The following is a 72,089-nucleotide window of genomic DNA, read 5'->3' on the forward strand; positions in this document are numbered from 1 at the left end:
AATATAATTAGTTTAAAACATCCAACATATTTGTGATGTTCCGTGATAAGTAAGCAAACCACTTATATTCTAAAAGGACTAATCAATTTTTAATTTGAAATTTTCATAATTACCAAGAAAACCAATATTCATTTAGTAAACACTAAATGTTGCTCTCAACATGTACTCACACAATACATATATATTATAACGATTTAAATCAATCAAATTTATACAATTTGGAATATAACAATCCAATTCAAAGTTAGTTCACATACTTTTTTTTTTTTTTAGAATTTTAACTTATGATAGCTATAATTGAACCTCAAATTTCTTATTCAGCTACCAGAGACTTTACTAATTGAGTTAACTAAAACTCATTGTTATTTCATATACTTTTTTTTTTTTTGATAGTTATTTCCCATACTTGGTTATATATTTTGCCACAACTTCCATTAATAATAACTTGTAATTAGATTATATTACTTATACATTAATTTGTTACTAATTCTTAATAATACATGTTTAGCAAAAAAAATAAATACTTAATAAAAAGTTATTCAATTATCCTCTGTCACGTGTCTTGGTGTCTAATAAATTGGTGGTTGTTGGCAGATTCTGTTCTGTTTTGACCGTGCAATGCAGTACACATTGGTGAGACTGTTTGCTTGGACTCAGGGTGAGTTTGGTTCAACTTTTTGAAAAAGTGCATAATGAAAAAATGGAGTTTTGTAAAAGTGCATAATGAAAAAGTGGAGTTTCAAAAAGCTGAGTGTTTGGTAAAAGTTATTAAAAAGTACATAATGAAAAAGCTGAGTGTTTGGTAAAAATTGTTAAAAGTGGCTTTTTGAGGGGTAAATGACCAAAAAGGATAATGTATATATAAGGGAATTTATTTCAAACATTTTTTATTTTTTATTATTTTTTTTTTTTTTTGTGGATGTGAGTTTATTTCATACTTATTAAATTATCTATTTCATATACTTACTAAACAATAATAATAATAATATTAATTAAATCTAAATAATTTCCATCAACATGAAGCACAAAATAAAAATGTAAAAAGATGATAAAATATACACCAATAATCTAAGTTTAAATTGTACTACATAAAAATGTAAAAACATATAAAATACATATCAATAATCTAAGTTTAAATTGTACAACACAAAAATGTAAAAAAGATGATAAAATACATACCAATAACCCAAGTTTAAATTGTACTACAGGATATTATAAAAAAAAGACAATCACTAATTATTATCCTCCCAAATGGAATTAGCAATGGAATCACGAAGAACCACCATCGCAGGGTCTGTTAAAGATCCTGAATTCTGCTCATAACTGCTATCTGCTTCACTATTATTTTCTCTTCTAGAAATTGAATCTCGATTGGCGTTTATGAAGCCCCTATCATCCCTATCATTTAGTCTAACAAAATTATGAAAAGCCATAGTAGCAGATACAATAAGCATTTGGATGTGGAATGGAAAAGATGGAAAAGATATAAACAACTAGTACATTTACGACATAGGTGTCAAAGGATAAAAGTAGAATTTTGGTATACGGACTTTTAACAAAGACATAAGTAGGCTAGCACTTTTGTGATTGCAAGGGTCTATTGGGCCTAGAACTTTTTGAGCCATGTTTTAGAAATTCAAATTACTAGAGCACCAATTATTTAGGGCGCTTAACCAGACACAAAAATCCAAGCCTTGCAATTTGTTAAAGGTAAGATAGAATCTATTTCTTTCTTTTTTTTTAGAAGAAGATAGGATCTAAGTTGAATGGATTTAGATGGGAGAAAAAGCATCCTTCAATGGGCAGATAGGAGTACTCTAATAAACCGCCTAGCTCAATCCATTCTATCATTTATCATGTCTTCCTGCTACCTAACAAAGAAGATATGCCCTAAACTGAATGTTGCAAGCAAGAATTTTTGCTAGATTTCAAGCAAATCAGATGGGAAATTGCTGGATTGGAAGTTTTGGAACAGATTATGTCAATCTAAAAAGTTTGTCTTCCCAAGATATGAAGATTTTAGACTAAAATACATTTTTGGACCTTAACATTTGGGATTATTTTTATTTTGACCCTTGATGTTTGATTCCTTTTTAATATTGGTCATGCTATCCATTTTCACTAATCTAACCAACAGACACCCTTTAGATTTAACTATTTCATGGAATACTATCTCTAAAATGTTGTGGAATGCAAGAATTTAATTGTAGGTAGAAAAACTTATTATGGATGATCAAATTACTAATGGAAATAGACAGTAGAACTAATATGAAAATGGAATCAAACATAAAATGCCAAAATAAAATTTTGAAACGTACAAGGCCAAAATAAAAGCAACTCAAAATTTTAAGGGTCAAAAGCGTACACTAATCAAGATTCAATTAGGAGATGATACCATCCAAACAACAATTGAGCTGTATAAAAAATGTTCAAAGGCATATTTGTTATTCCAGTAGACAGTGTACCCAATACTTAATGAAAATATCAAAAGCTTGTTCCAATAAGATTATTTAGCTGACTTAACAAACATCAGTAACTAATGAAGAAGGTCCTTCAAGTATAATTTCTTGCATCAAAGAATCCATACGCCATTGTACAGCTTATATCATGAACTTACAAAGCAACAACTTTACGATTAGTATCCTGGGGAATTAAAATAATTTAATCATATAACCTTTGCTAATACTTGCTTGAACTGCTTTGACATCAGTAAAGGAAAACACAGAAAAGTGAAATCTAAACGTCCATTACAGGGAGAGGCGAATAAAAAATAAATTGTATCATTGATCTAGACGTTAAATGTTACAAACCAAAACACAAGCTAACACAACTGAAATATATAAGTTCTTCGAAGAGTACAAAATGTTACAACCAGTCTGTGAAGCATAACAATATCTCCAAGTTAATACACATTCATAGCAAGATCCGAAATTTTGTTATAACAAAACAAATAACAAAAACACTTCATGAGAACATGTATATATTCCAATCAGCAAGATCCGAAAACAATACCCATTATATATTCATCAAACTAAACACTTCATTATATATTCCAATCAGCAAAAACAAATAACAAAACAAGTAAAGGAACAATACCCATTCATAGCAAGATCCGAATTTTTTTTCCCACACTCGGTAAAAAAAAAATTCAGATCAGTGTTGGTACCTGGTTTTTGGTAGCAGATCAGTGTTTTTGGTACCTGAGAAATCAAAACCCACACACCAAAAGTGAGAAATCAACCAAAGAACAGAGAAATCAAACCCAGATCCATGAGAAATCAACCAAAGAACAGAGAAATCAAAACCAAAAAAACCCAAATCAGACCCATGAGAATCAACCCAAGTTCGGTCCAAATCAAAACAACCCATACCCATGAGAAATCAACCCAAAGAACACACAGAAAAATCATTACCCATAAAACAAACCACAATCCAAAACTACAGAAAGACTTACGGAGAGGAAGAACCAGAAAGAAAGAAAGAAAGAAAGAAAGAAGAAGAAGAGGAAGACGAAGCGGAAGAAGAAAAGGAAGACAAAGAAAAAAGACAGAGAGTAGAGAGACTTACGAAGGCAGAGCAAGGCAGAGAGAAGAGATGGAGGCGTCAAATGCAAAGGGAGAGCAGAGATGAGAGATGAGGGGCGTCAAACTGCTGGGTAAAATGGTCTTTTTGGTTATTGCAACGGTAATATAACAAAACGCGCTTGCGCGATTTGATTTATGGACCGCTGCCTCACCATTTTCCTTCCGCGTTTTGCCCTCAGTTTTTTCTAAAAGTTCAAAACGCAACTTTTATAAAAAAGTTGCGTTTTGAGCTTAACAAACGCAAAACTGGGTTAAGCTTTTTTGAAAAAGCGCTTTTTGGGCTTCAAATGTTGAACCAAACGGGCACTCATTGGTCATGACCAATAGGTCTAGAACTAAGCAAAATTAAGAAAAAAAACAATTTAATGTGACTAATCATATCTGTCAGGTAATCTATTATGAGTTTTACTAACGCATGTTCTTTGGGATATGCTAGTAAATCATTTCAGAAAAATTTCTATTCGAGAATTGAAAAAGCTATTAAACTAACGTATGCCCTTTAAGCATATGTTAGTAAATTATTTTAGGAAAATTTTTATTCGGAAATTGAAAAAATTGTCATACTTTTTTGACAGTTTTTTCAATTTCTGATAAAAATATTTCTAAAATAAATTATTATTATATGTCCTTAGACCCATATTTTATTAAATGCTAGTACTATTGCAAACTTAAATATATGAAAAACATTTAAAAGATGATAAAATTTCTAGAGATATTGTTATTACGTTCATGGAAACTGACATTGAGATTCTATTTCAAGAATATACATGTGCTAAAATTATGTTTGATGCTTTTACTAGAGCATCTAGTGTATGCTTTAAAGCATATACTTAACTTTTAGTTGAGAGATTCAATGGAATTGTAACGAAAGAGTTAGAGATATATTAGTCCAATAGTGTAGATCGAAGCCTAATCTTACTTTGTGTATAAGTCATTGATATATACTTTCACTAAAAAAAAGTCACTGATATATACTTGTACTACAAGTTTATTAATCATAGTAGTGTATGATTACTAGTTAGTTTAGAGTTTAACCTATTATATTTAGCACATGCTTAATTAGTTAATTAAAATAAGTTAGGCTAGGCATATGTGCAATCAATCAATCAACCAATAAGAATTAAATATGCCCGTGTATATAACCCTCCTGTAATTATAAGTGTGGAAGGTCATAACAAGAAAGTTAATTGCATCTTTATGTTCTTTTCTCCCATCTAATGGAGAGAATGAATTTCCATAAGATCCACCATTTTTATTTCCTTCCAAATTGTAAGGGAATGAGAAAGTAGAGTGAGTTATATACGATATGAGGCCCACCTCTTTCCCTTCTTTTCTAAAACCTTGCAAACCCAAATACTATGAAGGGGAACTATTCTCTTTTCTCTTTCTCTTTCTTTTCCTCTCTCCTCTTTCCTTTGTTTTCTCTTTCCTTGTATTCCGTTTTGTCAAACAGTGTAAAAGTTTCCTCTTTCACTCTTATTTAAATGATTAGTTATTTACCATGACTTTTGAATGAAATTTGTAATATGCTTTTATGTTAGAACTAATTTCCCTCTTTGTTATGTGTGTTTTTTTCTCAATTTTTTTTTGATTAATTATTTATTTATGAATCTCTTTTACTCTCTTAATCAATTTTTCCTTTAGAAGGTCGTGACTCCCTTTATCTATTTATTCACCACACATTCCATTCCAAACCTTAAATACCATACTATCCTAAATATACTCAAAACCCTAAAGCAATCCCAACCAGGTTCCTAAGCTTTCATCATCTTAAACACTCAACTCAATTCAACATGACCTTAACCCTAACTGTGCTCCTATCAGAATACATCTGCACTCTCCCAACATGTTCAAACTTGGAGACTTATGCATCTAAAACCATGCATGTGCATGCTCCTAGCATATCTGCATATGCATGCATGGCTCTTATGAAATAAGATTTTCTTTCTTTCTTTTGCGTAAAAGAATTACCAACTTTAAAGTTTTAATAAATAATTTATTAATATAACCATTAAGATTCATATTTATGTTATATAAAAAAACACACACACACACACATATATATATATATATATATATATGTTACTATTTTGAAGTTTTTTCCATAACTTGTTATGATAAATTATAATATGAACATCATTTTAAAAGGAGTCCACTATTAAAATTTTCTTCTTTTTTGAGCTGACCTAGAAATTTTAATCTAACCTACATATAATTCTTCCCTAGCTAGGGCTAAATCCATGATCCTTCCCCCACCCCACAATTACTAACCATCACGTGGCTTAAAATCTTCTTTATTATGCACCAATCATAAAAAATATACTTCTTAAGAAAAAGAAATTCCTTATTTCGAGAAAAAGAATGAATAGTTGACTCCTAGTAAAATATACAATTTTGCTGATTGATTGTCATCGCAATAAATTGATTGTTTTAGTAAAATTACCATCGAGTTTCTGGTTTGGGCAAACTAACAAAATAAACCATTGTTGAAATTTCATGAGTTTGACTCTAGATAACCTTAAAAAAGGAGGTAGTTCCAACATTATTGTGATTCTCTATACTAAATCTCAAAAGAAAATTGTAATAAGAACCTAAACCAGCGAACTTGAGTTGTCATTGGCCAATTTGTTGTGGATTTGGGGTCCGATGAGCTATTGTACAGTGCAATTACCCCTTAATGTGTGTGAGAGAAGTAAAAAGAGTGAAATTTTTTTTAAAGTAATAATAAGAAGAAGAAGAAGAAGTGAAAAAGTTATGATCCAATTGTTGAGATCAAAGATAAACTTTTCAATTTTCTATCTCAACCATTAAACAACTATTTCAATTGTATCTCAAATCTCAATCCATTGGCTATAGGTAGCTTCCCCAAGGCTTCAAACTGATGTAGAGGTTGTTTGGTTCAACCATTTGATTTTGGATTTTTGGAAAAAGTGGCGATTTGTAATTGCTGCTTAGAAGATGCAAATTATGCAATTGCAGCATAAAAACACACTTTTTCACCAAATGCCCTATGGTCACGTTTTTAAACCACCAATATGATTTTGGCCCCAAAAAAAAAAAGGCTCTAACAAAACAGGCACGTAGTAGGCTTCATAGGTTGGGCCTTGCACTGCTGAAAATTAAGGTAAACTTGACTGTGAGTCCGTGACTCATTGTTGGGTTCTAGGCTCTCAAAGTGTGGGCTTCGATGGGCTAATATTATTGGGCGTTTTTGAATGGGTCGGGTTGTTGTTGGACAATTAGAATGGGCTTGGGTTATTTTCTCTTCAATGGGTCGGGTTAAGAGCTTTTGCTTCGCTTAAGGATGTGGAGGTTAATCTAGGATGATCAGGTTTCGGTCAGTTGAGACTGTTACCAATTTGGGACAGACTCGAAGGTTTGCTTCATGTTACTCTCTGACTCTCTTTGTTCATTGTAAATAATATTTCGTCTGTGACTAATTTTTAGTATTAATAAATTGAAATAGTTTTGGACTTCATAACAAACACATTGGTTTTCAAACTAGTTTGCTTCTCAGATCAATGCAGTTCAGCTGTTTGATAAAATTCTTCTCAAAATATGCACAATATGCCGTCTAATATGTGTGTGTATTTTGTGTTTGTGTCTATGCTTTTAAGCATGCATCATTGTTTGCAGTGTGAAACCCAGACCCAGTTGAAATTTTCACCATTTCAATCGGTCTTTTTTTGGTTTGGATAAGTAACTTAATTGATAAAGGAAAAGGACTATCTCTTGTACATAATAAACACACAAGATAGTCTGAATAATTACATAAAAAATTATTACTTTTTTGTTCAATAAGTTGTTGTATTTTATTAATGGAAACGATCTATATATGCTGAAGATAATGAGCATGAGCACACAGTAACATTAAAAAATTCTGCTTAAAAAGATTGCTTCTTTCAGTTTTGTGCACAACTATTATTCAGATGGTTGTCTTATATTCTGCAATGTTCTGTCGATCAAATTGGCTACTACCTAATAATCCTAAGTAGGTGACTTTATCTACCCATTAGTAAGCCATTCTTTTTCACATCATTGCCAAAACTTCTATTTTGCAAAATGCTTTGATATGCTTATCAAAGCATTTGGATTAATTACGTTATGATTGAAATACCATTATTAGGCATGGTAACTAAATTATGGTGAACAAGTTATTGCTTATTGTTTCATTCCCAAAAGCAAAAGACTTAGAGACTAAACCTTTTGCTTAGGATAAAAAAAGATCCCTTTGATGAGAGAGTAAATCTCCTACTGTCCAGAGCAAAATACACATCGTAAAACTCTAGAAGGATCTAATTTCAACACCCACAATCTCTCTTTCTCTCTCTTATTTGATTGTGTAAATGGAAGGGGATTTTGGCTCCAAGGGTGGCTAAAATGCACCATTTCTCATTTTGGTCCATGTTTGTTTTGCATTTTGCATTTATGTGTAGTCTGGTTTTCTTAAATTTACTTTGTAAATCGTAAATTTTAATGTAAATAACACACAGACATGCACACATGCAGGGTTTTGAAGGTGATATAAGTTTTAATAAAATGTCGTATCCTGTTAAAATTATTTGAAAATAATTTTATTTGTTAAATCTAATTTCATTGAGTTTAACAGAAAACCATGACTTGCAAGCTTTCTAAACTTGAGGAACACATTGGACATCCATACGGTGGCCAATTGTTACACTGCACAACTGCAACTATTCAACTCTTTCGTGATATGAGGTGAGACAAACTTAGGCCTGACAATTTCACTTTCACTAGTGTTCTTGGAGTGTTGGTGCTAATAGTCGAGGATGAAAAGCATTGCCAATGAAAATGCGTTGTGCCGTGCTAAAGCCAGGAACAGGGTCTGTTAGTTCAGTGTTGAATGCGCTTATATCCACTTATGTTCGGTGTGCATCTTCACCAATAGTATCATATTCTTTATTAATGGGTGCAGCTAAAATATTATTTGAGATGACAGAGAAGGATGAGTTAACATGGACGACAATTATTACAGGGTATGTGAGGAAAGGTGATCTTGATGCAGACCGTGCAATTCTTGATGACATGACTGAAAATATTGGGGGTTGCATGGAATCCAATGATTTTGGGTTATGTGCACCATGGTTTTATTCATGAGTTTACCCACACGAGTGTAATAAGTGCTTGCACTAATGCTGGATTGTTCAAACATGGAAAGCAAGTGCATGCCTTCATTTTTAAAACAGAAGAGAATCCTAAACCAGAATTTTTGCTGATAATGCATTAGTTACACTATACTGGAAATGTGGTAAAGTTGATGAAGCAAGGAAGATTTTTGATAACTTGCTCATAAAAAATATTGTTTCGTGGAATGAAATCTTGTCTGCATATGTTAATTTAGGGCACATTGTGGAAGCTAAGTCCTTTTTAAAGGAGATGCCTGAGAGGAATCTTCTGGCATGGACAATGATGATATCTGGTTTAGCACAAAATGGCTTTGGGGAAGAAGGTTTGAAGTTATTCAACCAAATGAGAATAGAGGGCTTTGAGCCATATGATTCTGCATTTGCTGGAGAAATTACATCTTGTGCAGTGCTGGGAGCTTTGGAGCATGGACGTCAACTCCATGCTCAACTAGTTCAGCTAGGGCATGATACAAGCCTCTCAGCTGGAAATGCAATTATCACATTGTATGTGAGATGTGGCATTGTTAAGGCTACAAATTGTGTGTTCCTTACAATGCCTTATCTGGATTGAGTACCTTGGAATGCCATGACTGCTGCTTTAGGGCAACATGGACATGGTCTGCAAGCAATAGTACTTTCTGAACAGATGTTGGAGGAAGATATAGTGCCTAATCTGATAACTTTTCTCACATTTCTCTCTGCTTCTAGCCATGCTGGTTTAGTCAAAGAAGGACATTGTTATTTCAATTCAATGTATGTTTGTTACGATATAGTCCTGGGTGAAGATCATTATGCTCGATTGATTGATTTGTTGGTTTGAGCTGGGAAGTTTTCAGAGGCAATTGATGTGATTGAATCAATGCCTTTTGAGCCAGGTGCACCAATTTGGAAGCCTCTTCTTGCTGGTTGCTGGATGTATGGGAACATGGATTTGGGGATTCAAGCTGCTGAACGACTTTTTGAACTAATGCCACAGCATGATAGGAACTATGTACTTTTGTCAAACATATATGCCACTGCAGGCAGGTTGATTGATGCAGCTAAGGTGCAGAAATTAATGGGGGACTGGGGGATTAAGAAAGAGCCTGGTTGTAGATGGATTGAGGTTTAAAGCAAGGTTCATGTGTTCTTGGTTGCTGATATTGTGCATAATTATCTTGAGCAATTGGCATTTGAAATGAGAAAACTTGGGTGTGTCCTTAACACAAAGTATGTGCTGCACAATATGGAGTATGAGCACAAGGATTCTGTCTTGTAACTCATAGTGAGAAGCTTGTGGTTGTTTTTGGGCTTATGAAGATTCCTCTAGGAGCCACAATTAGGGTTTTCAAGAACCATAGGATTTGTGGCAATTACTGGTAGCCGGATATTTTGTCTGCCAATTATCTTGAGGAAGGTTATTGTCAAAAACAGAAAGCCCCGTTCTTCACTTGTTCTTTTTTGCACTCCCATGGTGGGAATTTATAAAATGGACGATCATGCCCGCTATTGATCCAACTACTCAACCAAATAATTACCTCGAAACGACTTTTAGAAAACTACATAGAGGCAGATACATGAGTTTTTGACTTCAGTCTGTATTTTCTTTAGAGAAGATGGTGTAGCTCAATGGTGCAAATATGTAAGTGGTTTGGATACCAGAGTGTGGTATGAAAGGTTAATGTACCGTATTTTGTTTTGAGGTTCGGCAAATAATATGATTGTTGGTTAAACCACTAGTTTTGAATATGAAATTTGTTGATATGGCCATGATGGCAATTGTAATTACATTCAATAGGTGATTTTTATAAATTTCTCAATAGAATGAGCAGCAGCCTTGGACTCTAGTTTCTGTTTTTGGCGATACTTGTTAACTGACGTTTATTTTAGTTCTTGACTGACATGTTAGCTAACTAATATTTCTTATCCTCTTACATTGATGATCCAATAATATGTGAATAGCAACGTAATTTTGCATCCAATGATTTTTCTTATACTCTTACATTGTTGATCCAATATTAAAATTTTTACTGCATGAACATTTCAAAATGCCTTCTTTTTTTAAATGATTTAATTCACATTTAAATCAGAATTCAAGGATGGCATTCGAGTTAGTTAACTTTTGCATTTGCAAATGCTTGCTAGAGTCTGATTCTGTTTTTAAGCTACATACTTTCTTTTTTATTTACTTTATCTACCTAATTTTAACCTTTGATGTGAAATTAATTACAGTTTAACTGGTTTACCTTTTTTCTTTTCAAAACTATTCTTTCAATCAAAATTAATTAAAAAAAATTACTTTACCCTCTCCTCCTCCATTATTATTGTCATGCCCCTCTCGCTATTGCCTTCGTCCCCCACCCACTCGCCTTCCTCATACTCAAGCTGTTAGCCTTTTCGCTGTTATGATCTACCCTCTCACATCCCGCCTCCTCAAGCTGTTACCCTTTTTGCCGCCATCATCTACCCTCTCACATCCCGCCACCATCATCTGTTTACTGAAGCCAAACTTCATTGTTTGATTCACTTCAAAGTCAGTCATCCTTACAGTGGTTTGATCATAAGATATGAAAATTCAGTTCATACATTTTCCTTGTAATGGCAGAATGGACAAAATACCAAGGTGGAAATATTACATCTTCTTTAGCAATGATAAAATAGTTCCCTTAACTTTAACATTCTGATTTATTGTATAATCATTAGATGATTTTTTTTTTTTTAATTTCAAATTTTAAAATTGTGTTTAATAAATTTTTATGTCATGTCATGTAACCGAACAATAATAAATTCCAAGGTTTCAAATAGGTAGATAACTAGGTTGTTATGAAACTTTTACAATTATAACATGTTTATGTTTGCTTCTTAGAAGTTTAATATAAAAAAAAAAATGATTTTCCAATATGATTCTCCTAGTTAGCCAAAGAGTCAGTTCATTTTTTTTATTTATTATTTATTTTTTATAACCTGCAATTCCATTCATGAAGAAGAAATTGATGGACAGTCTAGCTTACAGACAGCAGCTAAGGCTCCTGCTAGATTGTCCTTATTGAAAACAAAAGACTACTTAAAACTATAAGAGAATTTTGCTGCTGCTTGAGCAGCTACATTGCAATCCCTTCTGACCAACGAAAGAGACATCCTAAAAAACGAGATTTAAAACCCAAAATATTGCTAATTACATTATTGATCGACCACTCAGGGGAGACGTCATTAGAGAGTAGTGGGTCTAGACGATTCTTAGCATCACTTTCAAATATGACATATCTCCAACCTTCACAGAGAGCAAGCTGCACAATCCAAAGCATGGCCGAGGCTTCAGCCATTATAGGTGAACTTTTTTGACCAGACTTTAAGAACCTCACCGTTGTTGTCTCAAGTTAAAGCTGCTAAAGAGGAGATGGGATCAGCAATGACAGCGTCAACATTCCCAGACTAGCTGGTTTGGGGCAGGAGGGGGCATTCTCATTTGCAAGTGTTGAGGTGTACTCAGCTAGCCTATATTGAACTCTTCTGATCGAAGTGACAATGTCAAGGCTTATATTTTGAAATAAAACTTGGTTCTTGAGATACCAAATTTCATCTAGAATAATGGCCATATTGAGGTTGATCATCCATTGGTCTTCCTTAGGACAGCTAGCCTCAGGAGGGTCTAAGATCATCTTGATGATATCTTCACAATTGGAGATGCCATGCATAGCTTTGAATCCCCAGCAGCAGGTAAACCACAGAGCCTTTGCGACTGAGAAATTAAGAAATAAGTGGCAATTGGATTCCACTTCTTGACGGCATAGTGCACAACTTGGGTTGTTTATCTCCATCCTTCTTTGCATGTTTTCTTTTGCAGGGAGAACATCAGCCCCAATCCTCCATAGTAGCATTTTTACTCTCAGAGGCTTTGATTTTCCACAGTTTCCTCCATGGTAGCTCTTGGGAAGTAGGTGTTGCAGATTGGTTGGTTAAGAGCTTGAATGTCGAGTTAACCAAGAATATCCCTTTGGAGCTTGGAGTCCAAATAAGCTTGTCTCTAGCCTCCTGCTGGAGTGAAAAGGCAAGGGAAGAGATAGGACGGCTATAAGAACTTAACTATATCATATATATATATATATATATATATATAAACAAACAAACAAAAACAAAGCACAAACATTGTGTTTCAGAATTTTTTTTGTGACATTACTTCCTATGAAAACCAAATAACTTTGTCCACTAACCATCATAATTAAGAATAATGTCACCCACTAACCACATGGATCTTATTGCAGTATGAAAAACCAATGTAAGAACAGAAAAATATCTGCTTATGATTACAATGTAATGAAAACACACTAAAACAAAGAGAAAAACCAGCAGTGTTGCAATACAAACCTAATACAAATATTCATCAATAAACATGCTTCTTTCTTTGAGACGGGTCTTTCCAATACTTGGTTTACTTTATAAGGTCTTTAGGGCGAAATATTTTCCTAATGATAGCATCCTGGAAGCTCCGGTTCATCCACAATGTTCTTTTCCTTGGAGGAGTATTTTAGAGGCAAGGGATGTCATTAATAAAGGTGCTGTTTGGAGAGTGGGGAATGGAGAGTCTATTAAAATTTTGGAGCATACTTGTTTGCCAGACCATTCCAACAGTAAGGTTGTTTCTCCAAGGACTAACACTGATGCTCTCTTTGTGAAGGACCTGTTTTTGGAAGATAGAAGGGTGTGGGATCCTGGTTTAGTGGAAAGGATTTTTTTGCCGTGGGAGGCTGAGTTGATCCAACGGATTCCAGTGAGTGAAGAGTATGTTGAAGACCTGTTGATTTGGCCTCTAACTCGTACTGGGGATTATAGTCTGCAGAGCCCCTATCAGATGTTGGAGACAAATGCAAGACGATTAAATCCAGGTTCTTTTTCACTGGATGGGCAGAGCAAGGTATGGAAGATCAAGACTCCAAATAGAATTCGTCATTTTTTTTTGGCGAGTTGCACGTGACTCTCTACCTACAAAACAGAATCTTCGACATCGACATGTCCCTGTTGAAGTCTCCTATTCAACGTGTGATGAGCATACGGAATCTTTAATCCATTGTTTATGGTTGTGCGATCATGCCTAGGCAGTTTGGAATTCTAATATTAGTTTTGTCAGGTTCTACAGAAAACAATATTGGAGCTTTTTCGAGTTATGGGAGGAGGTATTATGTAGCGCTTCGGAGTATCAGGTGGCTCTATTTTCTACTATTTCTTGGTGTCTGTGGCAGAGGCGGAATAGATTGAGAGAGAACCAACCGACTTGGCCGTTGAAGGAAGTTGGTGAAAGGGCAATTGTCTTAGTGAGGGAATTCTTTGATGCATGCAAGTCTGATGCTGGGCCGAGTGTTCTTGCTGCTCATGTGCGTTGGTCTCGTCCTCCAGAAGGTATATATAAGGTGAACTTTGATGCTGCTATGTTTGAGAATTCAAGTTGCGCAGGTATCTGGGTGGCGATTCGAGACTCAGATAGTGAGATCATTGCTACTTTGTCCCAGTGGATTCCTCTTCCTTTTTCAGTGGAGATGGTAGAAGCCATGGCAGCTCTTTTTGCGCAAGGAAGTTGTCTATCTAAGGAATAAAGCAAATGCAAAGTAAATAGTAGCTCTTTTTGACCCATAATAATAAATAATATATTATAAGGAATATAAAAAATAAAACAATGAAAAGCAAAGTAAAAAAAATCAAAATAAAGCAAATGTAAAGTACCTAACCTGGGAAAGAGTTAAAAAAAATGGGTCATGGGTCATCCGGTTTGGGAGAAAGTATACTATATTTTAGTAATACCAACTCAGTATTTATTTTAATATTTTCTATTTAATAAATGGGTGACACATGTTCCAAGAAAACCACATCAACCTGTTGCATTGGACCAAAGCAAAAGCCAATTTTATCCTAAAAAATTTCAAACTAGTGCCACTTTCTTCCACACTTTACCAAACCTGAAATTGCAAAACCCATTTGTTTCTCTCTTTGTCTCAAATGCTCCCTCTTATTTCTCTCTCTCTCTCACCCTGAACCTCGCTGCCAAATACAGCCATTGCCGTGCATTGCTAGTTCAGCGAGATTGGAATTTATATCCTTTGAAAACCTCGAAAATCATCTTTATTCTATTTCTAGCATCATCGTTAGAACCCGCACCACTTTCTCAGTCATCGATTCCAACACCCAAAGACGCAAAGGGGTAATTTTTCCTTTTTATCTGCTTCTTTTCAATACTTTTTCACATCTTTTTCATTTTCTTTTTATTTACTTGCAAACTACTGCTGGGAGGCATATTTGAGCGTGGAAAGGAGACAAATTTTTTATTTTCTTTTTATTTCTTTGCAACTATGGATGGGAGACATTTTTTTTTTTTTTCTTTTCTGATAAAAGTTTAGAAGATGGGAGGCACATTTGAGTGTGGAAAGGAGATCGATTTTTCAATTTCTTTTTATTTCTTTACAACTATAGATGGGTTTTTTTCACTTATCACCAAACAAAATAATGCAATGGCTCATTTTAGCGTGGAAAGGAGATAGATAGGAATACTAGAACCTGAAACTTGTTGTATATGTGATAGCCTAAAAAAGAAGTTTATTTTTGATATATATCCCAATTTTTGTGAAACAAAGAGTTTAAGAAACTCATCAGGATATTGAACCGATCTGTCTCTCTTTGAATTTGGCATTGGTGCAAGGATGTGATGCTTCTATTCTATTCGATTTGCTGAAGGAATTGATTCCAATAGTTAGTCTCTTTCTAAAAGTCTCCGCTAAGGCAATCAATCTATCTCTTCCTTTGTCTTTTTTTATTTTTTTATTTATTTTTAGTTTTAAGTCTCTGATTGTGTAATTATGGAAAACTATGAGTTTTGTCTATTCAAGTTGTTCATTCAATATTCTTTTTCATGATTAGGCTAGACTAGTAATGGATTTTTCAGAAAATGCTCTTGATACAGTTGGTGACAATGAAAAAAAGTGAAAATCATGAAATATAATATTGGGTAAATACTATGAAATTAAACTTGGAATGCTAGTGAGTTCCTAAGGAGAAGCATATAACCTTTATAATAAGTATCAAGTATGCTTTAAACAAGGGGTTTGGCATTCGAAAAGGGGAGATGGTGGATCAAAATTAGATTATGACTGTTTTGAGAATACTATTTTTTATACCACTTATTGAACTAATAAATATAACTTAATATGTGCACTATTTGGGGGAATCAACCGTCATTAGAACAATGTTTTAATTGGTCGTGCCTTGTTAACAGATGAGACTATTGAGAAGAAGTGGAAAAGATGAGAAGTGTAAAATATGCAACTAGTTCACTAGCTCAGCAAGCTAGTTCTATGATACATGGTATGTTCAAAATTACTATTTTAATCTCTCTCTTTTTCTTAGCTTTGCTTGTTAAGTTAAACCATATGTTACTATCTTCTCTTTTTCTTAGGAGATATTCAATCATCATCATTTTCCCTGAAGTTGTCTATTGCTTATCCCATGTTTAGTTATACATGAATGCTTCAAGAAAGTACCTTAATGTCACATATGAGCTAGGTACAATATGTTACTTTATAAACTTTTTACATTAGGGAAAAAAAAAGGGCCCTTTAACATATAAATTTCTTTTCTAGGGCCCTACTTCAAGATTCTGAAGAATGATGGAGAACGTTTTTGGACAGTTTTTTGGAATAGCAAACTACACAGATATATGCACAACTAGTGGACAATATTTTTGGGCAACTATTTGACTTGGATAATTTTTTAGAAGGAATATCTAACAATTTGGACAATTGATATCTTTTGTAACAACTCTTTTGGATACATTTTGTAACTAATGTGGCTAAACAAAAAAGTTAGATTCTATATGAAAATGATGAATATTTTTAAATGTAATGGTAAAGTTCATTTCTATATGTGCATCTTTGAATAAGACAATTGTGGATGAAGGTCGTAAAATTCATTAAGGGAGAGGTTGATAATTTTGGAGGGTGATTACAGTTGACCTAGTTTTAAAGTTGTTTTTGTTGAAAAAAGTAATTTGCGAGTCCCATAAACAGTGCACGAGATCCACTGTTTTAAACATAGACACAAACAAGCACCGAATAATTTGTATCCAAACTCATGCTAAGATGAACTAAATACATTGATGTGCTCTCTAATTTGTGTTGCCAAAATGTTTAGCCATTCAATCTTCAATTTTTCTGAAATCCAACAATCATAATCAATTTACAAAACAATTTAATACATCAAATTTGAATTTGAGCTTTATGAGTAAATTGTTGTGCAATCATAAAATTCTGCTTAAAACTAGTTAGTCTTTACTTCATAATTTTTTTGCACCTTTGGGCGAGGTCCACCTCCATATATAATGATGAAAACTCAAGCATGCTTTATTGTATCCTAATTGGCTTGAAGATAATATTTGCAATTAAAAACTTGAAAACAATATCGCAGCGAAAAACAAACTTGAAAACAATATAATTGTCCACTATTCATATATGAAAGTTGTATGACAAACATGAAATGAAACAATCTACTTATAAGACTTTTTTCTTAAATTATGGCTCTCAAAACAACTTGCGAGCATACAATTGCCTAAGTAGAAGACCTCAAATGTCTTCTTTTCTCAACATTCTTAAATATAGATAGTGAGACAATTTGCAAATCACATCTTCCATCATTAACCCAGCATAAGGTACTTGATATTCTCTTTCAATGTTTTACAGCATTTAAGCTCCAGCCTTGGAGATTTATCTGTACCAAAAAAGAAAAAAAAAGAAAAAAGAAAAAAAGAAGGCACTCACATAAGAATAAGAAATTAAAGTACCTAACACAATCATAGATATTAAACAGTACTAGTAATTGCAGAGTAAAATACAAAAACTATATGAATATTGAATAGCTTTGCCACTACAAATTTCCAACAAATCTGATGGTATCAAAAATAAATTCAAAGAAAGAAAATAGAATTTCATTCACTCATTTTGGGAATAATTAAACCCCAAACTTTTACTAAATGAAATGTATAAATTCAGTAAAACGAAAATGATATCCACCAATGAAACAGTCATGAAAGAAAATGTTAATAGCTGTGTAGTAAGTATCACCAGCAACAATGACATTAAAGACACAATTAAGAACATCAAACGTGCTAATAAGCACGTTATGTGTTATATCATACCTTTACGGCTCTACCAATAGTAAACTAAGACAAAGTATTGTACCTGTCAAAGACTATGTCTAATTCCTCTTATCAAAATTATCCATTGACTGCCCACCTTCTCCTACAACGAGCTCTCTGCATACAAAACTTCCTTGCAACCACCTTTTCTTTTGTACCACAACTCTATTGAGCCTAAACACCACGTTTTCAAAAACCAAATAAATAAACAACAGAAAATAAAAATATTTTATTAACATAACTGATAATGGAAACAAAATTAACAAAAAATTTATAGTAAAAATAAATGTAATTTGTGCTTAGAATTCCAGATTATATTATTTCTTTGTAACTTTTAGTCTTCTAATTCTCCAATACCATAAAAGGATCTTTACGTTACAAATCTATACTACACATTCATATAAATATAATGGGTAAAAATAATCGATAAGCATAGTAACTTCAAATTTTTGGCCTAATCCAAACCTACCCACAAATTGCTATTTTCTTCATCCATACGTTTGAATACATTTTGGAGGTAGAGATGAGGGCTATCAGTGTATATGGATATTTTTAAAAAGAAAAAGAAAAAAAAAGAAAAAGAAAAAAAGAAAAAAAAAGGAGAAAATTACCACAAAGAGAGAATACCTAGAGGTGGTCAAAACCGCAAGTAGGGATGGTGCTTTGTGGTGGTCAGAATTGGAGGTAAGGGTTGGAGTTTGTGGGGATCATAACTAAAGGTTGGGGAGAGCGGTGCGGCGAGGAAATGGAAGCTATAGTTGCAAGTAGAATGGAGAGAGAGAGAGAGAGAGAGAGAGAGAAGAACTAAAGAAGAGTAAAGTTGATTTGGGAATTAGATTCCAAAAAGTGGAAGAAGGAGAAAGAGAGGAGTCATAAGGCGGGGTTTTGAAAAAAATTTAGGGTCAAGATGGTCTTTTTGTTTGGATTAGTGGAGTAGTCTGATGTGATTTTTTGAATAACAAAATAGATGTTGAGTTGGTATTACTGAAACATAGACATGACAAAATGGGTCAAAATTTTCTGACCTGACCGACCCGTGACTTGACTCGAACCAGAACCATTTTAAAAAAATTTTTTTTTGGGTAAAAAATAAAATAAAATAAAGACAATATTGATTTAATTATTTGTTGTGAGTTTTAAGGAAACAATTGAAACATTTACATAACTACATGCAAATTAATTGAAAGATGAATGGTTGAGCATTCTGTAATGAGTAAAGCTTTTAGATATCAAATAGCAAAGTACATGCCAAGATAATTTAGTTACAGTACAGTTAAAAATATAGATTTAAAATTCTAGACGTGCGAGAAACATTCACAAGTGTGAAAATAGTGAAGCCAAAGTATCACATTAATATAAATTATGAATGCTTAGACCTATTTTTTTTAACAATTTATGTCCAAAATAAATGGCTTTTCAAAATAAATTATGATATTTCTTAAAGTGTGTATTGCTTAATAATGATATGATATTCATAAAAGAGACAATGTATAAATAAGTAAACAATCAAACTTTAATGTATATCTCAAATTAAAATGGAGTGCCAACCACAATTGACAAAAAGTCATGATTGTAAATTTCTTATATATATATATATATATATTTTTTTTTTTTAATTTTTTGTCAAATGAATTATCCAATAAGTCCTTTGTAATTTTGTTTTATATTTTGAGATGTTGATATTGTGTAGAAATAAAATTTGTATATTTGTTTTACTTATCTTTATATTATTTTGTTTTAGATAGTAATGTTGGGATTTGTATAATTTTAAAATTATTGAATAAGTATTAATAAGTGTAGTTTATTCTTGATATAAGTGGTGAATTCAAAGTAATGCATTTTACATCAAGTAGTTTGTTGCATGACTTTTCAAATGGCAAATACATATTATTTTCTTTATTAAAAAAATTCATGTGAAAAATACGGGTCAACCGGATCCAATCCGACCCGCAACCCGATTGACCCAAACCTATTTTTAACATGCTTAAAATGACTCGTTTTTTACTTGCAACCTGTTTAATCCGCAACCCAATTAACCCGACCCGAACTTGACCTGACCCGCCTATTTTGCCATGTCTAAACATGGTATACTTTCTCGACTAGGGGAGCTTAATTGGTAATTTACTTTCTGCCATAAATAACCATTTTCAGGTGTTCCCTGAGGCTGCATTAGAGTTTCAAGGCGTACTGAGGATACATTGAATATGTTCTATATCATAAATATAAATAAATTGCACAAAGAATAACCAAGAAACTACTGACCAATGAAGGTAAATTTTCAATGGATGTAAAGTCAACATTACAATCAATGAATGATGGCTAAAGGCAAATAATAGACAAAACACCGAAACATTGATTTTCAGAACTTTAACAGTAAAATTAACTTACTCTGACTTCTTGTCTTGATGCCTCAGATGGATAATTGTTAACTGCAGGAGAGAGTCTAATCAGAGTACTTGGGGGAAGTAGGCCCATCCCCAACTGGGCTGCGAGAACTACAGCCCATGAGCATGCCATCACCTGGTTTTCTATGCTGTAAAAGTACATAATCAACAATTAGTTTTAAGGGTAATGTAATTAGAGCAAGAGCCAGAACAACAAAATGTGATACAAAACGCAACTTCAATAAGGACTCATACAAAAACATATATCAATTGTGAAGGGCCCAAAAAAAAAAAAAAAAGTGTTAGGACATATGTAGTTCATGTTAGGAATCTATATCAATATAGAATTGACTAATCTTTGGACAAAACGCACTTTACTTGTAATTGGGTAGATTTAGAATGTGTTTACTACTTCAAGAAATAAGGTTTCAAGTTCAAGTGTTAAAGTCATGCAAGTTTGTCTAAGAATTAAGTGAAGAAGTGCTGGATTTTAAAACTTGACAGCTAGTATCTATGGAGGCTTAAAAGGCTATTTTAGCCTGAGACTCGACTGCTGCTCGATAGATAGGATATCTATTGAGGTTTATGAAAACCAATTTTCCAGATCTGATTTCACTCCAATCCATGAATAGATGTTGGGGTTTTCTTTTCTCACAACCCTAAACATATATAAAGATTGTTTTAAGGGTCGTCGCAGATGATGCAACGAAATGCAAGGTTTCTCAAAAGCATATTGTGAATTGGAGACATATGCCTTAGTTCATCTTTCTATTCAAGAAACTGTTGTGTTTGTACACCGTAGAGTTTTGTAATCAAGCAACTTCGTGATCTTCATCGTGTGATGAACTGAAAAACTTTGTAGCCAACATTCTTTCTCAAGTTGGTGATTAAGTCGCATATTAGAAGCCGTGCATTAAAAGGAGAGATTGTCACTACAGAACAAGTCCAATTGGGTATTGGGGTAAGGGTTCAACTGTAAGTTGGTATAAGGTACTAAGATTCCTTTATTTGTAATCGCTTGTAATAACAGTTGATTCTTGGGAATGGTGACCTTAAAATCACTCGGTGGAGTTTTTGCCATGTAGGTTTTCCCCATTCATAAACAAATCACCGTGTCAATTTATTTTCTGTTGAATATTTAGTTTAATTGGTGATTTGTTTGTGTTGCCACAAATATTGAATGTGAATCTAATTAATTAATCAACTTGGCTAATTAATTGATTAGTTCATCACAAGGGGTCAATATATTATTGGCCTATCAAAAAGAGCTTCAAAAATATTTTGTTCATGAAAGAGAGCATTAAACATAGGGTGGAAACAGTTACAATTTTAGCAAAAAGGGATTCAAAATACCTGTACTATTTAGACTTATTTGAGACCTAAAATTTAAGCTTAATGAAAAACATCTACCCTCTAACTTCTTCAAGATAAGTTTTTAAAATTGGAAAAAGTAGCAACACACAAGCTAGGAGGAATATATATATATATATATATATATGTCCACACTGTCAATGGCAGAAATTCACTTCCTTATTGATTTGTCGTGGGTAAGAGCCAACCACGACTAGCAGGGAGATAGTACCAATTGGTAGAACCTTAATTCCTCCAAAGTTGATCAATGACACACTTACTGGATGAAGTAACTCCTTCTTAATTCTCATTTGCTGGAAGGCTAGATAGTAGAGAATATCGGCCGAACTCCCGTTGTCCACTAACACCCTTTTGGTTGTATGATTTGCAATTGTCAGAGTAATGACAATAGCATCATCATGAGGGTGGTGCAGTCTTCTTGCATCTTCATATGTAAAAATTATGGCTGGCTCATCCCCTTTGATCATCCTTGGTAGTTGTCTAGATATCTGAACATTTTGAACTTCTTGTAGATAAGTCTTCTTGGCTTTGAACAAGCTTCTTGTTGACATGCCCCTACAACGATCTTTATTTCTCCAAACGGTGGACGCACTAATTCTTCAACACTTATACTCTGTCACATCAGAATTGTGGCAAGAATTGGTTTTTACAAATGAAATTTATAATGTGTTGTAAAATTTATAAGAAGTAATTTATATTAGAATTTTTTTTTAATTTTTAATTTTTTTAATAAATTTTGAAATCTAAAAACAACCTTATGGAAATATGTATAACGTTGCAAATAGGGTGGCAAAATAGGACAATGTGAATTTTGTTCCATGTTAGTGCAATTCTTCAAAGCCTAACTTTTACCTTCATCATTGGAGTGTTTTCAGGACCTCAAATTATTTCATAACTTCTTTGTCACAATTCTGTTGTGGCAGACTGTAAATAGTTACTTATCATTTACATATTGGCCCACTATTTTTTATCTATTACTTATACTTTGCCACATCATAGTTGTAGCAAGAATTGGTTCTTACAACTGAAATTTATAATGGATTGTTAAATTTCTACGAAGTCATTTATATTAGAAATTGTTTTTTTTTTTAAAGTTCTTTAATTTTAAATTTTCAAATCTATAAACAACCTTATGAAATTGTGTACCACCTTGCAAATATGGTGGCAAAATTGGATGATATGAATTTTGTTAATGTTAATATAATTCTTTAAAGTCCAACTATTGCCTTAATCATTGAAATGGTTCTACGATCACAAACTATTTTACAACTTCTTTGTTAGAATTTTGTTTTGACAAACTATAAATGGTTGCTTATCACTTATATATTTACCGGCCATTTTTTGTCCACCATTTATATTCTGTCATGTCATAGTTGTGGCAAGAATTGGTATTATAATGGAATGTTAAATTTATATGAAGTAATTTATATTAGAAATTATTTTTTAAAATTATTTAATTTTAAATTCTCAAATCTAAAAACAACCTTATGGAATTGTGTTCCACATTGCAAATAGGGTTACAAAATAGGATGATATGAATTTTGTTCCATGTTAATACAAATTTTCAAAGCCAGCTTTTGCATTAATCATTGAAGTGGTTCTAGGACCACAAACTATTTCACAATGAAAGCATGATAAGCCCACGTACATGATCCATAAAGTAAAGATGTCAACAATGTGAGAAAATTGAAAACAAGATAGGTTTAGTCCACAACAAAGTCATTTGTCGTACCATTATTGAGGGTTAATATCATTCTAGAGCATAACTTATCTGTTATCATATGAAACTTGAGAGCAATCAAAGTTATAAAAGTATAAACTGACCTTTCTAAAGGTCCAAAATATATTTACCATCCATTTTTTGTCCACCATTTATATTCTGTCATGTCATAGTTGTGGCAAGAATTGGTATTATAATGGGATGTTAAATTTATATGAAGTAATTTATATTATAAATTATTTTTAAAATTATTTAATTTTAAATTCTCAAATCTAAAAACAACCTTATGGAATTGTGTTCCACATTGCAAATAGGGTGACAAAATAGGACGATATGAATTTTGTTCCATGTTAATATAATTTTCCAAAGCCAGCTTTTGCCTTAATCATTGAAGTGGTTCTAGGACCACAAACTATTTCACAATGAAAGTATGATAGACCCACATACATGATCCATAAATTAAAGAAGTCAATCATGTGAGAAAATTGAAAACAACTAGACAGGCTTAGTACACAACAAAGTCATTTGTCGTACCATTATTGAGGGTAAATATCATTCTAGAGCATAACTTACTTGTTATCATATGAAACTTGAAAGCAATCAGAGCTATAAAAGTATAAACCGACCTTTTTAAAGGTCCAAAATAACCAGAAAGGCGAGAACATTATGAACCATACATTATAAATAGTGCAATTCTTTAAACATTATGAACTATACATTATGAATAGTGCAATTCTTTAACTACGTATACCTTGAATTGTTGAAATTGGTAGAAATCAAAGTTTTGAAGCCACTAAAAATAGCCATCATTTTTCTTGTTCTCATTTTTCCTTCTCCTTAATTTTGACTTTAATGGCAAAAAAATTTCTTCACGTTACGTGTGTTAAGTGCAATTCTTTAACTAGCTGCCAAATTACTTTTCGATGGTTAGAGCATTAGCATACAAAATTGCATAACAATTCCTATTTTAACATTTAAAAAGTTACTTTAACTATTATACAATATACCTAACATCCAAATTTTTTATATTAACATACAACGCATTAAAATAATATAAATTATACAATTAAATAATATAAAATGTTAGGTTCTAAAAGTTTAGAACAATTGGCAAATCGTGTATACAAACTTGTCTAGATATAGATCCTAGAGTCTATAGGTATTATTAGACAATGCTCAAGGTGATTCAAGTCAAGATTTAAGAACATACAAGCTGAAGAAAGAAGATTTCAGAATTTGCCTAGTTCGACCGATTGAGAGACAGGCTCGATCGATCGAGAGTCGTATCTACAAAATTTTAATTAAGCCTGAACAGTAGTTCAAGCCCAAAAAGGATTAGGGTTTCAGATCTACCTCTTCTAGTATATAAAGGAAACCCTATGCACGTTTTTATAAGGCTTTTTAGAGATAAAAGAGTGTGCCTCTTTTGTTTCTAGGGTTTTGTACCCAAAAAACTCTCTCGGTGTTATTCCTTGAAGAATCTCAAGATTCAGTGTTGTAGAAGTTGCTGCCTTCTCTAGTCATCAAAGGAGCTGATGATCTAAACCTTCAAGGGTGGTCTTTGAGTCCCAAATAGGAGAGGGTTATTGTGTTTGGTGGTAATTTACTAAACCACACTCTGGCTAGACCTTTCAAGGTGGTAGGAAAGGCTTTACACATAATTTCGTTTGGAACACCTTGAAGATGCCTGGTTGTTTTAAAAGTGGCCATATGATCGCAGCGGTCAGTGTCCCATCATATGAATCTAGGGTAGGCGTTTTAAACTTGGAAGGGAATGGATGATTTATGATGGATGCGATAAAGGGGGAATCAGTCTTGTGGTCGAGATTATCCACATAATTTGCTCTCCTCATAGAATCTTTCATGTCTTCCATGACTCTTTTCATTTGATTCATCTCTCTCTCTAAATGTGATATCCTGTGAGTGATGATACCCCTAGACTGGTCTCGTTTAGTGTTATTCTCAGCACCTTCATTTCCTGAATTTTGGCCTCATTCTCCACCATGGTATTAACATTGTCTGTTGACTTCTCTAGTTAACTCATGATTGCGTTGTGTCAATTCTACCATCACTGCTGCCATGAATTTTAATTGTTGTTTAATGGTCATGGGGGGTGGTGGTGCACGATTTGGATGACTGGAGGCATTCCCACTCTCCTAGTGTCAAATCTATAAACAACCTTATGAAATTGTGTACCACCTTGCAAATATGGTGGCAAAATTGGATGATATGAATTTTGTTAATGTTAATATAATTCTTTAAAGTCCAACTATTGCCTTAATCATTGAAATGGTTCTACGATCACAAACTATTTTACAACTTCTTTGTTAGAATTTTGTTTTGACAAACTATAAATGGTTGCTTATCACTTATATATTTACCGGCCATTTTTTGTCCACCATTTATATTCTGTCATGTCATAGTTGTGGCAAGAATTGGTATTATAATGGAATGTTAAATTTATATGAAGTAATTTATATTAGAAATTATTTTTTAAAATTATTTAATTTTAAATTCTCAAATCTAAAAACAACCTTATGGAATTGTGTTCCACATTGCAAATAGGGTTACAAAATAGGATGATATGAATTTTGTTCCATGTTAATACAAATTTTCAAAGCCAGCTTTTGCATTAATCATTGAAGTGGTTCTAGGACCACAAACTATTTCACAATGAAAGCATGATAAGCCCACGTACATGATCCATAAAGTAAAGATGTCAACAATGTGAGAAAATTGAAAACAAGATAGGTTTAGTCCACAACAAAGTCATTTGTCGTACCATTATTGAGGGTTAATATCATTCTAGAGCATAACTTATCTGTTATCATATGAAACTTGAGAGCAATCAAAGTTATAAAAGTATAAACTGACCTTTCTAAAGGTCCAAAATATATTTACCATCCATTTTTTGTCCACCATTTATATTCTGTCATGTCATAGTTGTGGCAAGAATTGGTATTATAATGGGATGTTAAATTTATATGAAGTAATTTATATTATAAATTATTTTTAAAATTATTTAATTTTAAATTCTCAAATCTAAAAACAACCTTATGGAATTGTGTTCCACATTGCAAATAGGGTGACAAAATAGGACGATATGAATTTTGTTCCATGTTAATATAATTTTCCAAAGCCAGCTTTTGCCTTAATCATTGAAGTGGTTCTAGGACCACAAACTATTTCACAATGAAAGTATGATAGACCCACATACATGATCCATAAATTAAAGAAGTCAATCATGTGAGAAAATTGAAAACAACTAGACAGGCTTAGTACACAACAAAGTCATTTGTCGTACCATTATTGAGGGTAAATATCATTCTAGAGCATAACTTACTTGTTATCATATGAAACTTGAAAGCAATCAGAGCTATAAAAGTATAAACCGACCTTTTTAAAGGTCCAAAATAACCAGAAAGGCGAGAACATTATGAACCATACATTATAAATAGTGCAATTCTTTAAACATTATGAACTATACATTATGAATAGTGCAATTCTTTAACTACGTATACCTTGAATTGTTGAAATTGGTAGAAATCAAAGTTTTGAAGCCACTAAAAATAGCCATCATTTTTCTTGTTCTCATTTTTCCTTCTCCTTAATTTTGACTTTAATGGCAAAAAAATTTCTTCACGTTACGTGTGTTAAGTGCAATTCTTTAACTAGCTGCCAAATTACTTTTCGATGGTTAGAGCATTAGCATACAAAATTGCATAACAATTCCTATTTTAACATTTAAAAAGTTACTTTAACTATTATACAATATACCTAACATCCAAATTTTTTATATTAACATACAACGCATTAAAATAATATAAATTATACAATTAAATAATATAAAATGTTAGGTTCTAAAAGTTTAGAACAATTGGCAAATCGTGTATACAAACTTGTCTAGATATAGATCCTAGAGTCTATAGGTATTATTAGACAATGCTCAAGGTGATTCAAGTCAAGATTTAAGAACATACAAGCTGAAGAAAGAAGATTTCAGAATTTGCCTAGTTCGACCGATTGAGAGACAGGCTCGATCGATCGAGAGTCGTATCTACAAAATTTTAATTAAGCCTGAACAGTAGTTCAAGCCCAAAAAGGATTAGGGTTTCAGATCTACCTCTTCTAGTATATAAAGGAAACCCTATGCACGTTTTTATAAGGCTTTTTAGAGATAAAAGAGTGTGCCTCTTTTGTTTCTAGGGTTTTGTACCCAAAAAACTCTCTCGGTGTTATTCCTTGAAGAATCTCAAGATTCAGTGTTGTAGAAGTTGCTGCCTTCTCTAGTCATCAAAGGAGCTGATGATCTAAACCTTCAAGGGTGGTCTTTGAGTCCCAAATAGGAGAGGGTTATTGTGTTTGGTGGTAATTTACTAAACCACACTCTGGCTAGACCTTTCAAGGTGGTAGGAAAGGCTTTACACATAATTTCGTTTGGAACACCTTGAAGATGCCTGGTTGTTTTAAAAGTGGCCATATGATCGCAGCGGTCAGTGTCCCATCATATGAATCTAGGGTAGGCGTTTTAAACTTGGAAGGGAATGGATGATTTATGATGGATGCGATAAAGGGGGAATCAGTCTTGTGGTCGAGATTATCCACATAATTTGCTCTCCTCATAGAATCTTTCATGTCTTCCATGACTCTTTTCATTTGATTCATCTCTCTCTCTAAATGTGATATCCTGTGAGTGATGATACCCCTAGACTGGTCTCGTTTAGTGTTATTCTCAGCACCTTCATTTCCTGAATTTTGGCCTCATTCTCCACCATGGTATTAACATTGTCTGTTGACTTCTCTAGTTAACTCATGATTGCGTTGTGTCAATTCTACCATCACTGCTGCCATGAATTTTAATTGTTGTTTAATGGTCATGGGGGGTGGTGGTGCACGATTTGGATGACTGGAGGCATTCCCACTCTCCTAGTGTCTTGGACTAGTGGCCATTAACCTAGTCCGACCCATCCGGCCTTTTTGTCTTGGAAAGCGAAAAAGTTAGTACTTAGAAACTTTTTAACTCTCTTCTTCCCCACAAACGGCACCAACTGATGTACAAAAATCAGTAGGCCGAAATACTTCAGACTATGGTAATGGCTGTAAGTCCTAAAAGGAAAGAAAGAATTGTCAAAGGTGACCGGTGTGAATTGGCCAAGGATCCTTGACAATTAAGTTAGTTTTCTCTCAAGTACACAAGGATAAAAAATAGTGAATGGTTAGAACTTAACTTGGGTGAATGAGATTTGATCCTTTTATAGAGAGTTAGATGTAGGTCTACTTGTTTGGATTCACTACCATCGTGGGTAATGTGGGCAATTTTTAGAGAAAATAGGGTATGTGAAGCGTAGTTCGAGGAATCTCTTCCACGTGTTAAGAGCAACATATCGTGGTTTGTTCATGTAGAACCTTTGGAGAATTCTTTGTAGAATTTACTAAGTATAATTTGGTCGTCCATGGATCTAGTCATCTATGAATATAGTCTTTTATGGACGAGTTCTTTCAACTGGATTTTATTACTCCTGACAAAGGGTCTTCTTCATGCATTCTGTCATTCTTGGATGGTTTTCTTTAGATGTGGTCTGGTCATGGATGACAACCAAGGACGAGTTATACTTAATTGATTCCCATCAAATAGTATTAAAAAAAACTATCCAACCCATAGGTTCAACCTGACCTAACCCCAATCCATGTGGGTTGGGTTGAACCCCTGTAATGGGTTGGGTTGGGTTGTATTTTTTATAAACCATCATGGTGAGTTAGATCGAAAAATCTCCTTAATCTGACCCAACTCGATCCATACACACCCCTGCTTGAGAACAATGAGAGCTATAAAAATTAAGGTAAAAAATAACTTGTCCTTGTCAAACCTAACCAAGACAGCAAGAACATTTTAAATAGTAACATTTGGAATCATGTATATCCTAAAATCACTCACCCACATTGAGGGTGATAATATTAATGTTATGAGAAAACTCCCTCTACTGGTTATGGATTATTCACTACTTGGAAATATTTTGGAAGAAATAAAGACATTAGTGGCTGATCTTCGCAATTACTATTTCTAATGTGTCAGGTGATTTGGTAACTCAGTGGCACACTCTTTAGCTAAATTTGTTAGTTTATCTCTAATGATATAACTTGGATGAAAGACCCTCTTCCTCTTGCCTTAGAGGCTCTATTCTTTAATGTAAATGTTTCTCTTTTATAAATGATAGTCTTTTGAGCCTAAAAATAATTAATATATATAAACTCAAATTAGCTAAGTTTCGCTTTCACCTGTCAAGAGTAGAACTTCTATTCAAATACCAAAATTGGAGCTAGATGATCCACCCGATAGAGAGATTATTGATAAATGTTGTTATTATTATTATTATTATTTTTTTCTTTGCCAAAAAGGTAAAACAAATAAAAACACGTATTAGAGCATGTACCCACAATAAATCAAATGATGCAAAAATTGTCACAATTAACAAGAGATTTTTTTAAACCCTGTTCCCCCCCCCCCCTTTGTTAGTGAATTTAATTGTGATTAATGCATTGTAAAATTAGTGTTAATAGTAAACTTAGTGAAAGTGATGTTACTATAATTAGACTTGACTTCAATTTATCTGTTTATGCTTTACCTGTTCTAATTACAATTTATCACTTTAATAAATTGTAAAAAGCTTTACATCTCTAACATGACACTATTCCATGTTATCATATTTATCCTCACTTCATGCTTCTATTCAACAACGACTTCCAAAACTTTGCATTGCAGGGGTTTCAAATTCTATTACCTGAACACGCCTTAAGTGCAATTCATTAGCTTGGGAATATCAAAAGGAAGGGGGGGGGGGGGGGGGGGAGGTTGTCTTTTAGAATCAATATGTTTTCAAATAGTTGATTTGAAAAGTTGGAAGCCCTCTTATTGGATGATCATGATACCTCTTGGAAATTGAAATTCTTAGACAGTTATAGTTATGGTTGTTGATCACCCAAAGAATATTTGTTTCAAATAAATTGAGCTAATATATAATACAAACTAAAAGAATTCTTCGTGTTACATGTATTAAGTGCAATTCTTTAACTACCTTGAAAGTTGAAATCAGTAGAAATCAAAATTTTGAAGCCACTAAAAATATCAATTCTTTTTGTTTTTGTTTCTTTATTTGGATGTTGTATATTAATTTGGATTCAACTCATTCATGAAATTAGAACTTTTGTTTTATTTTGACTAAATGGGATGACCCAATACATTTTGGGATTGAAGGTGATAAATTTAGAATTTTTTTTAATATTTAAATAGTAATTATTCAATTATATATGTCTTTCTTTTGAACCCATTCTTCTTGCTTTTGAAGATACAAATTACTATTATAGCTTTTGTATTTAGATTTTATTAATATAATTTTTTACAAGTTTTTAGGAAAATCGATTGTCAATAATTATTCAACATATTCATAATAATTAAGCTCATAGCAATTTTTTTTTTCCTTTTTGTGAAACAATTGCGTGGGATTATTGGCCCAATATTTTTGAGGCCTTCTTAAAGTTGGGAAAAGAATGTAAAATCTTTATAAAACCCTAGTATGGGGTCTAGTGGTCTAGCGCCACGACCAACTTGCAATCATATATATGAGACTTATTAGCACTAGGGTTGTTGGCTAATGTGAGAATCCTATGGTATATCTTATTAGAGAAATGATATGTCTACAACATTTTTATAATATTTTTACAACAAATTTTAAGTAGTAGGTTGTTACTGGTTATTATTATTGGGGCTAAAAAATAATTTTAGTATTATGTTTAAATTTGAACCAATAATAACTAACCACCTATGATTTGTTGTGAAAACATTGTGAAAATGTTGTGGACGTAGCACCTCTCATCTTATTAAATAGGACATGACTTGCTCTGATGTTTACCATTTTTTATTTATTTAGCAGAAAAAGAAAAAAAGAACAATTATCAGTATACCTATCCAAAGAAAATGGTATGAAAAAAATAAATAACAAAATTAAGTCGTAATCTCACATTTGTAAAAATAACATAAGACTAAGAAACAAACAAACACTAGATGGAGTTGGCCATCTCCATGATAACATATTAGCATTGGGTCAGTCAGAAATCAAATTTGAACTCACTGAAAAAAAAAAAAAAAAATCATAACACTTTTTCACACGTGGCAACCAAATATATATATATATATATATATATATGTATATATAATAAGAAAATTGTAATTTTATTAAGATGAAGATAATAACATTACATCTTGAGTCAAAGTGGACTTAATGAATGAAGGATTTTTCTTCTATCCATGTCACATAATTACAAATATTCTTGTCATACTGAGCTAACAAATCGAACTATGTTTGGTTCAACAGGAAGAGGAGGGAAAGGAAGGGAAGGGTTAGGTCAAATAGTAATTTCCCTTGTTTGGTTTACGTGAGAGAAAAGAAAAGATGAGAAATTCAATCATATATATATAGGCGCACATTTTATAATCCTCCCATTTTGGGTGGAAATGAAGAGAAAAACTTCAACCAAAAAAGTGGGGCCTGACATATTTGACTTTTCATGTTTTATAATTACATTTCTACCATTTTTTTTTTTTTCTCTCTCAATTCTATGAGGGCATGTAAGTAAAAATTACCATATTCTCACACATTGTGTGGTTTTACAATTATTATATATAAAATCTTTGAAATTAAAAGGCTACCCCCCCCTCTCCCCCCACTCCTACACAAAGAGAGAGAGAGAGTGAAAGGGTACCTCATTTCAAATTTATGTGGACATTAAACTATGAAATAAAGGAATACTTTATTGTGAATCCGTAAAAAGAATAATATTACAACTACAAATTATTTTAGAAACGGTTGATGTGGAATGGTTTACGTCAATTTTTAAAAAACTACATTACTTGTTTAGTGAAATTTATTATAATTTATTGCCACAGCGTCAGGAACAGTACTTCTTTGAAGTAAATCCTTTAATGGCTAGGACTAGGAGTTGTAAATCCTTTACTGGCCAGGACTGGAGTTGTAAATCCTTTATTGGCTCGGACTAGGAATTGTAAAACCAAAACCGGATCTATATAAGAATCGCCTCCTTCTCTTCTATTACAATTCGCAACTACCATAGTCCTTTATTCTTCTATTTGTTTGTCGACTCACTTGTCACCAAGAATCCATTGTCTTCTTCCCGTCTTCTTTACCATCCTTCGTTACCATCACGTACTGAGTGGAGTTCTGAAGAGAAGAAAATATTTGAGGAATCAATCAAAGAAATTCCACTTGATTGTCCACATATTTTTGAGATAATTTCTAGTAGACTGCCATTGAAGAGTATTCCAGACCTTAAGGCACGCTATGGGGAGTTAATTGAAGGAATATTTATACCGCATAGGCCAGGTTTCATTCAAGTACCTGATGATAGGACTGGTGAAATTGGTGAAACTAGAGGAGATAGATCAGTAGCACATGGTGTTGAAGAAACACCCAAGAAGAAACAGCAAAAACTAGCACCGGTTGCAGATGAAAAACCCAAGAGGAAACGAGGGCAGTATGTATCAAAAACTTTTATTTATCCTTATTTTTGTAGTTATGCTATTACTTAGACTTAATTTTATATATAAATATATATATATATATATATCAAACTCTCTTCTTCTAATTTTAGATATATAATTCGATATATGGTTTAGTTTCTAATGGTTCATTTATATTAAACTTCTTGATTTATACTGAATTAACTCACTTGACACAAAAACTAATAAGTTTAAATGAAATACATGATACAAAATTAAACTCTAATTAAAATTTAATTTGAATTTTCTCTCAACTTTAATATTATATGTGTGTGTGTGAGATTGTGTGATTGTGAATTTCACAATTATAACTAAAATTGTTTTTTGATTTAAGCAGGAGTGCAAAAAGGTTGAAGCCTTTTGTTAGTCAAGGTATTACAGACAACCTTTAGGCTGGCTGCATTTGAACGAGAGCTCTTTGAATTGGCATTGGATTGTCTTTAATTAGTTCATCATGGCACGATGGGGGGAATTTTATTGTTTTGTGATCTTTTGATCTTTGACTTTTGTTGTTCTATTGCTTTTGTGGATGATTTCTAATCTATTTTTGTTTCGATCTTTATCTTTCAGACGAATTGTAATGCATTTTTTTTTATGAATGAAATTATTAGTTTTAACTTTAATTAGTTCAACTTGATTGCTGCTTCTTTTTTAAAATTATTTAGATCACCAAAAGAAGGGGCTCATAAGTAGAGAGCCTTATGGTAGTGGACAATGAAAAATAAAAGATTTTAATATGAATAATTTATCTTAGTTGCAGGCCAAATGATGTTACAGAAGAATGAAAATCGATTAATGTTGGAATACAAAGGTAGTGGACAATAAAAATAGATAAATATTCTAATTCTATTTTCAACTACTATGATGTCAAAAGGAATAGCTTTGGTCAAGCTCCCCATAAATACTTCTACAATAACCATAAAACAATTGGAAAATCGGATAACAAAAGAACCCAAATGCTCTCACTCTCTACAGAGTGAATCAGATGATTACAGGTTCAAATAAGGAACTTGGCCAAGTCCAAAATTAATAATAATCTTCGGGTCTTTTTCAAATCTCTTTGCTTTAGTTTCTGTTTTACATTATTCTACGTGTGCATTTGGCATCATGTGGCAATCAGTGCGATTATGTTGCAAGAAAACATTATTTTATTTTAATTGTTAATCATGTCAACATTTTTTATCTATCACTTAATGACAAATACTACCATTTTGATATAATACCAAAAGATTAAGAACTAAAGTGACAGATTTAATAGATCATGGACCAAATTGACAAACATCATATAGGTTTGGAACAAATATGTAATTTACCATCTATCATTTGTTCACTTGCAACATTTGTTCTCTTGAAAGTACTAGAAAGTATAAACAAATTTGTAATAAAAAAATTCTCATAGACTGTAAGTTTTATCTTCTTACTAACCCACATGGAAAAAAATTTGGAGCCACTGCAGCCAATAGGTGTAAAACATGTTGTCAAATTATTTTAGTACCAATACTCTTATACTCAATTAAGCTTTACATTTTAGACTCTTTTCGGGCCCCATGGGAAGTCGATTTGAAGTTTGGTACTACTTTAATTTTAATTTGATATCGATGAAACAATACATTTGGGGGCACAAAATGGAGGGTAAATTTGTCATAAAATTACTTAGAAATTCTTGATTGGTGCTAAGCTAATAGTGCAATGTCATATCTCATTAGTTAATAACATCCAATAGATTTTACAGATGGAATAATTAAGTCATAATTTATTGGTTGATTGTATTATTAAGTATTTTAATATTCACCATGCATGCATTGTTGTATTAGAACCAAAAGGCCCTTCTTGATCAGGTTATAATTAAATCGTAAAATTATAATTATAAGGACAAGGAGTTTCTAATTTAAAATATATTTTGTTGGTGTGCCTATTGAGTTTCCCATCACATGTACTCTCTCTCTCTCTCTCTCTTAGTTTCAGTTTGAGTTAACTCTTAAATATTTTAGAAGTAAGAATTTGAGTTTATATCAAAATACAATCTACAAGACTATGTATTTGAATATGCCAATCAATTGTAATTTTTTTTTTTAATGAGAAATTTGATTAATTAATTTGAAACTTAAAAAATTTAGTTGTACCCAAACAAAAGAGAAAAAACATAACAAACTTTAACAAAAACTTGAAGAATACAGACCAATTAAAAATGAATTATAGCACTCAAACTCACCCAAGTTTCTTAAAAAATAAAAATAAAAAAGCCCACAATTAGAATGATAGATGAAAAATATTTTTGGAAATAGTTCAATTTAGGAAATAAACTATACATTATACCGAATTACCATATTCTCACATATTGCATGGTTTTGCAATTATTATATATAAAACCTTTGAAATTAAAAGGCTAACTCCTTCCCCCCAAGAGAGAGAGGGGGTACCTCATTCCCAACCTTATGTGGACATTAAACCATGAAATAAAGGAATACTTTATTGTGAGTCCGTAAAAACAATGATGTTACAACCGCAAATTATTTTAGAAATTGTTGACATGGAATGGTCTGTGAATGTTCAAATAGTGTATAAAACACCTTGAACGTTTAGACTCCCAATTTACAAATAATCAATTCAAGTTTAATATCAAACAATATATGTGCGGAAAATGAACATAAACTTATAACAGAATAGATAAACAATCTAAACCAATTAAAATCACATCCACAGCCGAAATTAAATGGCAAAGATTAAGGGAAAAGAAATGCAAACACAAAGTCAACACAACAATGTGTTATCGAAGAGGAAACTGAAACTCTCAGTGTAAAACCTCTCCGCCACCCTCCAAGTGGTAAATAATCCACTAAAGAATGCTAAAAACCCTCCAAGCCTAATCTACCCATCTACCCATCGTACCTAAACTCTCCAAGCTTCTTGCTCCAATGAACCTTTGTCTTCTTTAGCTTACCGGATTCCGCTATAACCCATAGCATCAATCAATATGAATTGGTCCCTTCCTAACTGCTTCCCAAGCACCAAATAGCCTTTTCCCAAATATAGGTATAGTGAGAAAAGGTTTTGGCTAATGTACTTCTCAATGATGTAATAATGAAGAGGGTGAGAGTTGAGGAATTTGAAGAGTCACTATGTAAAGATTGTGGATGAGTTAATCTAGGGTTTCTCTCTCAAAATTCTCTCTGAAAGCTCTTAATATTTTGTAGGTATAATGGGTATTTATACTAGAGTGAGAAAGGAATGCGAAAAGTCAATTTTTCCATAACAAAGTAGACTGGTGACTTAGCCTCACGACTTGACTGAGTCGCGAGTCCATGCCCGAGTTAACTAAATGGCCAGTCCGGACTTTTTGTCCTGTAGTGCTACCGCTAGCATGACAATTCAGCTTCTTTGCATGCTTCACTCGTGTGTATCATTTGGCGGCTTGCAAGCCGCAAGCCACCAGTGAGATCTAGCTGCAAGTCCTTACTTCACTGCACAGTCTTGAACTTTTCTTCACACTCTCTCACACACTATCCTTACATGAATCCCACCTAAACACAGGGTTACTAATTGCTAGATTACAAGAAAATTTGGCACGAAATAAAGTCAATAAGATGGTTGATTAAATTCTACCTTACAATCTCCCACTTTGGCTATTTTGTGACAAAATCCTAAAACAAACTCTAGACTTAACATGTGAGTTGGGAATAGTTAAACAAAACTCACTCACACCTAGCTCTAGAATCTGTGAAGCTATTGAACCATAAGAACAAGTATCTCCTGAAACACAACAAAACAATATGATCATCGTATGCAGAAAACTTGTAATGCATATAGAGCAAGCATAATGCGATCAAGCAAAAATGGAATTAAAGAATAAACCATGACTTAACAAAAAACAAACAATCACTATAAATAGTGACCATAATGCTCATTCACACAAGGAATGAACATCTGAACATGCAAGTTAATAAGCTCCATGCAAAGTACCATTTGCATGTCCAACACTCAACCGATACATAAACACTAGGTAAATGCATCAAGGATAAAAATCCAACAAAGGGCACAATGGTGATGTACTTAAAGAAAATGCAAAACATTAAACAGCAAGTACTACGCTACAAAGTAAAGGTACAAAACCCAAAGTTCATAAAAACTAAAAATAAACTAATAATCATGAGATAAAAAATAAACAAAGCATTAAACATAGGCAACTCCTGCTCAACATCAACTCCTTCTCAACATCGATACTCCCCCTATCATCATCATCTCCCCCTTTTTGTCATGGAATAGCTAGTCCTCATTTTCTTCTAGCTTCCTTTGGATTTGGTCCAATTGGGTTTTGAGAAAAGTGAACTTTGTGTCACAACGGATGTGGTAATGGTGCAGGAGAGTAGCAAGCTCGGACATCTTGGTGCTTATGTTGTGGATGGATGCCATAATCTTATCCAATTTCTCATCATAGGAGGATAAGGCAGAGTGTGAACCAGTAGGAGGTGCTGAACTTTCCATCTGATTCCCTTCCAATGATGACCAATGCTAGCATTGAGTGTATGAATGTTGATTGGACTTGGCTTCGGGTAAGGAGACTCATTGTCAGACGAATGAACGCCTTTGAGCTTCAAAGTCCTTGAAATGAGGCAACAAAAAGGAATGCATGCCCTTGAATTAGTTCGTAGAACCATTTTGCGCAAAAGATGAAAGATATGAGCACAAATGTCGATCTCTTCATCTGAAATCAGATCATGAAGTAACACGGCTCTTCCTAGATTCATATATCTGGTGCTGGATAAAGGATATAGATTGTGGAACACGATTATGGTAAGCACCCTCAGTTCAGGAGATAGGGAAGAAACACTGATTGAATTCCCAGTTTAGGAGAATTCCAAGTTTCATCCAAGGGTTTCTCAAAGTAAATCCTCATCTGGATTTAAATCATCATAAATCGGTGTTGTAGCAAGCATTGGCCGGTTGATGTCTAGGATATTTGCCAGATGAATTGGAGACATGGAGAAACTCTTTCCTCTAACCCAGCATTTGAGCTCATCTCCTTAAACAATGGCATTAGCATAAAATTCTTTCACCATGTTCACGTACGCAACATCAAGGTCAAAGAGAAGAAAATTCCAATCCTTGGTGGCAAACCACGTGGGAATGTTGGTTTCACGAAGAGATGGTTGGTCAATAGCCCTTTCAACTAGTGGTGTGGCGTCTTTGAAATAATTTTCATGGGTTTGAAATGTAGCATAGAATCTGAATTTGTGGGGATCATATACTCTTGACGATGATCAGGTCCTTTTTAGCCTAGGAGAGGGGTTATCAACATCAATCACCGGCTCTTTTCCCTTGTTGCTACCTCCTTTCATAGCTACACTCTTGAAAGGAGACATTTTTAAGCTGCATCATGTAAATCAGGGAGTAACAGAGACCACTCAAGACAACAAACTCTATTAGCACAGAGTTAGACCCAAAAAAAATTGTGGAAAAACCCTAAAATCATTAGATTAGAATCACAATCATGTCATAAAATGTGTGTGTGCTACAAATAACACATTTGTGCAACTAAAGACAAAGTGAAATAATGCATATCCAACACAACCCACACAACAATTTCAGCAACACAGCAAATACCCATATTCAACCATCAATAAATCTCAAATCTCAATAACGTCTCACAAATCAAGAAGTTCAAGGCAAAGAGCATGAAATACTTAGGAAAAATAAGAAAATCCATACCTTTTTCTTGAAGATTGAAGTAGAAATGATGAGTAACAATGGGGATTTTTGTGAGGAAAATGGTGGGTTTGAGAGAGGTTCAATCAAGAAAGATAATAAACAATCACAAAAGTTCGAGAGAAAACCCAAACGTTTTAAAATTTGACCAATATGCGCAAAACACGCAATATTCGCGACTGATTTATGTCGCGTGCAAGTCGCCAGGGTAAGTCACGAGATTCTTTGAAACCGAAATTTTTGAAAATTTTTCTAAGTATTTTTCTTGACTGGAAGTTCTACTCCCAAGGAAGTCGCAAGGTAACTAGTGAAAATTTCTGTGTATCCCTCGCGACTAGACCTTCCACCCACGAAAAATTCACTAGGCAAAGCTGCGAGAAACATTAAAAACCCAAATTTTGAAAAATATTCTAAGTATTTTTCGCGACTAGGACATTGACCTGCCAGTGAGTCGCGAAAAATCTTTGTGTGGGCTCGCGACTAAGGCATGCGACTAGACCAACCCGCGATTGAGTCGCTAGAATAGGGCAACACTGTTTTTGAAGATTTTGACAATTGTTGCAAAAACAAAATACTTTCCAAAAACAACTAAAACACTCAAAAAAATTTTTGTGTTTAATCAACAAAAATTGAGCATGTGAAAATGTATTTAATTAAGTACAATCACACAAATGAATATGGCATTCATTGAATATAGACATCTGTGATATGTGTGGATATCAACAATGAGATAGTCCTTAGTCTAATGTAAAGCTTCAATGATCAATTCAACCAAGTCATACACAATTAGCATTAGATAAAGTGACCCATCTCAATTATAGAAATATGCATATATCACCTCCCACATAAACTTGATAACATAGCTTCGAAACTTTTCATTTGGCTCCATATACATCATATCATTTGATCTTTTTGAATCAATACATCTCAATATGAGATCGATACTTGAAATTTTTGATATTTCAATTTAATGAGTTAGCCTTTGGCTTTTTGGGCATCATACATTCCATTTTACGTCGCTTTCCCTTTTTTTTAGTCAAATATTAGTATGTGTGACAGATTTTTGCAGCTCAATATCTCTTTTCATTTGGAGATTTACATTTGGTGAGCTCTTTTAAGCAAAAACAATAAAATAAATTAGTGGGAAGATATATAGGCACAAGTCTATGCATGTCTCAAGATCAACAATACCATTGACTAATCATTCATGACAAGTTTGAAGATCTATTTACATCAGTCACATAGATATCAAAATTTCTCCCACAAAGATATGGAGTGTATAGGAAACAAGTTACGCTCGTAAACGCACAAGGTCATTAGTACAAAGGTACAAGGCAATATATGTTTTGAGACAAAACTCAACAATGTCGATCAAACTTTTTGATTTCTACTTTTTATGTGTTTTTGGATTTTTTGACCAAAAAAAAAAAAAATTGAGTAAAAACACCAATGTAAAAGCATTTAAATCATAAGCAAACAAGCAGAATATGCTATACAACTAAGATTGTGGATGAGTTAATCTAGGATTTCTCTCTCAAAATTCTCTCTGGAAGCTCTCAATATTTTGTGGGTATAAGTGGTATTTATACTGGAGTGAGAAAAAAATGCGAAGAGTCAGTTTTTCCATAACAAATTGGACTAGTGACTTGGCCTTGCGACTTGACTGAGTCATGAGTCCAAGCCGTGAGCTAACTAAATGGCCAGTCTGGACTTTTTGTCCTGTAGTGCTACAGCTGACATAACAATTCAGCTACTCTGCATGCTTCGCTCATGTGCATCATCTGGCAGATTGCAAGCCGCGAGCCACCCACAAGATCCAGCCATGAGTTCCTGCTTCACTGCACAGTCTTGAGTATTTCTTTACATTCTCTCACACACTACCCTTACATGAGTCCTACCTAAACACAGGGTTACTAATTGTTAAATTATAAGAAATTTTGGCACGGAATAAAACCAATAAAATGGTTAATTAAATTCAACTTTACAGTCCGCGTCGACTTTTAAAAAACTACATTACTTGTTTAGTGAAATTCATTATTACTTATTCCCACAACGTCAGGAACAGGACTTCTTAGAAGTAAATCCTTTAATGGCTAGGACTAGAGTTGTAAATCCTTTACTGGCTAGGACTAGAGTTGTAAATCTTTTCTTGGCTAGGACTAGGCGTCATAAAACCAAAACCGGATCTATATAAGAATCGCCTCCTCCTCTTCTATTACAATGCGCAACTACCATAGTCCTTTATTCTTCTATTTGTTTGTCGACTCACTTGTCACCAAGAATCTATTGTCTTCTTCCCGTCTTCTTTACCATCCTTCGTTACTATCACGTACTGAGTGGAGTTCTGAAGAGAAGAAAATATTTGAGGAATCAATCAAAGAAATTCCACTTGATTGTCAACATATTTTTGAGATAATTTCTCGTAGACTGCCATTGAAGAGTATACCAGACCTTAAGGCACGCTATGGGGAGTTAATTGAAGGAATATTTATACCGCATAGGCCAGGTTTCATTCAAGTACCTGATGATAGGACTAGTGAAATTAGTGAAACTAGTGGAGATAGATCAGTAGCACATGGTGTTGAAGAAACACCCAAGAAGAAACAGCAAAAAGTAGCACCGGTTGCAGATGAAAAACCCAAGAGGAAACGAGGACAGTGTTTATCAAAAACTTTTATTTATCCTTACTTTTGTAGTTATGCTATTATTTAGACTTAATTTTTTCATATACATATATTTCAAACTCTTTTCTTCTAATTTTAGATATATAATTTGAAATATGGTTTAGTTTTTAAGGGTTCATTTATATTAAATCTCTTAATTTTGTATTAAACTAACTCACTTGACACAAAAATTAAAAAGTTCAAAAAAAACACATGACACAAAATTAAACTCTAATTGAAATCTAATTTGAATTTTAATTGAATTTTCTCTAAGTTTTGACTTTATATATGTGTGTGTGTGTGAGAGATTGTGAATTTCACAATTATAACTAAAATTGTTTTTGATTAAAGCAGGAGTGCAAAAAGGTTAAAGCCTTTTGTTAGTCAAGATATTGGAGAAAACCTTTAGGCTGGCTGAATTCGAACGAGAGCTCTTTGAATTGGCATTATATTGTCTTTAATTAGTTCATCATGGCACGATGGATGGAATGTTAATGTTTTGTGATCTTTTGATCTATGACTTTTGTTGTTCCGATGCTTTTGTGGATGATTTCTAATCTAGCTATTTTTGTTTTGATCTTTGTCTTTTCGGATGAATTATAATGCTTTTTTCTTTTTATGAATGAAATTATTAGTTTTAACTTTAATTAGTTCAACTTGATTGCTGCTTCTTCTTCTTTTTCTTTTCTTAAATTATTGAGACCACCTAAAGAAAGGGCTAATAAGTAGAGAGCCTCATATCTGGAGAAAAAATGAGAATGAAAAAGAGAAGATTTTAATATGAATAATTTATCTTAGTTGAAAGCCAAATGGTGTTATAGAAGAATGAAAATAGATAAATATTGAAATACAAAGGTATTGGACAATAAAAATAGATAAATATTCTAATTCGCTTTTCAATTACTATGATGTCAAAAGGAATAGCTTTGGCGAAGCTCCCCATAGAGATGTGGTCATCTACATTCCAAGTGCATTCCAAGGCCGTTATGCGGGAGAAATTTACACATCCATGTATGTTTCATGAACCTATTGATTATCTGCAAGCAAACCAACCCAAATTGATGATTATATGCAAGCAAGCCAAATGATACAGGACCAAAATGAAAGTATAAATGTTAGTCTTATTTACCTATGAATAATGAATAGGTTCTTACAAATAAATAAATAAAAATGAATAGGTTCAATTACAGAACACAATGTTGCTCACCTAATACAAAGTGACAATTTCCACTTTGAATACATTGTGTACATATAATTTACAGCCTAATGTAGGGAATTAACCCGAATTCCCAACTTGTGAGAAAAAAAAAAAAAAAAAAAAAAAAAAAAAAAAAAAAAGAGAAAACACACACTAAAGAAAACAATCACACGCATAAGACAATATTTATGTGGTTGGGCAATTTACCTACATCCACGGAGTTGCAGAGATTTCACTATTATCAAGGAAAAAAACAAACAAAGTGCAGCTACAATGTTTTTAGTCTCTCAAGAACGACGACAACAACAATAAAACCTTAATCACCAAAAACAATTTTTACATCTTGCACACAAGATTCACAATGAGCACTCCGGCTTGGGCCTGTCAGCCTAAGCCTTCGCTCCATGAACTAAGTCTTAGTAAATCTCTCATTAAAAACCACGCAACATTATTCGGGTTGGGTCGGGTCGTCAACCAAATTAAACACAACTAAGCTCCACAAAGCCCAACACCTAAACACTGAGCAGCGGAGTTCAGAAGAGTGGACCTTGTATACGACGTAGGGGAGGGAGCCATCAATTTTAGACTTTTGGTGACTGGGGAGGCCCTGCTGCCTCTGCTTTCCTCTCTCATTTTGCCTCAACTTTTGGATTTTTTTAGGGGACAGATTGAGTCAATGAGCCTTGTTTTTAATCAAGACCTTATATCTTAAAGACAGAAGTGGGTTTCAATTATCAAACCAAAATTGGCAAGAGTCTTATAGCTCAACCGGCATAGCACAACTCATGCTAATGGAAATATTTATGGTTCAAATTCCCCGCCCTTAATTATTGATGTATCAAAATTAAAAAGAATTAATAAATTTTATTATTATTATTATTATTATTATTATTGAAATGGCATAAGCTGTGATAAATAAAAGAAAGAACAAAATATATGTGACCAACCCTAACTAATATGTTAAATATTCATAGTTGACTCCTAAATTTTTGGACTAAGCCTTTGTTATTATTATTGTACCAAAATACATTATTGGTCCTAAAATTTAACAAGTAAACACTTTTGATCTCTGAAGTTTCAAAGGAGTGTTGTTGGTACTTGAAATTTAAAAATTGAGAGCTATTGGTCTATTAACTGTTATTAGTCTCATTGTTCTTTATTATCAAATCAAGATACCAATTAAATTTTGGTGTAGATGAAAATTAAACCCAAAATCTCTGATTCGATGACAAAAACTTTTAATAATTTAGCTAACTAGATCTAATGTCAATGGTTTTGAACAATTGATTAATGACATGAAGGCAGCTGTTACGTGTCTTTGACTTTGAAGGCAGCTGTAACACTGCAGTTTCTACTTTGAAGTAGGAAATGACTACCTCAGTCCATTAGAGCATTAGCATTGGAAAATTGCAATGCTATTCTATTTTACCATTCTAAAAACCACTTTATCATTTATACCATCTTATTTATACCTTTACATCCCAAACTTCTATTTGTATTAAAATATTATTTTTTTAAACTTACTTTATTATTTCTTTCAACTGTCAATTTTTTTTTTCAGATTTTGGTGATTCCAACGGCAACTTTCTTTCCAACTGCCAATTTCTTTCCTGGGCTTTCCAAGTTCCAACAGCCAATTTTTTTCAACAGTACAATTATGAGATTTCCAGCAATCACATTTCTTTCTTGGCCTTTATATAATTTCTTTCCAGCAAACCATTTTTTTTTGTTTTAGTCAAATTCAACATCTATTCCAAAGAACATATCAAATATCTTTCCCTGGCCTTCATCATTTCTTAAAATAGTTAGTATATGAAGTCAATTCTTATTTGTGTCTTCACAATTAGTATAAGCTAATCATAATATTATGGTGACAATTTCTCACATATAACAATATCCTACAATATATGTTGACAACTCCTAATTAAAACAATATATATTGACAGCTCCTAATCAACATATTTCAAGTATTAATGCTAGCCCTGTACACAGCCAAATATTAATGCTTAACTTTTTGCTAGACTTGCTTGGCATGTCATGAATAAAATCGGACCTAATAGAAATACAGCCACATGCTTTGCCTTGTATATGCTATTTGAGGAACATAAAATTGATTAGTTTAGAAGAATATTTGGACCACAATGTTTAGTAGTTTTCCTGTTGACTATTCCTTTCACTTATGCTATGAATGGATTTCTTGGTGATCACGTTATAGAGCTGAGACCAAGCCATATGGCACCAACAATTAATCATATAGAGTTTGCCCATGAATAATGAATTTACGACCTTTGAATCTCTGTCATAATACTTTATGCAATACACACATATTCCCATGATTATATTAATTAAGTACCTAGTAAGCATTGGTTATGTTCTCTTGCTAATGCATTATCACAACAACTATGCAAGTGTTGGCAAGCAAAACCAAGATTTACATGGTCTTAGAATACGTGACAGGAGGGGAACTGTTTGACAGAACTGTTTGACGGAATTTTCAAATATAGCAATCATATAAAAAGTTTAGACGATACAATTTGGTCCACATGTTAATTTCGACACTAAGTGCTGTGTGATGTAGGAAGCATTAAAACCAAATAATTTCAAATTTAGAAACAAAATCTCAAATGAATTTGGTTTTGATGCTCCCAGCATCATTGTGATTATGTATGTTTATAATAATAAATTAAAAAAAAAAGTTTATATGGCCAAAAAGAATTACATTCTAGTAGTCTAGGTGGATTAAAAATGCCAAGCAACCACCATGATGACTCACTATTACCACATTGAATTTATGTGAAATTTAAAAAGAAAAATATATATTTTGTTTTTCACTCTTTGAACTTAAATTTGCTAAATAATTTTCAATTCCATATGTGGCTGACAAGAAAATGTTGGAAAATTTGAGGATGTGAGAAGGAAAAAAGATGTATTCGTTTTACAACACTTGAAACTTCCAAAGATCAAACTGGAAAGTAAGGGAAACTTACTAGATGCAACACTTGAAACTTACAACACTTGAAACTTCCAAAGATCAATTACATTCTGTTTTCACTTTTATGTGTGCCTAGATGCAAAATTTTGGTTTAATATTACTAAACTAGTCATGTATTACACAGGAGGAAAAAAAAAAATAATAAAAGGCTCATCAAAGAACGGGTTTACAGAGGACTACAAAAACAAAGAGAAAAGAGAGAAGGGAGAGAAATAGATAGAGAGAGATACTTACTAGTAATTGAAGATGAACCGAGCAAACTTTCTGAAGATGAACTCGAGCTTACGGTCTCGAAGATGCTAAATCAACAACAAAAACTCTGCAAACATCAAGAACAATTCTTTTATCAAAACCCAAACACAAACACAAGCTGAATCCCTCTTTTTCTTGCAGAGAGAGAAAAGAAACACAAACACAAAAACTCTACATTGATCAAAACCCACCTTTCAGTCAGCACCAACACCGACGGAGCTGAATCCCCCAACACCGACGGAGCTTCATTTTTGCAAAATCTGAACCCAAACCTAAAAACCCTTGAGAATGGGTGAGGGTGAATCGGTGAGGGTGAATGGGTGAGGTGAGGGTGAATCGGTGAATGGGTGAGGGTGAAGCTTCAGAGATGGAGATGGGTGAGGATGAATCGGTGAGGGTGAATCGGTGAATGGGTGAGGTTAGGGAGAGGGTGAATCGGTGAATGGGTGAGGTTAGGGAGAGGGTGAATCGGTGACTGGGTGAGGTGAGGGTGAGGGTGAGTCGGTGAGGGTGAATCGGTGAATGGGTGAGGGTCAGCGATGGAGATGGGCGAGCGTGAATCCGTTGAGAAATTTCGGGGATGGAGATGGAGATGGGTCCAGAAATTTCGGAGACTCACATAGGCATTTCGGAGATGAAGCTTCAGAGATGAGGAGAGAGCAGATGAGACACAGAGAATGAATAGAGAGAGAGGAGAGCCCGCGCAGAATGAATTGATGAGAGAGACTTTTTAGGGGGAAATATCATAAAATATATTATTTTTGATACAATACTTGCTACAGTGCAATTCTATGTTTAGAATTGCACTGTAGCACTATTGCAAAAAATTTTGCAATAGTGTTGTTTGCCATTTCCTGATGCAGATTGTTTTGAAGTTGAAAATGTTAAATTTCCTTTAGATTTGGCATTAGCATTTTCCAATGCTAATGCTCTTAGCGTTTTCTGTATTTGGCCCAAGTCCTCGAACTTGAGAGGGCAGCTATATTGGCAGAGTTTATGCTTTATCCATTAGGCCATCAGAATCAGATATTCCCTTCTTCCACAGAAACTAGCCCAAGTACTACCTCTTCTCTCTCCTAGGCTAGCCTCCAATTGGCACTGGCAACATGGTTGGATTTCTAGTCCGAGTCTTACATATCAATGCCCAGCCCACCCTCAGCTTGAAAATGCCGATCCAGTAGCCCGTGCGACGTGTCTTTGACTTTGAATTTGTCTCCACTGTGTGTAATAATAATAAACATTCCCTAGCACAAATATGCTCGATGCTAAAAGCTTGTAGTAGCATTGAAGACATCTTAGTCAGAACTCTCAAAGCTTAGTATATAATATATGAACTCGTAAACAAATGCTCTTTTTGGAGCTAAGCTTTGTTCGCTTTGTTTTTTTAGCTATCGTTCGGACATGAGAAGTTTGAAGTTAGAAGTAGCGTGATGAGACAAGTTTGAACTGCAGAGTATATAAAAGGCAACCACAAAGCAAAGGGGAAGACACATAGCAGAAAGATGGAGGAGGAGAGAAAAAAGGAGGGCAACGATCTTCGTCCCCAAGGGTTAGCTCAAATCGCTTTTCATTAGTTTTTGCTTTACATTATTTTTCTATTTATACGCACATGAATGAATGCTACTACTTCAACTCCATTTTATGAGAAAAGAAAAAAAAAAGATTTTTTTATTACTTTTTATATTTCTTATAAAACTGATACTAAAATTTTTCTAAAATAATCAATTAATAAATATCTTAAAATCACATGTTAACTCAGCCCATATTGTATTTGATTTTATTACTCCTCTTAGTTACTTACACATATTTTGTTCATCTTTGATGCTACAATTACCCAAAAAAAAAAAAAAAAAAAATGAAGAAGAAGAATAAAAGAGAGATTTTCTAACATGCCCATGCCATAAAATATAATTCACAATACTTGCAAGTTGGATCAACTCATTGGATCAATTTAAGAAGATGGATCAAAATCAACATACAGAAGTCTTTCTCTCTCTCTCTCTCTCTCAAAAGAAAAAAAAAAAATAGTTTCCCATAATTTGGATTCCAGGAAATAATTGATCAATGGAATCAATGTGTTAAAAATAATGAGATTTACCAAATATGTGTATTTGATTGCTTTAAATGGTAGAAGCTACATGCAAGGAGTGATTACTTTAGTGGATTCATATTTAAATACAAAAACCTAAATAGTAATTTTGCTTAATTCATATTTAAATATTAAAAAGACTTAAATTTATCTTATTGGGCCTCAAATTATATTGAGTCTGCTTTTGTTAACCAATTAAAAGCTAGCTTTTTGTTTAAATTATCTACTGTTTATGAGTCTTATACTACTTTTTGTCCTAGTTTTATTTTAATTAATCTAAATTTTAGCTTTTTAAAAATAAGTTAGCTTTTAGATTTTTGTTTCATATTATGCATGTAAGCTACCATAAATAAGCAATTACATACTTAAAAACAAGCCCAACTGGTTGTCCCTTTTGGTTTGTTTTCCTTTTTTGTTTTTTAGGTAGAAAAAGGAACTTCATTAAAATTTTAAAAGAAACTAAAGGTAGTCCCTTTCGGTTTGTTTTCGTCTGAATTTAGTGTTGCAATTTGTATTTTGTAGTAGGAAATGAGCACCTCAGCGCACTAGTAAAGACAGGCCAACGTTTCGTTTAATCATCCCAATTATTCAAACTTGAGAGCCCAGCTCTATTATCGAATTTACCCAATAGGCCAGAATTTAGACATTTCCATTGCGGCACAAAGACTATCTCAGGCCCCACTAGAAGTGGATATTTTGATGGCGGTTCTTGAATTGCTAATCAAACACTTACCCAATTACCCAAACATCTCCACCTTCTCGTTGTAGCCAAAAATCTCCAAATCTGCTAGATTCAGCCATGGTTGGCCGTCAGCTCCACCTTCACCACCATCAAAATTCAAAAGCATCAAAAGCTGCTACTAATCCTTGTCCACCCTCTCTGAATGGCTCATCCTAGTTATATGCATATGCATGTCTATACGATTACTTTGTGACTCACACCAGCTGATTCTCCTATGCTTTCAATAAATTTTCCTATTGATCAATCAACCTACTTCAAAGGCATTCAGCATATTGTATGCTAATGTAATTGTATCAATAATTTCAATTAACTATAATTACTTATTTCATATCATCTATATATATATATATATATATTAATCGGCAAAGCAAAATCAAACTAGAATTTCAAATTCGAGTCCAATTTTATGTTATGTGTCTAAATTTATGCGGAGACCACACCATAAATATCCTTCCAAGTGTTCTATTAGAATCTAATATATATATTTCTTAATTTTTGTGCCAAATATAAGACCATATCATAAACATCCATCTAAGTGAGTTATTTTATAGAAAAAGCCAAACAAAATTAAGGTTAATGAACCTTGAAATTATCTTATCTATATTGTGTCAATTCATTGAACCCAATAAGATCTTATTAATAAGGTTTTGAGGACTTTTTACTCAACATGGCTCACTAATATTCTTCTCTTTTGCCTTTTGTAACTATAATTAGCTTTACTATTTATGAACCCTTCAAATTAGACTATCTCAACTTCACCAGCCAGCCCATAATAATGCAGGCTGGGTTCTTCCGATCAGAAGCAGGAAGGAAGCACTGCAATTCTAACTGATCTAAATGTGCCAAATATATTCGGTCCTTATGTAAGCAAGAGAGAAGAGAACTACACAGAGAGACCACAAAAGATGGTGGGCTTAGGGTTTAGGCCATGCTAATCACCTTAGGTGAGAATCATAAGTGTCAAAAAGGGAATCGGGAATAATTAATGGTAACTTATCTATATACAGGAACAACCTTCTAAGATTCTCCCTTGTCACTGTTGCCATGTCAACTATGTCCTTGCTGTCTATGAATACCCAGAGATCACCTGAATTCACTCTCTCTTAAGACTATCACGACACAAGGGACATGACTGTGATCTTGATTGCCATTCTCGGTAATTAGCTTTACCATTCGTCTCCTTGGTAATTTTCTGAAATCTCTCTTCCGCTTCAATATTTTTCTTTTTATTTAATTTGGATTCAGAGAACAATGCTTTTGTTCTTTCTCTGTTACTTAATTATAATGGTTAATGATCAAACAACCATGCTTTCAAATGTGTAAAATTTATCAGATTTGTATTTCATATGTTAATCAAATATCTTTAGTCTTGGTGCATTTTTAAGGACATGGTTTAATTTTCTACCATGTAGGGAATTTAGCTTCAAAATTAGGCAACTCAAATAATTTGATGAATTTTTCAACAAATGCATTTCTTTTCTTTTTTAGGGTTCATCATCCCAACTAAACTGAAGCCCAAGCTAGATAGGTAAGGCAAGAATTACAAACATCTAATATTTGTACTTCTCCAAATTGATTTAGGAAACTTTGAAAAAATACTTTTTTTTTTATGGTAAATATCTAAAAGCTAGATAGGAATGGTGGTAAATGCACTGAGAGATGTAGTGTATGTTTGGATAGCAGCAAGCCAAGCATGTTTTGCGCGTCCAACATTTTTTAGTAGGTCCCATGCACTATTCATAGGACCTACAAGTACTTTTTTTTTTTTTTTTCCAAAAAATAACTTTAAAATTGAGTCTCACGATACTTGTAAGGACACAGTTTGAGTCCTAAGCCCAAAAGGTCAAAGGATCTAGACCCAAAGAGCCCAATACAATGAATTTGTAAAGAATGGGTTGAAAAATTAGGCTCTAACGAGTTGGGTAATGAGTATAATGGATCCAGATGGCAAGAAAGAAAAGATAGACTAGTTTTATCTAAAGAAAAACCGTCCCCGGTCTAATCCAAGGAGATCAGTTTTTGTATATATTTCTTGAATTTGATTATAAGTATAGTTCTTAGTGCTACAGTATTTTTCTATTGAATTTCCGATAACCCTCTCTCAGGGTCTCTCTTATATTTTATACTATCTTTTTCCTTTCATTTCTACCCTCCGTGTGTAGATTAGATTGTTGGTATTGATCCTTGTCACATCAGCACCTTCTTGAAGTCTTTGGGGAGTAACTGTAAGGTTGAAAACTACTATTCAGGTATCACTTCCTTATTAATGCGGCCAGAGAGTTAGTTGCAGATTATTCAATACGGTGATAGCAGCTTTCCCTTAGATATTTCCCAACTCCCATTTGTCCTGTACGTTCGTAATGCATATCCTTATCGATAGAACATCCTGGAATGTCACTCTGGATGACAAAATACACTTTCTGATCTCTGCTTTGCTTAGCCGAAGAGATATTCCTCGACAGCCTACCTTCCCCAGCCCTCTCATTTGTAGCTTGTTCATGAAATTCTAAATCTTACATCTTCATTACTGTTTATCTGTTCCCGGACCACTGAGTGTTCTTAGTCAAGGCCCAAGGCCCAACATATATTCTTGAGCCCCTTATCCCTATAGTAATATTTATACATTTACAAATTATTTTACTACAGTATTTTCAGTTTTCAGTAATAAACGGTATCCAAACAGACCCGTAAACACATGTTGCAATCAATGGACCTAAATATCCTCAAGTTTGAAGGTGCAATTTTTTTTTTAATAAAAAAAAAAATACTTCTTTAAATTTTGATATTTTGTTATTTTCTATTTTTATGGTTTAGAATTACTAATATAACCTTCTAAACCTTTCACATTTCAAATATAGTCCTTGAACCTTTTTTTTATTTAAACAATTAACCCTTGAACGTTAGATTTTTAACTGGTCAAACACCATGTTAATGTTTTTGGCTAACACATTCATGATATAATTCGTAATGTTATATGAATATATTAACACCAGCCCCATTCAACGCGTGTAGTTCAAAGTTTTTATTTTTTTATGCTACAATTTTCCATTCCATTCCATTCTACAAATTCTTAGACAAGGCCCAAGGCCCAACATATATTCTTAAGCCCCTTATCTCTATAGTACTACTCACACATTTACGAATTATTTTACTACAGTATTTTCAGTTTTCAGCAATAAACGGTATCCAAACAGACCCGTAAACACTTGTTGCAATTAGTGGACCTAAATATCCTCAAGTTTGAAGGTGCAATTTTTTTTTTAATAAAAAAAATACTTCTTTAAATTTTGTTATTTTCTATTTTTATGGTTTAGAATTACTGTTGTTTGAATTACTAATATACCCTTCTGAACATTTCACATTTCAAATATAGTCCTCGAACTTTTTTTTTATTTAAACAATTAACCCTTGAACGTTAGATTTTTTAACCGGTCAAACACCATGTTAATGTTTTTGGCTAACACATTCATGATATAATTCGTAATGTTATATGGATATATTAACACCAGCCCCATTCAATGCATGTAGTTCAAAGTTTTTATTTTTTTATGCTACAATTTTCCATTCCTTTCAATTCAAGGTTTATGTGTTAGTTTAATGAGATTATATATTTGCCAATCACCAAAATAGCTAGGAGTGAGATTTGAATTAGCCCCAAAAACTTAACCTAAGACGTGTGTATAATTGTAAATGTTTTTAATTATACCCGTGCATATGCACGGATTTATAAACTAGTTAAAATAAATAATAATAATAATAATTCATAGTTAATAACAACCAAATTGAGACATTAATTTAGAATACATAAAGTTTAAACATGTATTTTGATTCCTTAATTAAATGATGAATTTAATCAAAAGTGTTACAGAATATAGCAATAAACCTACAAAAATTGTATACATGCCTCATTGTCTAGAATGATTTAAAAAAAAAATAGAGTTTCAATCTTTCTTCCTTTATTTTTTCTAAATAGTTAAAATTTGGGTTTATGCAAGAATTCAGCATTTGAAACTATAAAAAAGTCAGGATATGGAAAAGAAAAAATATTAGTGCTGACTCTAAATTTTTTAGACCTATAGTGTTCAATAATTTCAATAATGTTTTACACAACTTTTTTCATAACAAAATTTATGATTGTTTAAGTGATCAATTGGATAATAGGAGGAAAAAAAAAAGTGATTCCACGCGTTAGTTGTGTCCATCAGTCATTCACTCCCCTCAGAGCTCCACAAAATTTGACCGAATTACTGATATTTGAAGTTTGAACTACTTTGGCCCCTTTGATAAATTGATTTACTTTCCATAAAACAATTCCACTTTTCCGAACAAAAGATGGTGATTAATGGGTCCCACCATCTGCATGCGAAATTATTTGACAGTATAAAATGAATCTCATGTGCAAAATCCAGATGTGACATCCATTTCCTTTTTTTCTTTTTCTTTTTATGGGAAGAAAGTGTAGTTACTGTAGTATACTGAGGGTACAGTGATAAAGCAAATTAAGGATCCAGATGCATTAGCCCACAGAGTGAGGCAACAAATAATATGCTGACAGCTTTAGATATTAAATAATAACTCTAAAGATGTGGAAGTGGAAAGTGGAAACCAAAATCCGCACAATTTGTTGCAGATGGTGACAAGATGGGTGGAGTAATTTACTTTTTATCTTCCAAACGGGAAAGATGTGGAACTATCTGAGATCAAAGTCTCAAGGATATTTTTTCCACACAATGTGGAACCCATATACACAACTTTTTGGATGGTACCAGCTCTGTGATCCGTCAATGTGTAATCTGCCAAGTCACAGCTGAGAAATCCAAGCATCAAAAGCATGTCTGACTCAGCAATATTCAGAGGTGTCAATTGTCAAACCCAAACAATCATCACAATCTCAAATTATACGAATTAGTAATCACTTTTTTTTTTTCTTTTTTTTCTTTTTTTTATGAACAAGGGGAGACTTACCTCCTGAGCGTGACTATAGGTGCTCTCCGCTAGAAAATATTAAATTGAATCATAGCTATTATGTTTGAGGTGACCAAAGACTTTACCTTAGTCCTACGAGAGAGCTAGAAGTATAAGGCTAGCTGCAAGTAGAAATCCCACAGTCAAACTTGGGACCTGTCCAACTTGGGACCTGGTGCTCTACGTTCACACAAGACAACAAGGCCACCTCTGTTGGTGGTAGTAAAGTGGTCGTATCTACCACAAACGTGACATTAAGAACTACAAAAGTAACAAAACTAAGTATAGAAGGGCAAACTACTGATTTGATGTTGACATTTAAAATATATATATATATATATATATATATATTTGACTAGCAGCTAGTGGCTCGGATTGCAGGAATTGCATAGTCATCACTATTAGCTGATTCTACCACAAACATGGCATGAGTAACTGCAGAAGAAACAATATAAAACGTAGTATAGAAAGGAACTTTATTACTTGGCATTTTATTATTGGACTAGCTGCTCAAAAATGCAGAAATTGTATATTTATCAGTACGCAGGCGATTCTACCACAAACGTGACATGAAGGACTGCAGAAGAACACTATAAAACAAAGTATAGAGAGAGGCAAACACATTACACATAGCAAAGAGGAACACTGAACACACAAACACAAGGAGGCAAGAATGGAGGGCAGAAATTGTCGTCACGAACATGAAGGGTTAGTTCAAATTTCTTTGCTTTAAAAAGTTCTACATTTCTTTATATATACCCATGAATCTTACTTGTTCCATATTAATAAAAATTTTCTTGAGAAAACAGGAACGTGTATCAATGTCTTACCTGCACGATCATTTTCTTTTTTTAGTAAGGCTTATAGTTCAATCTTACTCCTTATTGAGAGCTGATACCGAAATTGCCCCATGAGCAGGGTAGTGCTCTGTTCTGGACAGAGTTACTAAAGGTTCCGTTTGGCTAAAAAATAATATAAAAATATGACATAAGATCATTCACAACCTGTCTGCTAAAACATTTATTTAGCACACCAAAAAATTGTTTTTTTTTTTATTATCTATTTTAGCATAACACTTAACAATAAACCCTACATCCTATACTTTATTATTTTATCACTTCATATAAGAGCATTTATATTGGAGGTGCTAAAAGAGCATTGTAGCTATTTTAGCACCTCAAATACCAAAAAAGAATGTTCATCATCTGGTCTGCTATAGCTAAATTTTTTAGTTTGTTACTATAGTAAATTGCTACTTTTAGCGGTTACTGTAGCAACAATCTAAACACAAAAAAATTATTTTATATTCAAATCTCTCTCTCTCTCTCTCTTTCATGCATAAAGAAATAATAAAGAATAAAATAAAAATATTTATACGAAGAGCTAAAATAATAGAGTATGAGATGTATTGTGTATTGTAAAGTGGCATGCTAAAATATATAAAGTAGTTTTTTTGTATGCTAAATACTAAATTGTTTAGCTAATCAAATGTGTATGCTCTAATTTTTTATTTTTTTTTTATCTCTATATATTAAGAGAATTCAAAAAGTTAATTATGACTTCAAAAAAATGTCAAAAATATCCCTAATCTAATTAGATAATTATTATTCCTAAAAAGTAAAAAATAGGGTTAAAATTGTAATTTAACAAAATTCATAAACAAAAAACTACCCTAGAAATTTTTTATTAAAAATTAGTATATATTTTCTATGTAAATATATCCCACACACAATTGATACATTTTTTTTACTAAACCTAACTGTTTACTTCTTTTCAAAATCCTAAATAGCTTTTTAAAGATCTCTTCTATGTAACCTCACTAATTGAAAAATTATGACATTAAACTCAAAATAAAAAGACCTCATTGCACATATGGAGCACATGTGATGAGGCTAGTTCTTTATTATTTCTTTATATATGGAAGAGAGAGATAGAATTGAAAATATATATATATATATATATATTTGTGTTTAGATTGTTGCTACAGTAAATTGCTAAAGATAGCAGTTTATTGCAGCAATAAGCTAAAAAGAAATCAAGCTATAGCACACTGGATGTTGGTTGGTTTTTGGTATTTGGGGTGCTAAAAAAACATTTTGGCTATTTTGACACACTCAATGTAAATGCTCTTTTCCTTAGTCCATAGAGTAATAATAATAAAAAAAAGTTAATTCTATTATTAAGTAGCTTATATTTTGTGGAGCATCACATCAGTTGTACTCTAAAAATACCTAATAATTACTTAAGGAAGATTTGACATGGAATTTTCGATTCATATTCAAAGACACCAAATAATTTAACTTGTGGGCATAATCTCTTTACAAGAAAAAACTCTTGTTAGCAAATGAAATGTCATGGACTCATGGATACTCACTTAATTCCCTTCTACTCCCTCTTCAACTATATATACAACAATATTGCATGTAATCTTAGGCAATTTCATGTTTTTCTATTTGTGGCAGTCAACAAGAACTTGGTTCCTCTACCACAGTCCATACTGCTTTTGGCTTTCTAATCTTATCGCTACTCACCCTCCTCCAAGTCAAGTATCAAAACTTCGGCAACCCATATCAAACACATGGTGCAACCATGTTGCTTTTTGTCATATCCGTGCTTGTTTACACCATAGCATTGGCAGGGATGAGCCAATTTACTTCCAACACAAGCTACCTCCCTCTACTCAGGTGTGTTTGTTTCATTTTTGGAGCTTTTTCTTGTGACTTGCTGCTACTGATCCTTGTACCTCCCTTTGGATGGTTCATCCTCGTTTTATGTGTATGCATGTCTGTACGATTAATTTGCGACTCCCACGGACAAATTCTTCAATGTTTTCAACAAATTTACCAATCAATCAATCAGTCTACTTCAAAGATATTCAACATATTGTGCGGCTGGTTCCAAAATAGTTTCCGATCATTATGTCAATCAGCTTCCAGAGCATTCAACAGTTCTTCCATGCCAATTGCCAACTCAATAGAGAAACAAGTGGTGAACAGGCCAGAAATTAATGCTTAATTAGTCCTGCTTGTCAGTTTAGACTTATGATATAATTATCATGTCAAAGTAAGTGGCCTTGTATTCCGATTTGATCTTCCTTCTACAGTTCTACACCTCCTATCTAAGGTTAAAAACTCCACAAATTAATATGCTCATATCATGTTAAGCTTGTGCAACAAATAGTTGAATATGTTCTGAATCTCACAGATGTTAATACATTGCAAGGTTAGTAGAAAAGTGCAACAACTATTAGCCATGGTTCTTCGTAAGGCTACTGGTTGAAAAAGACAAATGATGTGACTCATATGTACAAATATTAGAAGAAAAATAATGAGGTTTATCAAATATGTGTTGATGATTGCTTTAAATAGTCACCGTGATCTATTAATCTTTTCTATTTTCAATTTTTGTTTGAGTTTTTTCTATCTTCAATTTGTATTTTGTGCCTCACAGCAAGTGACACAAGAAGTTTATTTTTTAAATTTTGTGACCGTAGCTCTGAGATGACTTCCAAAACTACAATATAATTAATGTGCCAATGAGAAGTACGCAACAAATATATATATATATATATATATATATATATGTATATATAAGGGTAAAATCAAACCCAATGCCGTGCTCTGCTTTGCACCTCACAAGGAAAAAGAATAGCATAAATTTTAGTTTGAGGGATTAGGTAAAAGAGTCTCTTCTCATTAAAAAATAATAAAAAATAATTTAACCAAAAAAATAATAATAATAGTAATAAAATAAAAGGTAAAAAAGTCTGTAAAAGTTGGAACTTGTGGCCTTCGACTTTTGTGTGAGTACTGGGCCAATTATGGTTCGAAAGTTGTGGTGTGTGGATTTGCTGTTTAGGCTTTTTAGGCTTAGCGGATCTGATTGCTGGATTTTGATGGACCTGCTGAAGCCCCTCTTTGTTCACTTTTAGTCAATTGTAGTAGGAAATAACAACTGAGCCCATTAGATAATAGAGGCCCTCCTTTCATATATTAGGCCTAATTTCTCAAGATTGAGAGTCCAGCTCGATTAGCGGAGTTCATCCATCATCCATGAGCCCATTAAAACCTTCCTTCTTAAACAGAACCTTGCCCAAGGACTAGCTCTCTCCCCGGCTAGCCTCCAATTTATCTCGGTCAATAACTCAATATGGTTAGATTTCTAGTTTTCTACTCCCTTCCCATGTGGAATTATTCAAAGCATCCTATATATGTTACGTTGTTACCCTTTCCCTTTCTATATGTATAAAAGAATCTAATGCATAGAATTTGTGGGAGTACCCATGCCTTAAAAATCAATGACCAAGCTATGCAATCACCTCAATCAATCCGACCATCAACATATGATTCCCTTCCCTAGTTGGCCAATTATGGAGTCATTTTCAACAATAATTCACCCTAACTCTCTTCACATTGGCATTGATTGTGCCCACAACAAACCATCTTATTTAATGCTATTGACCAACATCCCATCTACCTACCCACTGGGAGAAGCTTTCCTAACACATCCCCTTAGTCAAAGTGCGGGGATGACCGACTAGCAAGTGTTGGGGTCATGCAAAAATTGGCCCCACACACGCACTAGCATAAGACATTCTATCTAAAATGCCATTTTCACACATAAAAACCTACTTTTTATTTTCTTTTTCTTTTTTACACATTATTTTACAATATACCATACATCAAATACTCTACTCTTTCCTTCAACATATTAAAATAATATATACAACACATTAAAATAACCTAAAAACTCCCCTACAATATATATAAAAATAAATAAATACAAAATCCCGCACTACCCACAGATCACCGCACCACAGCTAACAATCACCAACTACCACACATAATTAACCACCGACCACCAATATCAACCACTACAACAACCAAAAAAAAAAAAACCCAAAAAATCACCACAACCAATGTTAGCCCACTATAACAACACACACAAAAAAACCACCACCACAACCACCATGACAAAGATCTCAAGGAGAGGAGGCTAGGCGAATCAACGATGGTTTAGTGAGAGGAGATTCAATGATCAACGACAACTGGACGAGATGCGGTCGACAAGGTTGGTTGCTTGGCGAGAGTCGTTTGGTGAGATCAGCGACGGCAATGAGACTAAGATCGGCGGCATGTTAGGTGGCAAGCCCAAAGGAGTAATTGAAATCAAAGGAGAGATCGGAGGTAAGAGTGAAAGGAGAGTCTAATTCCAAAAAAAATAGAAGAGAGGTTGAAAGTGAATGAGAGAAAGAGAGGCTAAGAGAGTGAATCAGATAGGTCACGGGTGAGAGGGGAGAGAGAAAAATGGAATAAAAAAATACTAAAAAGTTTTAGCATTTCTAACCATACAGTTCTATTTTTAAAACTGTACTATTCATTAGAACAGTACGGATAACAAATGCTAAAAAATTTTACTCTCTCTCTCTCTCTCTCTCTCTCTCTCTCTCTCTCTCTCTCTCTCTCTCTCTCTCTCTCTCTCTCTCTCTCTCTCTCTCTCTCTCTCTCTCTCTCTCTCTCTCTCTCTCTCTCTCTCTCTCTCAGAGCCATGCCAATCTCACCACGTGACCACAACACCACACCAATCTCACCATGTTGACCACCAAGCCACTCCATCGAGCTTGTTGTGCCATCCACCACACCACTCCGCTAATCTCGTATCGTGTGAGATACTTTTTTTATCTTTTATTTTCCAATGGTGGGTTTTTTTTTTTTTTTGGTGGTTGTGAGGTTTTTTTTTTTTTTTTGGCTTGTGGTAATTGTTTATTTTTGGCTAAAATGCAAAACTGACCCTCTAATTTTTTTCAGATTTCATATCAGTCCTTTAACTTTACTTTCGTTCATTTCAGTCCTCTTAATTTCAGATTTATTCAATTAATACATTTTCGTTAACTTTTGTTAAAATAATTTGAAAAAAAATTCTGGAAAATATTTTTCAATAATTAATTGAATTTTTTAATTTAAAAAATTTGAAGAAAAATTTATAAAATTGAAAAATTAACCACAACATATAACAAAAGTTGATGGAAAAGCCTTAATTGAATAAACTTGAAAGTTAGAGGACTGAAATAAATAAAAACAAAGTTAGAGGACTAAAATGAAATCTGAAGAAACTTAGAGGGTCAGTTTTGCATTTTACCCTTTATTTATTTATTTTATTTTATTTTTTATGTTGCTGTGGGTTTTATTTTTGTAGTTGTGGGTTGATTTTCATGGATGGTTGTGGGCTGATTTTGCTGGTTGCAGCAGTGGTGAGGTAGGCTGTGGGTAGTGGTGATATTTATTAAATTTTAAAGGTAAATTGCACTTTTCCTAGTTTAAGTACGAGGTAGTTGTGATATTTCATTTTAGTTTAAAACGTAGCAATGCCTCCCCCAAATATGAGTCTTACTATTATCACTTAACTATTTTCAATTAAAATTAGAAATTAGACTCCAGTTTTTCTTCACCATTTCTCATATTGCTCAAGGTAAAGTAACTCCGTTTTCTTTAAAGTAAAAATGATCTCATTTTGTTAAATTTTGCGCATAAAAGCCATGACATTTTTTGATTGTCCATATAAAGAGGAAACAGAAGCCAGTGCTGACTTTTGCACGCATAACTTACGGCATGAGCAGCTGAGTGTTGTGATGTGTGGAAGCTGGATTTTGAGTTGGGACCTTCTGAAGCACCTTCTTGTTGTTGTTGGTGTTGTCTTGTGTACCCCTTTACGTGTGTTTTCAAGCTGTTGCTATTCGAAGCAGGTAATGAAATGACTCCACCTCGAACTGTTGCTATTTTTAGGCCGGCGTTTTCTATATTTGGCCCCAAGCAAGTCCTCGAACTTGAGAGGGCAGCTCCATTGGCAGAGTTTGTGCTTTTATTTATTATTCCCTTCTTCCACAGAAACAACTAGCCCAAGGGGCATGGGACCATCTCTTCTCTCTCCTAGCTAGGCTAGCCTCCAATTTAGCACTGCCAACATGGTTGGATTTCTAGTCCGAGTCTTCGAAATGCCCAGCCCAGCCCACCCTCAGCTTGAATATGCCGAGTCCAGTAGCCCCTGTGACGTGTCTTTGAATATGCCCTTAGATTCTAGTTTTTCCGCATGACCATAGTTGATTGGTTAGAATAGACTTGGCGCCTCTTTGTTTTATCGGCAATATCAAAGCTTAGTACATAATATTATGTACTCAAAGGAACGCCTTTCTGGAGCTAGACCTGTGTCTCTTTGTTTTTTAGCTTTGTGACAAAAAAAAAAAATGCAATGCCTTTTTTAGCTTTTTCGGCAATATCAAATGCTTTTTTAGCTATCGTTCGGACATGAGAAATTTGAAGCTGAAAGTAGCTTTTTGACAAATCAAGTTTAAGCTATGTTTTACTTTAAATTAAAAAATTAGTTTATTTTATTATTCCGTTTATTTTTAGTACTATTTATAGGATTTATTGTACTTTTTGATACTATTCATGAGTCTATTATTTCAGTTAATTTTTACTTTTATTTATAGTACTTTCAGTAAAAAGTTTTCAGTTTCAGCAAAATAAACGAATTCCAAACAGACCCGTAGGGTTTGTTTTTGATTTGTTTATTTTGCAAAAGGGAAGACACATAGCAGAAAGATGGAGGAGGAGAGAATGGAGGGCAACGGTCTTCGTCCCCAAGGGTCAGTTCAAATCTTTGTGCATTAGTTTTTGCTACTGCTCTACAGTCTACATTTTAATATTTATACGCCCATGAATGCTACTGCTCCAACTCCATTTTTGAAATTAATTTTTTCAAGACGAAGTTTAAACAAACAAGAACGTGAGTGTCAGAATCTTAGCTGCATAATCATTATCTCTTCTCACTCTTCCACTGCTAATGGTTTACAGAATATTTAAGTTTGTCATTATCAGCACAAAACTAGCATCAATTTTTATTGCAAGTTTATTAACAAACTACCATATCTTTGGCGCATCCAATTATTTCAACTGAATTTAAGACACTACAGCTTAGTTTTGCATTTTGATATTATTTTAACGGATGCGTTTATTTAGGAAATACTTTTAAAAACATTTTATGAAAAAAATTAATTTTTTTTTACTGTTTTTTTATATTTCTTAAAAAATGCTATCAAAGTTTTCTTAATTAAAATGGTCAATTAAAAAATATATGAAGGACACATGTTAACTAGGCCCTATACTGCATTTTATTTTATTACTCCTCTTAATTACTTACACATATTTTAAATATGTTCATATTTGTCGCTACAATTACCAAAAAAAAAAATAAAGAAAAGAAAAGAAACAAGAGGGATTTTCTGACATGCCTATGACATAAAATTCAATTCCAAACACTTGCAAGTTGAGTCAACTCACTGGCTCAGTCTACGAAGATAGATCAAAATTAACATGCAGAAGTCTTTCGATCTCTCTCTCTCAAAGGAAAAAATAATTTCCCATAATTTGATTCCAGGAAATAATTTATCAATGGAATCAATGTGTTAGAGAAACCAAATTCTCTGGGGAGAAACAATTAATCTTGATATTAATTTTCAAAGAAGAAAAAAACTTACAAACAGAAATATAACAGACAAAGGATAGAATCAAACGAAGAAGAAATAAATAAAATAAAAATAACAATTCAGTAGGAGCCAGCAAAATAAAACAAGGGAACTTTTCTTCATTTTGTTCTAAAGAAATATTAGATGTAAGCAGAGGAGGAACACAATAAAGTTAACATTATTTATCATTATTAGTGAACACAAGTTTTTTGTTTTTTTAGAAACAATAGAATTTTAACATATAACATCTGTTTCATGATAATTCCTTTTTATCATTAAGTCAAGACACTGATAGGCATTTGGTTTAAGCAGGATTCGAACCCCTAATATCTTATTCGACAATAAGAAACTTTATTAGTTGAACTAATTGCAACACATTAATGAACGCAAGATTTGATACAATAAGTCTTTGATATAATATTGAAAGACTCAACAAATAATTTAACTTAAACCTCTAAATTAACTATTCTGCTAGGATCACATCATTTGCCATAACTTGATGACAAGTTGTGACAAAAAAATCGTGTCAACTATTTTTCTTCTAAAGTAAAATGCGCATTTATGATTTATCTAATTACAAGCAAAAACATTTGTTGGCAAATGAAATGTCCTGGAAATTCCATTAATTCCCTTCTGCTTATTTTTCAAGTGTATATCAACTAATATTGCATCTAATCTGAGGAAATTCCATGTTTTTCTTTTATTTGTGGCAGTCAACAAGAACCTGGTTTTTCCATTAAAGTGCATACTGCCGTGGGCTTTCTCATAATATCGCTACTTACCCTCCTCCAAGTCAAATATCAAAACTTTGGCAACCCATTTCAAACAAACGGTGCAACCATGTTGCTTTTTATTGTAGCTGTAATTGGTTACAATATAGCATTGGCAGGGATAGGCCAACCAGCTCCCAACAGAGCTACCTCCCTATACTTAGGCGTGTGTGTTTCATTTTTGGAGCTTATTCCTGTGACTTACTGCTATCGATCATTGTACCTCCCTTTGGATGGCTTGTCCTCTTTTTATGTGTATGCATGTCTCTACAATTACTTTATTACTTTATGAGACACACCAATAAATTCTCCTATGCTTTCAACAAATTTTCCAATCAATCAATCAGTCTACTTCAAAGGTGTTCAACATATCGTATGACCTGTTCCGAAATAGCTTCCAATCACAGTTTCAAGCAGCGTCCAGAGCATCCAAAAGTTCTTCGATGCCAACTGCCTACTCAAGTGAGAAACAAGGGGAGGAAATGGAAATAATTAGCGGCTAATTAGTCCTTCTATTAATATACTTTTGAAATTATCATGATGCCAAAGTGACCTTAATAACCTGACCGTATCTTACCTCTTATCTGAAGTTAAGAACTCCACAAATTAATATGTATGTATTAAGTTATGCTCTTGCAACAAATAGTTGTTCATGCATGTTTTGAATGTCACAATATGAATACAATGTAAGGTTAGTGGTAAAGTGCTATGAGTCTACGACTACTGTGGGAACTATTAGCTATTCTACTTAACAAGGCTACTTGCTAATTAAAGAAAAAAAGGAAGTGACTCATAAAGTGCTAAAAAGAAAAATAATGAGATTTACCAAATATGTTTATTTGATTGCTTTAAATGGTAGAAGCTGCAACGCGTGATCACTTTAGCCAATTCATATTTAAATGCAAAAATCTAATTAGTAATTTTGCATCTTAAAATAAACAAAATGATTTTCAAATAAAAATTTAAATATATATTATTTAATTCATATTTAAATATAAAAAAAATTAAATTTATCATATTAGGCCTCAAATTATATCAAGTCTGCTTTTGTCAACCAATTAAAAGCTTGTTTCTTGTTTAAATTATTCAATATTTATGGGTCTCATACTACTTTTCGTCCTAGTTTTTTTTTTTTTTTTTTTTTTTTTTTTTTTAAATTAATCTAACTTTCAATTTTTGAAAAATAAGTTAACTTTTAGTTTTTTTACTTACATTATACAAATAGACTATTAGAAAGAAGCAATTCCCAAACAAATACTTAAGTAGACCGGCTTATTGTCCCTCTCGGTTTGTTTTCCTTATTTTTTTTTAGTAGAAAGAGTAACTTCATTAAAATTTTAAAAGAAACTAAAGGTTGTCCCTTTTAGTTTGTTTTCGTCTAAATTTACACTATGTTTGGTTTAGCAGGAAGAGGAGGGAAAGGATGGGAAGGGTTAGGTCAAACAGTAATTTCCTTTGTTTGGTCTACATGAGAGAAAAGAAAAGATGAGAAATTCAATCATATGGGCCCACATTTTACAATCGTCCCATTTTGGGCGGAAATGAAGAGAAAGACTTCAACCAAAAAAGTGGGTCTGACATATTTGACTTTTCATGTTCTATAATTACATTTCTACTAGGAATGGCAACGAGTCAAGTTCGGGCCGGGTTTCTTTATACCCGGACCCGACCCGCGGGCCTAAACCTATTACCCAAACCCGGCCCATTTAATAAACGGGTTTTTTTTGTTGCACCCAAACCCGCCCTGTCGGAGCCCGCGGGCCCCAACCCAAAATCAAAAACAATGAAATTGATACAAACCCAAAATCACAAATCATCACAGAACAACATTTTCTTGGCATCCAAATGGATGCCAAGATCTAACAAACCAATCTGTACAAAAAATCCAACAAATCCCAGAAATTTTGCAAATCCAGAAATAAAATTAGCAAATCTGAAAATCCCACCAACAAAAAAAAAAAAAAATACCCACAAATTTGGCTCACAAAAACAAAACCCAAACCTAAATTTTGCTCACAAAAACACGAAAAGAAAGAAACCCAAACCCAAACCCATCCGGTTGTGGGTCTGTAACAAGTGAGGGGTAGTTCACGGTGGTTGAGAGTTTTGTGATGGTGGTTGGGCTTGTCGGCAAGGTGCTTGATGCTTGATTGTCGCTGGGCTTGTCGACAAGGATTGTCTTGGTCACTTAAGGAAGGGCTTAAGTGGGGCTTGAATGCTTGAGTTGAGATTAAGAGTGGAAACTTGAAACTTAGTAAGGTTGAGGAGTGAGAGGGTGAGCTAAAGAGATGAGACTTGAGAGGCGGCTGAAGAGATGAGAGTGTGAGGTGAGGCTGTGAAAATTTTAGGGTTATAACTATATATACATGAGGGTATTTTAGTAACTATGTATATATATAACCGAGTCGGGCCAGGTCCGGGTTTAGGCCAGATTTTTGTAAAAACCTGGACCCGACCCTATTTTTTATCGGACTGGGTAAAATCCGACCTATTAGGGTTGGACCGGACCAAGTATCCGCGGGTTGGGCAGAAATTGTCATCCCTAATTTCTACCATTATTTTTCCCTCTCTCTCAATTTTATGAGGGCATATAAGTAGAAAATATACACTTTTCCTTCTATTTCACCTCTCTTAGCCAAACAAACATAAGTATTTTCTTTTCTTTTCTTTTCTCTTTTCCTCTTTGTATCCAAACACACCAAAAGGAAATCTTTTCCTTTCTCTTCCCTTTCCTAGCTATAACCAAACATGGTGTTAGTGTTGCAATTTGTAGTAGGAAATGAGCACCTTAGCACATTAGTAAAGATAGGCCAACGTTTCCTTTATTCGACCCAATTTTTCAAACTTGAGAGTCCAACTCTATAGCAAATTTATCCATTAGGCCAGAATTTAGACATTTCCTTCTTCCACAGAATGCGGCCCAATGACTATACCAGGCCCCACTGGAAGTGGATTTTTTTTTTTTTTTTTGACAAAGTTTAGCTACAAAATTAGTTTTAGCCTAAGACTACAACATTACTCAATTAAATAAACATTACTTCATATTTTGAAAATCTAACTGTTGAATTGCATGTTCTTTACGCTCTTAATATATATTTCAAATTTTGTGTCAATCGAATATTATTTACTATATGATCTGTAAGTTTATATTTTATGCATATTTTTAAATTACAAAAACTTACAATTTAAACAATTTATTGATGGCATAGTTTATAATCTTTAATTTTCTAGAAATTTTGCAAATATGAAGGATATAAGAAGAAGATGTAATTCAATGGTGGATTTGTCAAAATTCACCTCTAATAAAAATATATTAAGTATGGTTATAGCCTTAAGCTACAACTAATTTTGTAGCTAAACTTTGTTTTTTTGTTATGGTGGTTCTAGAATTACTAATCAAAAAACACTAACCCAAACATCCCTCACCTTCTCATTGTAGCCAAAAATCTCCAAATCTGCTAGATTCAGCCATCTTTGGCCATCAGCACCACCTTCACCACCATCAAAAGCTGCTACTAAACCTTGTACACCCTCCTTTGAATGCCTCATTCTCGTTATATGTGTATGCATGTCTATACGATTACTTTGTAACTCACACCAACTAATTCTTCAATAAATTTTCTATCTGATCAATCAACTTACTTCAAAGGCATTCAACATATTGTGTGGCTGGTTCTGAAATGGTTTCCAATTGCTGTGTCAAGCAGCTTCTAGAGCATTTAATAGTTTTTTTATGAAAACTGTCAGCTTAATAGAGACAAGTGGTGAAATGGAGGTAATTAATGCCTAATTAGTCCTCCTATCAACTTAAACTTTTCAGATTTTTGTGATTTCAAAGTTACCTTATATTTTGATCTTGTATCCAGTCTCCACTCTGCACCTCTCGTCTAATGTTAATTAAAAACTCCATATATCAATATGTTCATATCAATTTATGCTTATGCAACAAATAGTTGTCTATGTATGTTTTGAATGTCACGGATGTGAATACTCTGCAAAGCTAGTGGAAAACTTTGCCTCGGTATGGCTACTTGCTAATAAAAAGAAAAATAATATGTGTGTTGATTGTTAGATTCTAAAAATTTAGAATTAAATGTTTAGAATTCTATTTTGTATGTGTTGGCAAACCGAGAACAAAACGTGTCTAATTTATGTGTTAGGCATTGCTCAAAGGTGTATGTTTCAAGTTTCAAGTTCAAGCTGACTGTAGAAAGGAAGAGTCACAATCTACCAAGCTCAATCGATCAAAAATTAGATCCGACTGATCGAGAATCACAAAAATCAGATTCTGTAAAAGTTTAAAACAAGGCTCAAGCCCGCAAAAAAGTTTAGGGTTTCAATCCAACTTGTCCACACATTAAAGGGAAACCCTAGCTACGTTTTGGAGACTTGTATGTGACTCATTGTGAGATCTGAGATGTGTTGTACCTTTTAACTACACAAGCGTCTGCCAAAGCAAGATCTACGATCAAGCATTGGTAGAACCTAGTTGCTTCTACAAAGATCAATAAGTGAAGGTGATCTAAAACCTTTGAGTGCGATCATAAAGTCACAAGCGCAGGTGCTTGTGTTGTAATAAGTCCAAAAAGAGAAAGAGTCTGTAGATTTGAAACTTGCACGTGGTCGTGTCAGTAAGTTACTACCGGAGGTAGCAATAGATTTAGGGTTAAATATGATTGTAAAAACTTCAATTCTCTTATAGTGGATTTGTTTTACCTTGAGAATTGCTAGGTCAAATTCTCCTCAGATTTTTACCTTGAGACGGTTCATTTTATTGGTTTTCCTAGGTCATCATATCGTGATGTTTATTTACTTTGCGCTACTTTACATGATATGATTTATTATTGTTCAACCTAGATCTGAATAATTAACCTAAGTAATCACCTGATTAATATAATAGGTTAAACTATCTGCTTTAAGAGGTCTAAGCAAGCAAACATTGATTATTGCTTTAAATAGTAGCAGTTATCTATTGTTTCAAACTTTTCTATTTTCAATTTTAGTTTAAGTTTTGTTTTCACTTTTCATGTCAATGATATGGTAGCTAGAATGAAACTTGTTTTCCCTTGTATAAGAGGCATGTGGCTGAGAAAATTCTTGTTCCCTGTGAGAGACCACACCCCTGACCCTTTTTTAGGTGTTGGGCCAAACCCACGTAAATGGATGGAGTCATATTATTGCCTCTCAAAATTGAAATTCGACTTATTATATTTTACCATTTAGATTAAGAGTTTTACAATGGAATCGTCACTTATTTAATTATTGGAAAAAATAAGAAAACCATAATTGAAAAATTCATCATTATATTGATTTGAAATTGAATTTACATTGATCATAGGAAATTACATGGATTTAGCCCTAAATACAATTTAAGATAAAGTACATGGTTTGTTTCCTAGTTATAATCTAGAAATTGAAAATTTCATAGATAAGCATTGATCTATCAACCCTTGATCTAAGTTCGAAAGCTATGTTACAAGGTGGGAAGGTGTTTGGCACCCACCTTCCCCGGTGAAATCGGTCTTCTAGACTATGATAGCCAACATATATATCATATCATTCAATGTATCAATCTACTTGTATGTTGAATTTAATATGTGTGTATGTGATAAACCCTGATTCAATTTATTAAGCATTGCATTCGGATTGAAAAATAAATTATAGTGAATGTGTGTGAATGTTGATATCCTAGATTTAAGCTTTTGAAAGAATTATGAAACAAACATCTTTTTCATATTTTTGATATGGGTTTAAGATCAAAATTAGTGTTATGTATGAACATATGAAGAACAACCAAGAGTATATGAAGAACACATAAAAACATTTAAATATATTCAAGGAATTTAGATAAACATTAGCATGCTCTAATCTTAAATTAACATTATAGCAACATGAAAAATGAGTTAAGGATAGAGATTATACTTGCATGCAAGATCCACACGATGGAGAAGGCGGCTCTTGGGGGAAGTCTTAAGGGTGGAGTAGAAAAGAAGAACTAGGATAGGGAGAATGAGTCTTACTCAATACCTTGAGTTTCAAGAAGAACAAGATATGACAAAACTATTCAACTTTACTAGAACTCAAAAAATGAGAAGAGAGGATGTTTCTGTCTTGGAATGGAGGATATGGAAAGTTTATATAGTAGTGGTGGAAAAAATATGAATAGATGGTCATTTAATGAAGGTTGACAAAAAATAAAAAAGAATCATGAACCTAAACCTTATTTCAGACTTTGAGGAAATCTAGTGCATTAAATGTAGAGATTGGTGGGACTGATAAGCAAGCAAAATTCAATTTTTTGTAGCTACCGTAACAGTCTGCAAAGCCAAATTCAAAAAATTATATCTTACTCAATTCTGATCAAAATTGTTTCGTTCTTGTGCTCAAATTGAAGCCCTCGAATGCCTAGTTCTGGAAAAAGTAACTCATTCACAAATTCTAAATATTTTGAGAGATATTTGAGCAGAGATCATTTATTAAAAAATAATTTCAGCACAATTAACATTAATAGGCTCCAATTACTCCCATTTCAGACTTAATTAGTTCCAAATTTACCCTAACTAAAAAGATAATTGCACAAATTAATCATTGAATAATTAATGTTTGACTATTTAATTAATCAAGTGTGCGCAACATTACCATAAGAGATAATCCTAACCAATTAAATTATGACACATCATTAATTTCAAATTGATTATAACTATATCCAATTAGAATCAATTATTTATAATCACATATAGTCGGACTCAATTTGTGATAGTGCATATCAGCTATCAAAACTTGATTTGATAATAACTTTCAATTTGATGGTCTGATTAGAGCTTATAACCAGTTAATTTGATCGTTACAACATCAAGATCATTTTAGTGAAATGAGATTAAGGATCTAATGGCCAAATTTAAGATGCATATTTCTAAGTTGAAATTATCCTTTTACCCTCCATGTGAGGTTAAATGCGGATTGCAAAATGGATGTCAACATTCCCACACAAGGAGGAGCATCATTTAATTGTTGTATTTTATTAAATCTTTTAATGAGTGATATTCGAAGTTTGATTAACAGAAATATAAATGAGATGACAAAAAAAAGTTCGATGACACTAGTGTTGGTTCTCATATCTACAAGACCTTCATCAACTTCTCCTTACTAATTAATTTTTTGGATAAATTGTAAATTATACCCCCTAAAGTTTGGGGTGTTTGGATTTTATGCCCTAAAATTTCAAAACTTAGATTTTACCCCTAAAGTGTGGAGGAGTTTGAATTTTACACTCTAAAATTTCAGAATTTTTTGGTATAAACTGTAAAAGCCAAACAACCCCATTAGGGGGTAAAATCTAAATTAACGAAACGCTATGGTGTAAAATCCAAATACCCATCAATTTCTAAGGATAAATTCTAAATTTGAAAACTTTATAATGTAAAATTCAAACATCCCAAATTTTAAGGGTGTAATTTATAATTTACTCTTTTTTTTTTTCTTTTTTTTTTTTTTTATAGAATAAAAAAAGTGCGGTGACACTAGGGGAGGTCATCATTTCAAGGATTCAATTTGATTTGACAATGGAAAAGGATGATTTGACAAAGGAAAAGGATGCTACTCAATCCCGAAAATGGTGAATTTTTGCAATGGGGGAGTTCAAGGTCTCAAGAGTCAAGAAGTCATATCGTTCGATAATGAACATAGGTTGAAACCTGTATATAATAAGCGTGAAACTTTCTTAAAAAAAATTATAATTGTAATATTGTACAGTGTAAGTAATTGCATAAGCTACCACCTACCAATTAGACATACAATTATGGACGACAATTTTTTCCATGATCTAAAAAAAACTGCAAAATATTAAATTTGTGACCCATAGCGAGTGACACAAGAAGTTTAGTTTCCAAATTTAGCGACCATAGCTCCGAGATGACCTATTTAACTGCAACATCATCAAATGCCAGTGAGAAGTGGGTGAAAAAATAAATAAAATCAAACCCAGAAGAACCAATGCCATGCTCTACTGAAATTGAGATATTATTTTAAATACATAAAGTTTAAATATATGTTTTGATTTCTTAAATAAATGATGAATTAAATCAAAAGTGTTTTTTTGAGGGACAAATCAAAAGTGTTAAAACAATATATAGCAATAAACCTACAAAAATTGTATACATGCCTCATTGTCTAGAGTGATTTTAAAAAAATAATATAGAGGTTCTTCCTTTATTTTTCTAAATAGTTAAATTTTGGTTTATACAAGAACTCATCATTTGAAACCATAAAAAAGTCAAGATATGGAAATTAAAGATAAAAATATTAGTGGAGACACTAAAGTTTTTAGTCCTTTTAGTACCCAATAATGTTACAACGCAACCTTTTTCACAAGAAACAGTTTTACGTGGGATCCATTAATCACCATCTTTTGTTTAGGAAATGAGGAAATATGTAGTTGGTTTTTGTAAAGTAAACCGATTTAACAAAGGGGTCTAAATATTTCTGTGGGGGCCAGTTAACCAGAAGGTATTATTAAAACCATACAAATTGTGTCTATGGCTCAATCCGAGGATATCTACTAGTCCGAAAATGGTCAAATAAGGTTATTATGGGAATGGTAGAAGAAAAATAAATAAGGATTGTATATGATAGTCCAAAATATGTCCGAAGAAAAAAGTCATCTCAGAAACAAAGATCCAAGGTCAATAGGAATGCCCTATCATTCTGAACATCCTTCAAGGTTGTATCATGGTTAGAAGTCAGATATTGGATAAGGGAGGAATAAAGGGATGCAACAAATATCTACAAAAGCTACTACCTCCACATTAAATGCATCACAGCTAACTTTCTGGTTGCATTAATGTGGAGGTGATACCTAAACAATGGTGAAGCAGCCTTACAGTTGTTAGTTGAAGGTTTTGGGAGGTGTTGGATGGGACAAGAAAGAGTTTCTAGAACCTAACCTACACGTGTATGGTAGGGATGATACCAAAATTATAGTATATAACATTGAAAGGTGGCCTAAAGAAAAGGGATCGAAAAATCAAAAAATCTTTATAATAAACCTTTGAACTCTTGTAACATTGATCATCAACTTGATATTATAACATTGCTTCTCAGACTGTGCCGAGGACAAATTTTCTCACTTTACTTGTGTTTGATTCCCATAAATCAACAATTGTTATTGTCTTCCTTACCGAATAGAACTAATTCTTTCACCCACGCTTTGTAAATTCATTGTTTGGGCTCATTGGGCTAAAACCCAATCCTATATTAGGTCTAATCCA

General features: G+C 33.2%; 1 long non-coding RNA gene and 1 pseudogene across 1 annotated transcript; one reads left to right on the forward strand and one right to left on the reverse strand.

The window, feature by feature from the left end:
- Positions 1-8,396: 8,396 nt before the first annotated feature.
- LOC115986041 lies at positions 8,397-10,093 on the forward strand (annotated as a pseudogene).
- A 35,412-nt stretch (positions 10,094-45,505) lies between these two features.
- On the reverse strand, positions 45,506-46,445 carry LOC115983201. The gene is made up of 3 exons (XR_004089906.1): positions 45,928-46,445; positions 45,719-45,803; positions 45,506-45,556 (listed from the first exon to the last, which is right to left on the reverse strand). It is a non-coding gene; the product is annotated as an uncharacterized LOC115983201 (long non-coding RNA).
- Positions 46,446-72,089: the final 25,644 nt, after the last annotated feature.

This window comes from Quercus lobata, chromosome 4, assembly GCF_001633185.2.
Source record: "Quercus lobata isolate SW786 chromosome 4, ValleyOak3.0 Primary Assembly, whole genome shotgun sequence".
NCBI lineage: Eukaryota > Viridiplantae > Streptophyta > Magnoliopsida > Fagales > Fagaceae > Quercus > Quercus lobata.